The sequence below is a fragment of the Vicia villosa genome, linkage group LG1 (genome assembly GCF_029867415.1).
Source record: "Vicia villosa cultivar HV-30 ecotype Madison, WI linkage group LG1, Vvil1.0, whole genome shotgun sequence".
Taxonomy (NCBI): domain Eukaryota; kingdom Viridiplantae; phylum Streptophyta; class Magnoliopsida; order Fabales; family Fabaceae; genus Vicia; species Vicia villosa.
The window spans coordinates 73,453,324-73,525,207 of NC_081180.1; the positions used below are offsets into that span (position 1 = coordinate 73,453,324).

At 32.8% G+C, this 71,884-nt stretch overlaps 7 protein-coding genes across 11 annotated transcripts in view; 2 read left to right on the forward strand and 5 right to left on the reverse strand.

Annotated features, from left to right (window-relative positions):
• Window positions 1-3,212, forward strand: part of LOC131641994 (phosphate transporter PHO1 homolog 1) — a 6,135-nt gene extending 2,923 nt beyond the window's left edge. Inside the window, exons 7-14 of the mRNA XM_058912290.1 lie at window positions 394-514; window positions 737-986; window positions 1,158-1,262; window positions 1,359-1,403; window positions 1,491-1,643; window positions 1,772-2,050; window positions 2,569-2,705; window positions 2,833-3,212. Coding sequence (XP_058768273.1) covers window positions 394-514; window positions 737-986; window positions 1,158-1,262; window positions 1,359-1,403; window positions 1,491-1,643; window positions 1,772-2,050; window positions 2,569-2,705; window positions 2,833-2,926 — 1,184 coding nt within the window. The 3' untranslated portion in view covers window positions 2,927-3,212. The remainder of the gene's footprint in view (window positions 1-393; window positions 515-736; window positions 987-1,157; window positions 1,263-1,358; window positions 1,404-1,490; window positions 1,644-1,771; window positions 2,051-2,568; window positions 2,706-2,832) is intronic.
• A 5,904-nt stretch (window positions 3,213-9,116) lies between these two features.
• LOC131642000 (proline-rich extensin-like protein EPR1) lies at window positions 9,117-11,369 on the reverse strand. Its single transcript, XM_058912295.1, has 2 exons — window positions 9,532-11,369; window positions 9,117-9,440 (listed from the first exon to the last, which is right to left on the reverse strand). Exons 1-2 carry the CDS (start codon window positions 11,332-11,334, stop codon window positions 9,354-9,356), a joined length of 1,890 nt encoding a protein of 629 aa, XP_058768278.1. The 5' UTR covers window positions 11,335-11,369; the 3' UTR covers window positions 9,117-9,353.
• A 21,000-nt stretch (window positions 11,370-32,369) lies between these two features.
• On the forward strand, window positions 32,370-39,618 carry LOC131642008 (putative phospholipid-transporting ATPase 9). 2 transcript variants are annotated; one of them, XM_058912307.1, is made up of 11 exons: window positions 32,370-32,519; window positions 33,670-34,086; window positions 34,944-36,295; window positions 36,497-36,607; window positions 36,707-36,983; window positions 37,073-37,161; window positions 37,404-37,512; window positions 37,670-37,882; window positions 38,019-38,144; window positions 38,245-38,343; window positions 38,444-39,618. In XM_058912307.1, the coding sequence occupies exons 2-11, from the start codon at window positions 33,679-33,681 to the stop codon at window positions 39,287-39,289; spliced, it is 3,630 nt and encodes a 1,209-aa protein (XP_058768290.1). In that variant the 5' UTR covers window positions 32,370-32,519; window positions 33,670-33,678; the 3' UTR covers window positions 39,290-39,618. The 2 variants fall into 2 exon arrangements, with proteins under 2 accessions (XP_058768290.1, XP_058768283.1); XM_058912300.1 differs by lacking the exon at window positions 32,370-32,519 and having other exon boundaries at window positions 32,576-34,086.
• A 3,174-nt stretch (window positions 39,619-42,792) lies between these two features.
• On the reverse strand, window positions 42,793-43,903 carry LOC131642023 (probable calcium-binding protein CML16). The gene has a single exon (XM_058912316.1). The coding sequence runs from the start codon at window positions 43,568-43,570 to the stop codon at window positions 43,085-43,087; it is 486 nt and encodes a 161-aa protein (XP_058768299.1). The 5' UTR covers window positions 43,571-43,903; the 3' UTR covers window positions 42,793-43,084.
• Window positions 43,904-45,898: 1,995 nt separating this feature from the next.
• On the reverse strand, window positions 45,899-48,663 carry LOC131609566 (uncharacterized). The gene has a single exon (XM_058881286.1). It carries the CDS (start codon window positions 48,196-48,198, stop codon window positions 47,803-47,805), a length of 396 nt encoding a protein of 131 aa, XP_058737269.1. The 5' UTR covers window positions 48,199-48,663; the 3' UTR covers window positions 45,899-47,802.
• Window positions 48,664-50,421: 1,758 nt separating this feature from the next.
• Window positions 50,422-53,242, reverse strand: LOC131642031 (S-adenosylmethionine decarboxylase proenzyme-like). Of its 3 annotated transcripts, none has more exons than XM_058912331.1 (4): window positions 53,167-53,242; window positions 52,996-53,078; window positions 52,104-52,252; window positions 50,422-52,004 (listed from the first exon to the last, which is right to left on the reverse strand). In XM_058912331.1, exon 4 carries the CDS (start codon window positions 51,818-51,820, stop codon window positions 50,756-50,758), a length of 1,065 nt encoding a protein of 354 aa, XP_058768314.1. In that variant the 5' UTR covers window positions 51,821-52,004; window positions 52,104-52,252; window positions 52,996-53,078; window positions 53,167-53,242; the 3' UTR covers window positions 50,422-50,755. The 3 variants fall into 3 exon arrangements, with proteins under 3 accessions (XP_058768314.1, XP_058768306.1, XP_058768319.1); XM_058912323.1 differs by having other exon boundaries at window positions 53,163-53,239; XM_058912336.1 differs by lacking the exons at window positions 52,996-53,078; window positions 53,167-53,242 and adding an exon at window positions 52,417-52,970.
• Window positions 53,243-67,957: 14,715 nt separating this feature from the next.
• The window catches only part of LOC131609571 (inorganic pyrophosphatase TTM2-like), a 3,987-nt gene continuing 60 nt past the window's right edge, over window positions 67,958-71,884 (reverse strand). The window contains exons 1-12 of one of the 2 annotated variants that reach the window (XM_058881299.1): window positions 71,771-71,884; window positions 71,119-71,473; window positions 70,830-70,944; window positions 70,325-70,520; window positions 70,125-70,238; window positions 69,794-69,967; window positions 69,491-69,685; window positions 69,260-69,373; window positions 69,064-69,188; window positions 68,843-68,969; window positions 68,480-68,752; window positions 67,958-68,379 (exon numbers count right to left, since the gene is read on the reverse strand). The exon at window positions 71,771-71,884 is cut by the window's right edge and continues 60 nt beyond it. In XM_058881299.1, coding sequence (XP_058737282.1) covers window positions 68,161-68,379; window positions 68,480-68,752; window positions 68,843-68,969; window positions 69,064-69,188; window positions 69,260-69,373; window positions 69,491-69,685; window positions 69,794-69,967; window positions 70,125-70,238; window positions 70,325-70,520; window positions 70,830-70,944; window positions 71,119-71,455 — 1,989 coding nt within the window. In that variant the 5' untranslated portion in view covers window positions 71,456-71,473; window positions 71,771-71,884 and the 3' untranslated portion in view covers window positions 67,958-68,160. Of the gene's footprint in view, window positions 68,380-68,479; window positions 68,753-68,842; window positions 68,970-69,063; window positions 69,189-69,259; window positions 69,374-69,490; window positions 69,686-69,793; window positions 69,968-70,124; window positions 70,239-70,324; window positions 70,521-70,829; window positions 70,945-71,118; window positions 71,474-71,770 lie in introns of those variants that run through there. The other variant, XR_009286257.1, reaches the window with a different exon arrangement.

Genomic DNA, 71,884 nt, shown 5'->3' on the forward strand with positions numbered 1-71,884 from the left:
TCAACTGATCCCACTTTTCTCAACATCATGACTTTATAATTTTGTTCACTTTTTTTAAAATATTTGATGTCCTTTTTACAAATTCAAATGTCATAGAAATGTTGTGTAAACTCAGGGATGCACATTAAGAAATTCAAATGTCATAGAAATTCAATTTGTCTATAGAAACTTATGGAGTTTAATAGAGATACACATTAAGAAGTTTTTTTTTATACGTAGACGAAGAGGTAATAACTACTAGAAACTCATAGATTCAATCGTGAGTTAGGGTTCAAACTCTGGTGTTGGCATTCAACCTAACAATATCAGTTTTTGTCATTTGAATTAGAATGTGTTAACAAATTCCTTAACAAGTTACAACCAAAATTAACTGAATCTTTCTTATAAATTCAGGACTATTTACCGGATGCTTTTTGGCACTTTTTGTTGGATATGTTCTAATGGCTCATCTTACTGGACTCTACAAAAGACACCAAAATTCACTCTACATGGAAACTGTCTACCCTGTGCTTAGGTAACTAAAAGGGCTTTAATTTCATCGCATTGTTTTCATATTAGTGTTTTCAAAACCAGACCGGTCGTTTGGTTCAACCGCGATCCATTCTTATTCTATTAGAACTGGATGGAACCACGGTTTGATCCCTGGTCTGATTTTTAAAACAATGTTTCATATATGTTATATCAACGGTACTACTTGAGCGGAAAATAAGTCATATGTTTCTTTATGATTATGCAGTGTGTTCAGTCTCATGTTTCTACATTTCTTCCTCTACGGATGCAACATTTTCGCGTGGAGAAAGACTCGTATAAACTACAAATTTATTTTCGAGATGGCCCCGACTAAGGAACTAAAGTACAGAGATGTATTCTTGATTTGTACAATGTCAATGACTGCTGTGGTTGGAGTCTTGTTTTTTCATTTGACTCTACTCACAAAAGGGTATACCTATGCACAAGTTCAATTCCTTCAAGGCCTACTCTTCCTCGTAAGTTATCGATTTTGTACATCGCATCAACATCATTGTTACAAATTCAAAAAATGCGCATTTAACACTATAAATAAGTTTATACACGTGCATTCAATCATATCTCATCAGAGTAAGATGTTATCGTCTAAAACGTAACATAATATCTTATCGTATTTATTACATGTGCAGGCATTCTTACTATTACTTGTTTGCCCTTTCAACATTATATATCGGTCAAGTCGTTACCACTTCCTCCGTGTGATAAGAAACATAATTTGGTCACCCCTTTATAAGGTACATAGAAGTAAAACAATAACATTTTTTTGGTTAAATCGTAACGAAATATTGTTTTGGTCATAATCTCAATGGATTTTCTATTTCTCTTCCTAGGTTGTGATGCTGGACTTTTTTATGGCTGATCAACTTTGCAGTCAGGTAAAAAAATATTGTATAGAAAAGTATAGAGAACTTAGAGTTACAAAAAATAACAATTATATTAATGGCTACATAATTTCTTTATAGGTTCCAATGCTAAGGAACTTAGAGTTTATGGTATGTTACTATATAACTGGGAGCTACAAGACTCAAGATTATGGATACTGCATGAGAGTGAAAAACTACAGAGATTTTGCTTATGCAGTGTCCTTTCTTCCATATTATTGGAGAGCAATGCAGGTAAAATACCTTTCTTTAAAAAATCGTGTTTAATTGCGTTCAAGTGGATGGTTAATGAGTTGCGACACTTTCACTCTTTCGATTAAGAAATGCGGAGAACTAATTGATGTTTCTTAATTTGTTTCTAGTGTGCAAGGAGATGGTTTGATGAAGGGGAGACAAGTCACCTTATCAATCTAGGGAAATATGTTTCAGCTATGTTAGCTGCAGGAGCTAAAGTTGCTTATGAAAAAGATAAAAGTGTTGGATGGTTATGTGTTGTTGTGATCATGTCAAGTGTTGCAACTTTGTACCAATTGTATTGGGACTTTGTTAAGGATTGGGGTTTACTACAAATGAACTCCAAGAATCCTTGGTTAAGGAATGAATTAATGCTAAGAAGAAAAGTCATTTACTACTTATCCATGGTACATAAATCATACCATTTTTCTCTCAAATTAGTATATTATAATACTATATAGTACCGACACTTCAGATTAAAGGCATGTCTGATGTCTGATACATTATATCAATTATCAGACATTGACACAATATGGACATGTATAAAATATTATAATACTATGTAGTACCGACATTTTAGATTGATTGTGTCTGGTATCTGATACATTATATCAGACATTGAGACTTGACATGTACAAAAGATTATAATACTATGTAGTATCGATACTTTAGATTGAAGGTGTGTCTGGTATCTAATACATTGTATGTATCAGACATTGAAACAATATTGACACCTACAAAACATTATAACATTATGTAATACTTGTACCTCAGATTAAAGATGTGTATGGTGTCTGATACATTATATTAGACATTGACACAATATTGACACGTATAGAAGATTATAATATTATATAGTACCGACGTTTCAGATTAAAGATGTGTCTGGGTCTGATATAAATAACCAAATGTTTTGCTTATGCAGGTATTAAATATCACTCTGAGGCTTGCTTGGTTGCAAACTGTGCTCCATTCAAGTTTTGAAAATGTTGACTATAGAGTAACAAGCTTATTTTTAGCAGCACTTGAAGTAATTAGAAGAGGACTATGGAATTTCTACAGGTACAGAATCTCTATGACAACACAAAATGCTTAATTTGTTTTGTTTGACACTTGTACCATTTGCATATGATACATCACTTTCAAATGTTTTTTTCTTCAATAAAAACAAATTATTTATTTGATTCAGATTGGAGAATGAGCATCTAAATAATGCTGGAAAGTTTAGGGCAGTGAAGACAGTGCCACTACCATTTCATGAAGTGGAGGATGAAGAAGACTAATAATGATGCCAATTGGCATTAATGTAGCATTTGGATGATTCCAACACTTCATGGAGAAGATTAGTTATCCTCATTCTTGTTGATGTAACATTTGATCAACTTGATTATTTTTTTTCAGTGGATTGTAGGAACATCATCCACATATGTATACACAATTTTCATTAACAGTAAATAAAAATTTAATGAGAAATTGTAATGATACTTAATATCCTAGTGACATCTTGTCTTCTAGTAGATTAATTAAATTTAATCAGAAAGTGTAATGATACTTAATATCCTAGTGGCATCTTGTCTTCTAGTAGATTAATCACTTCTTTTTTGATATTGACATTACTTTTTTTTTTTTAATGTTAAGTCGATAATGTTAAATTGAATGACATTACTTTTAAGATTTAAACTCATGTACTTATAGCTATGAGCGTGAGTTTCTAATAATTTCTTTTAATAACAATAATATATTAATAACGGATGAAATACTTGGGTATTGAGAGTGCAATTTTGCATAACTAATTCCTAATTATAATTTGTTTTTAAATTAATTATTCCATTAGACCAATAATTGCGTTATACTGGTTACACATACTTATTTTATTTTAAGCAATTGGGTGTTTATGAACTCATTAGTGTACAAGATGTGAATAGGAATTAGTTTAAATGTATTTATTTAGTGTAATTACCGATATAGCCCTGTAACCTTTATATATACGAGAAATAATAATAAGAAAAGCATGAAGCCAAGAATTATTGACATGGTATCAGGTTTTCGATCAAACCTGTGAGTCTTAGGTTAATCTTGGCTTTATTCAGCGACACCCCACTGGGTCGCTCTTGAAATCATCTCGGTAGATCTCGTTTCTCGGTAATTGAAATCATCTCGGTTCTCGGTAATCTCTTCCAAGATTGCGATTCTAATCTCTGGTGCTTACAATCGTGTTTCTGGTAGTGCTCATAAGTTACAATTTTGTTATTCCTCCTTGTTTGCAAATTGTGTTTGCTTTGATCGTGTTCTCGTATCGGTGTCGGCAAGTATTCTGAATTAGGGTTTTGATTTGGTGTCGGCAAGTATTCTGAATTAGGGTTTTGATTTGGTGTCGGCGAGTATCCTGAATTAGGGTTTTGATTTGGTGTCGGCGAGTATCCTGAATTGGGGTGTTGATTTGGTGTCGGCAAGTATTCTTCAGTGTTCTGTTGGTGTTTCTTGTTTCACGTTAACAAAATTGTTACGTTAACAAAATTGTTCTTAAGTCATCTCTGATATTATGACTTCCGAAAAAGAGAGAGATCATATTTGTGTTTGTTTTACCGGAAAGAATTATCTTGTTTGGGAATTTCAGTTTCGAATGTATGTCAAAGGGAAAGGATTATGGAGTCACTTGGACGATGTCTCTTTGGCACCGTTAGAGACAACTGACTTAGATGCATGGGAAATAGAAGATGCTCAGATTATCACTTGGATTCTCGGTACTATTGATCCTCACATGATTAATAATTTGCGATCTTTTTCAACTGCTCAAGAAATGTGGAACTACTTGAAGCGTATCTATAACCTAGACAATGCGACCAAACGTTTTCAGTTGGAGCTAGACATTGCCAATTACAAACAAGGCAATCTGTCTGTTCAAGAATATTATTCTGGTTTTTTGAATTTGTGGACAGAACACTCTGCGATTATACATGCTGAGGTACCCAAGAGTTCTCTCGCGGATGTCCAAGAGGTCTATAATACTAGTAGGCGAGATCAATTTCTCATGAAGCTTCGTGCAGAATTTGAGGTTGTCAGAGGTGCCTTGCTGAATAGGAATCCTGTTCCTTCTTTAGATACATGTGTCGGTGAACTTCTCAGAGAGGAACAACGTCTTGCTACTCAAAGATCCATGTCTCATGATGTTGTCATTTCTGAGTCTTCTATGTTTGCATATGCTCCTCAGGGTAGAGGTAAAGGTCGTGATATTCGACATGTCCAATGTTTCTCATGCAAACAATTTGGACATTTTGCTCAGAGTTGCAGTAAGAAGTTTTGTAATTATTGCAAGCAGCGGGGCCATATTATCTCTGATTGTCCCACTCGTCCTCCACGATCAGCACAACGGTCGGTGCAAGCATTTCCTGCTAGTACAAGCTCTACAGTTGGTCCTTCCATCACCAATCCATCTAATGATGGTGCTCTCCAACCTGAAACAATCCAACAGATGGTATTTTCCGCTCTTTCAACCTTGGGAATTCAGGGTAAGTCTTCGAATGTTTCCTGCCCGTGGTTTCTTGACTCTGGTGCATCCAATCACATGACAGCCTCTTCTGAATACTTGCACAATTTACATTCTTACCATGGTAATCAGAAAATTCAAATTGCGGATGGTAATGCTCTCTCTATCACTAATGTTGGTGACCTCAACTCTGACTTTCGGGATGTGTTTGTATCACCTGGACTTGCTTCCAATTTATTATCTGTTGGTCAATTGGTTGATAATAATTGTAATGTAAATTTTTCTCGTGATGGTTTCCTTGTGCAGGAACAGGTGTCGGGGAAGGTGGTTGCGAAGGGGCCTAAAGTGGGAAGACTGTTTCCACTTCAGTTTATCTCTAGTCATTTATCTCTTGCTTGTCATAATGTCTTGAATTCTTATGAGGACTGGCATAGAAAATTGGGTCATCCTAACTCTGCTGTTTTATCTCATTTATTTAAAAATGGTTTGTTGGGAAATAAAAATGTTGTTTCTAATGCCTCTCTTTCATGTTCTGTTTGCAAATTAGCTAAAAGTAAAACACTTCCTTTTCCGTCTGGTGCTTATCGGGCTTCCTCTTGTTTTGAAATGATTCATAGTGATGTATGGGGTATGTCTCCTGTAGTTTCTCATGCTCTCTATAAATATTTTGTCACATTTATTGATGATTATAGTCGTTTTACTTGGATATATTTTCTTCGGTCTAAATCTGAAGTGTTTTCTATGTTTAAGAAATTTCTGACATATGTTGAAACTCAATTTCATGAAAGTGTTAAAATTTTTCGCTCTGATTCTGGTGGTGAGTACATGTCTCGTGAGTTTCAAGAATTTCTTCAACAAAAAGGCATTTTGTCTCAACGATCTTGTCCCAATACCCCCCAACAAAATGGGATGGCAGAACGCAAGAATCGTCATTTGCTTGATGTGACACGCACTTTACTTCTTCAAGCTTCTGTACCACCCCGATTTTGGGTGGAGGCTCTTTCCACAGCTGTCTTCTTGATCAATCGTCTTCCTTCTACGGTTATTGATCTCGATTCTCCTTTTTTTCGTCTTTTTAAAATTCAGCCTAATTATAATGATTTACATACCTTTGGATGTGTTTGTTTTGTTCACTTACCTCCATTTGAAAGGCATAAGCTTGGAGCGCAGTCTGTTCAATGTGCATTTATGGGGTATAGTCACTCTCATAAGGGATTTGTGTGTTATGATGTCACTAACCATCGTTTTCGTATTTCTAGGAATGTGACATTTTTTGATAATCAGTTTATGTTTCCATGTGTTTCTCCTGTCATGAATGATACTGTTACTCTTCCTAAGTTTTCTATTATGCCTCAATCTATAGAACGCTATAAACCAGGTCAAGTATATGTCAGAAAACACAAACAGCAGGTTCCCACACCCCTTCCCGATGTTGAACCGCCACCTGATCCTGTAATGGTTGAACCACGACGTTCTGGTCGAATATCTCGAGCACCGGATAGATATTCACCAGACAGGTATGATTCCTCACATACTTCTCTGACTGCCACACTCTCTAGCATATCTATTCCTACTTGCTATTCACAGGCTGTTAAAGATGTACGTTGGATAAAAGCAATGAATGAGGAACTTCAAGCTCTTCAAGAGAATTTCACATGGGATATTGTCTCTTGTCCTCCTGATGTTAAACCCATTGGCTGCAAATGGGTGTATTCGGTGAAATTGAATTCTGATGGGTCCCTCAACCGTTTCAAGGCTCGCTTGTAGGGCTGGCAATGAACCAAACTAACTCGAAAATAGTTCGAAACTCGATTCGAAAATTAAATCGTTGAACTAGGTTCATGAACCAAATGAGCTGAGTATGAGCTAAAAACTAAGTTCGTTAACTAAATGAGCTGAACTTGAACTATACATGGTTCGACTCGTTAGGTTCATGAGTCAACTCGATTGTATATTTGCTCTAAATCTTAGTATCATATTTTATCTTAATCTAACGGATTTAATTGATAATTTATATTCTCTAGTGAGAAAAATATTTCTACAAATAATTATGCAAATAAAATTAACATCTTATAAATTCTAATCTTATAACTTTTATTTTATTTCTATATTTTTTAATTAAAAAAATATTAATTTAAAATGTCCAATATATATATATATATATATATATATATATATATATATATATATATATATATATAGACTTTAAAAAATTACTTTTAAGTTCGTGAAATAAGCGAGTTGAACCTAACAAGATAAACCTAACAAGTTGAATCGAGATTTTCGTGAACTTCTAACAAGTCGAGTTTGACCTGAAAAAATAGTTCGAGATAAACTCGAACTCGAACTCAAACTCGGCCAATTCTTAGCGAGTCGAGTTTGAGCTGGAAAAAAAGTTCGTCATGAACTCGAGCTCGAACTCGAACTCGGTCAATTCTTAACGAGTCGAACTGAGCTGAGGCGAGTTCGACTCAACTCGACTCATTTCCAGCCCTACTCGCTTGGTTGCCTTAGGAAACAAGCAGGAATATGGAATTAATTATGATGAGACATTTGCATCGGTTGCCAAAATGACATCTGTTCGTACGGTACTCTCTATAGCTGCTTCTAACGGGTGGACTCTTCGTCAATTAGATGTGAAAAATGCTTTTCTTCATGGTGACCTGGCGGAAGATATTTATATGACTCCTCCTCAAGGTTTATTTCCGTCATCTAAGGGTGTGTGCAAGCTCAAACTCTCCTTATACGGTTTGAAACAAGCGCCTAGAGCATGGTATGAAAAATATCGCTCCACTCTACTTGGGTTTTCCTTTACTCAGAGTCAGTACGATTCTTCTCTATTTATTCATAGAACATCTACTGGAATTGTCCTACTTCTTCTGTATGTTGATGATATGATTATTACTGGTTCTGATCATGCTTCCATTCAAAGCCTTAAACAGCAGTTACAAGCAGCATTTCATATGAAAGATCTTGGTAATTTGCATTATTTTCTTGGTCTTGAGGTTCATTCTACATCCAAGGGCATATTCCTCCATCAACACAAGTATGCCACAGATTTAATTTCTATGGCTGGTCTGCAATCAGCTAATCCAGTAGATACTCCTCTTGAGGTTAATGTTAAATATCATCGTGATGATGGTGATCTGTTGCATGATCCCTTATTGTATCGTCAACTTGTGGGTAGCCTTAATTACTTGACTATTACTCGCCCTGACATATCATTTGCTGTTCAACAAGTAAGTCAATTCATGCACTCTCCTCGCCACCTACACTTGGCAGCAGTTTGACGTATAATTCGTTACTTGAAGGGAAGCTCTCATCGTGGTTTATTCTTTCCTACTGGAGTTCCTCCTAAATTGAGTGCTTATAGTGATGTCGATTGGGCAGGGTGCCCTGATACTCGACGATCTGTCACTGGTTGGTGCATGTTTCTTGGCTCTTCATTGATCTCATGGAAAAGTAAGAAACAAGCAAGAGTCTCTAAATCTTCTACTGAATCTGAGTATCGTGCCATGTCTGCGGCTTGTTCTGAAATAATTTGGCTCCGTGGTCTTTTGGCTGAACTTGGATTTCCTCAAATAGAGCCAACTTCACTTTATGCTGACCATACAAGTGTCATCCAAATTGTTGCGAATCCGGTTTTTCATGAACGCACCGAACATATTGAAGTTGATTGTCACTCAATCCGTGACGCTTATGATGACAGAATAATATCACTTCCTCATGTCAGTACTCAGTTGCAGATTGCAGATATTCTTACCAAGGCTGTTCCGCGTCCACGTCATCAGTTTCTTGTTAGCAAATTGATACTCATTGACAAGCAGCATCAATTTGAAGGGGGATGTGAATAGGAATTAGTTTAAATGTATTTTATTTAGTGTAATTACCGATATAGCCCTGTAACCTTTATATATACGAGAAATAATAATAAGAAAAGCATGAAGCCAAGAATTATTGAGACAAGATACCGTGGTCTTTGGATTCACAAATTGTAAATTAGACATTCATATTTTGCTTGACAATTCAAAATCTCTCATATCATTAATGTTGTTTGAGCAAAGATCACAAAGCAATAAAAGAACAAAAGGATTAAAAAAATTAATATCATTCAATTCCATACATATGCAATAGTTTTATATTTTTGCAAACCAAATAACCGCTTTGCGCGAATCCATGTTTTGTCATATGAGCCTGATATGTTTAGCATTTGATGCAGGTACTCAAGTGGTACATAACAAAATGGCAGTAACAAGTACACCAGTTGACAACATCTTTCTCCATTGCCCTTGGTATGATGCTGCATCATTCTGTGAAACATAGAATCACAAGATTTGGTAAAGAAGCTTTAGCCAGTTTTCTCACATGCAAAAGTTAAAGTGAAATGGAAAAGGATTTTACCGCATTGGGACTGGGTGCTGGTGATGGTGTCTCGTCTGAATCGACTGGAGTAGTATCATCAGCTAGTGGTGCTGGAGGACTCCTCCTAATGATTGTTGAAGTTGTGGGTTCTGGAGCTAGAGAATGTGCGTGATGTTTCTTATGCTTATGCTTGTGTCTTCTTCTCCTGTGCTTGTGGGGTGGCGGTTCTGGCGCATCATCTTCAGGTGATGGTGCTGGTGCTGATGATGGCGTGTCTATGGCAGGCGTTGGTGCAGGTGATGGTGGGATAACTGCTGGGGAAGGAACAGGTGATGATATTGGTGCTTTCTTTTTGTGATGTGGTGCCGGTGCTGGTGCTTTCTTTTTATGTGCAGGTGCTGGTGCTGGTGTTTCTTTGGCTGGTGCTGGTGCTTTTGGGGCCTTTGCAGGTGCTGGGGATACCTTTGGTGGTAAAGAAGCTGGTGGCAATGGCAGTGGTGAAAGCGAAACAGGTGGTAGAGAAACAGGTGCTTTTTTGGGTGGGTGCGGTGGTGGATGACTTTTAGGAGATGGGACTTTGGGACTTAATGCTGGTGTAACCTTGGGGACCGGCAGTTTTGCAGGAGCGAGTTTTGGAGGGTGTGGAACTGGTGATTTCACAGGTGCAGATGTTGGAGGTTTTACTTTTGGAACTAGTGGTTTCACAGGTGCGGATGTTGGAGTGATAGCTTTTGGAACTGGTGGTTTCAAAGGAGCAGATGTTGGTGTGATTGCTTTTGGAACTGGTGGTTTCAAAGGAGCAGATGTTGGTGGGATAGCTTTTGGGACTGGTGGCTTCAAAGGAGCAGAAGCCGGAGTCGTAACTTTTGGAACTAATGGTTTCACAGGAGCAGATGTTGGAGTCGTAGCTTTTGGAACTAATGGTTTCACAGGAGCTGAAGCCGGAGTCGTAGTTTTTGGAATCGGTGCTTTTACGGGAGTGGATGTCGGTGATGTAGCTTTTGGAACTGGTGGTTTCAAGGGAGCGGATGTTGGAGTTGTAGCTTTTGGAACTATTGGTTTCACGGGAGCGGATGTCGGAGTTGAAACTTTTGGGACTGGTAACTTAACAGGGGAAGATGTTGGGGATGTAACTTTGGGAACTGGTGACTTCACAGGAGCAGATGTTGGAGTTGTTGTTACTTTGGGAACTGGTGACTTCACAGGAGCAGATGTTGGAGTTGTCGTGACTTTGGGGATCGGTGAGTTCCAAGGCGAGGTTGGAGTTGTGACTTTGGGGATCGGTGACTTCCAAGGCGATGTTGGAGTTGTGACTTTGGGGATCGGTGACTTCCAAGGCGAAGTTGGAGTTGTGACTTTGGGGATCGGTGACTTCCAAGGCGAGGTAGGAGTTGTGACTTTGGGGATCGGTGAGTTCCAAGGTGAGGTTGGAGTTGTGACTTTGGGAATCGGTGAGTTCCAAGGCGAGGTTGGAGTTGTGACTTTTGGAACTGGTGCCTTGTAAGGTGCAGCAGGTATTATTATGGTTGGTAATTTGGAAGGCCCTGCTGCCGTGATCGTGGTCGGGGGTTTGTTCCAAGTAGGAGAAGTAGCTGCAGGTGGTTTCTTTGTACTACTAGCAGGAGTTGCTGCTGCCACAACAGGTTGTTGTTTGGCCACAGACGGTGAAGTTGCAATCGGCCATTTCGAAGGTGCAGCCGGAGTTGTGGTTGGCAATGTGGAGGGTGCAGATTGGGTTATGGTTGGCCACTTTGATGGTGCAGCTGCATGTGACTGAGCATTAATCGTAGCTAGAGGGTAGCACAGGCTTGCTAAAGCCAGTGCCCAAAACACTACAGCCATTGTTAGATGTATGTGATTTTACTGATTTGGTCGAGAGTTTTAGCTTGTTATTTATGGACTATAGTTTGTGTCTTATGATAAAGCTAATTTGGTTGACATGTAATACTTGAAAGATGCAAATGATATGGTGCAAGAGGAGATGTACACTTCTTGCAGATGCAACATCTATACTAAGAACCCAACAGTGAAAAAAGCATACATCAAGGGGCCAATGAAATCAGAAACTCTTGGTTTGCATGTTTGTGAGAACATAAGTTTACCAATTATATCTACATATGACCTATATTATAATAAAGGGTCACAGGGTTATGTTAAAATCTGATGATCCAACAAACCAATGTGATTATGATAGAAAAAAAAAAAGAAATATGTGCGTATAACAATTATGTTCATGCTTAAAGTTTTATGTATTTGGTTAGCATATTCTTCTCTATTTTTTTTTGCTGAGACACAGGAAAATTGTTACAATATATGTTAACCATCTATCAATTTTGTGTTATGATCTTAAAGTTTTTTTTTTAATAAATCAGATATCGTCTGCGTGCAACTGCGGTGTTGCACGCAGAGTAATCTGATCTTGTAGAACCATAATAGATGGCAAACTCTTCCTAATTTGTATACATGAAATAGTGACTTTTGGCACTAAAAGTGTTATTTTCTCCTAAAATTTTTGGTTGGGGCCAAGAAATCACCATTTTTCGAGCCAACAATCACCATCTTAGGGATGAAAAAGGGGATTGCTTCTCCTACCCTAAGTGGAGGAGAAGCGTCTAAAAAAATATGAAAATATTCCTACAATTTGAAAATGTATTTTTGAACGCACCTATTTCACATGAAATACACGCGTAAATGAGTCAATAATTTATTTTGTCAAAAATAATAATTCAGAAATATCCTTCTAGAATAATTTTAGAATAAATCTTAAAGCATACGGATTTTTTTACACAATGATCCATGTGTAGCCTTCTAAAGATACAATTCCACCCGAAGCTGCAATCATGCCACTTGATTAATGTTAAAAGATTGTATTAATTAAATTGTGCTTTTATGAATTTGACATAATCGTTGCTAATAACATCTTGCATATGCTTCCTACACCATATGTATCGGTTAGTATATGAAAGTATTTACCCCCATACAAAATGTAATTGTTACAATGAAATATATATGTACTTTTGTAATCTTTGATGATATTGATGATGTTTGGTTTAGACTTTCGCTTTTCTTTTTAAATGATGTTTGTTTCCATTCTTAAAGAGAGCAAACTGTAGATGAAATATGGATATCCAGTAGAATCTGATTTTGTGATCTTTCTACAGATTTGAACACCATCTAGTACCTTGCAATTACAGCTACTAAGGGCATCAAGATTCCCCAACTCATTAGTATTTCATTCTCTCCATAAATTATGACGTTGATCGATAAATTAATTATCAATATGAATTTCTGTACCGAGTGCAATGGAGTTATCAAAATCAAAACCAAACAAAAAGAAGTGAGGAAGAGAGAGTTTGTATACCGCAGAAGTATACTTTCAAATTTATTTTGAAAATATATTTTTTGAACTTTTTTTTTAACAAAAAAAAATACTACTCAACTACGCATGAATTTAACATATTTAAAGTGTGTTCCAAAGTGTATTTTGAATTTTAGGGGTAGTTTTTCGATTTTAAAATTGAGCTATTTGATCTACCAAATATTACATGGGAATTGCTCTTTTCATCCTAAGGTTTGCTTCTCCACTACATTGAAAAATCAAAACTGTCTATGGAATTCTGAAATGTACTTCCGAACGCCCAAATTCACACAAAATTCATTCGTAATTGAGCTAGACCCTAATTTATGACAAAAATTAATAAAGAAATGCATCTCCGTATAATTTCTGAACGTGTATTTTCGGAAACTAATGAACCAAAAATAGATGCAGAAACAAAATAAATGCAAAACTAGAGATAAATCTAGGGGTGGCAAAACGGGTCAGCCCCTTGGACATGCCCTTTTTTTTTTGTACTTTAGTGTGGGGTGGGACAAGAGTTTAGGCATACACCCTCTAATGTGTCTGCTCCGCTCCACCCTGTTTTTTAGTCTAAAAAGGTGCAGTGTCCGCCCTGCCCTCACTTTTTGCAGGGCTGACCTAAGTTTTAAGCCTGCACCTTCAAATATGTCTGTCGCGTCTCTTTTTTGCAGTTTTTGCGGGGGCGGGCATGCCTATTTTCCACCACTAGATAAATTAACATCAATAATTGTTATGACATACATAAAAAACAAAACATTTCATTGAGAATCGTTAATGTAAATCGAACAATACATTTCATCATCAAGTAGGATGTTTCTATATCTTTAGAATATCTTTGGTCGATCTCGTAATCCAGCTCGATCGAACCTTTTATTTTGTAACAGTGAAATGTATTCCACATAAAAGTTAAATCTTCATTTGTCTTCAACTCAAATTCGTTGAATTGTATCTTCTCATCACTGTTAATTAAGGGTGAACGATAATAGAGCTTCATAACTTTTCAATTGTCTAGGTACAGATTCTCTAGTTTTGATTTTAGATCGGCAAGACACGTGATCTCTGAGAATCTAAATTGAAGATATGGCTTCTCGCCGTTGAAGTAGACAAAATTGATATATGCATACTAAGATATTGTGTATCTTTTTGTGTGTTTATGCTAACAAGTTTATGACACACATATTTATACAAGTTATAGATTAATATGCACTTAGAAACTCAATCATGTCTCATGGGATATTTGGGAGATGTACTTCTGGATACACCTTGCTTCGTTTAATAAAATTAGGGTGAGTCTAACAATGCATTTTCGAATAAACCACTGATATATTTTTGGGTTAAATATGTTTGTGGTCCTTCTAAATATTGCAAAATTTATTTTTAGTCCCTCAAAAGTTTTCCTTCAAAGAATGGCCCTTTTAAAATTTTCCATCCATACCTTTGGTCTCTTCCGTCTATTTGGTTTAACAGAAGCTGACGTGGCATGTCACGTTGCACGCCACGTCACTAAAAGTCAATTGCAAAAAACACATGAAATTGCGGGGGGTTTTAACCTCCCTAAATTCCTTCTCTTTTACAAATTTGCAGATAAATATATAAAATAAATAAACGACACCTTCAATTTTGATTCTTCTTGTTGTCCTCCTTGTCATTGTGATTGTCCTCTTCAATCCCTTCTTTCCATCCCATAAGGCTTCATTTCATTCTCCTTTCAATTTTCCACTTTTTTTATATATTTTTTAAAGATGCCAAAGATTGTGTGTGGTTTCTTAACTTATGTTGTTTGATTATTAACCTTGATTGTCGTTTTGTTGTTTTTGTTGGTTTTATACTGCAGGATTGAATAATAGTTCTATTTTGGGTTAGCAGCTTTGCTATTTATACACTGGTTTTTGTTACACCGTATCATACATCGTATACATCAACAAAGGAAAATTATGTTGCACAAAAACCAATGTAAATTAAATTATTAAAAATAAAACTAGGATGTAATTTGTAACATGTGCTGGTATCATTCCTTGAATGTAGTTTAGTATTTATCGGTATCTATTAAGAAAACAGTTTTAATATACTCCATGGAAGACTTTGGTGAAGCCTAGTACAGACTGTTCGTTAGGCGGAGTTGGAAGATGTCCAACTTTGGTGAGTTTGTGGAAAGGATGGTACCACGCAAACAAAGTTGGGTATTTTTCAATCAACGCTTAACTAATGGAAATCGCTCAAATATGAAATCGGTGGGATCAGGTTGATTGCCACACACAAATACTTGGAGCAGGTTATTGTAGATAGCAAGGTTATTGGATCAAGATCTTTGGAGATCTTATTTTCGTTAGCATTTCGAGTGTCTGCATTAACAAAGGAGATTATCGTGTGATAGTTCGTTGTAATCAAAATTCTTGTAGCAAACTTATCAAAATAGTATAAGATTGTGATTATTTCTCAATGGTTTTTAATACCATTGAAGAGTGGAGTAAGCAAAGCGAGGACGAACGTTGAACCACTATATATCTCTCTGTATCTTTTCCTTCTTCCCTTACCTCTTTTAATTTTCTAGCATTCATTAACATTGTTATGCATTAGTGTATTATTGCATCGTTTGTATGTCATTTAGGTTAGGTCGTGCTTATAGAAATTTAATGTGTAAACTTAGGTCTGTGATGTATCAATCTTATTGGATTATCATAAAGTCAATTACGTCTTATAAGAACATTTATGTAAAGAGTTTTTAAATCTCTTTGCTTAAAGCGGCTTTAGTTGTCTTGTAAGTGATTTGTATTAGAAGCAATTAAGTCCTTTGTGATATCATGTAATATTTCACTTGGTTTAATTCATTGATATGTTTCAAAGCTCTCTTAAGTGTTGTGTTTTACTTCCGCGTTTTTTAAAATATTTGATTTCATTTTTGAGATCTAAAATGTTTTTGAAATTGTCTTTTAAGGAACATGTATATTCAACCCCCTTCTAAACCTCCTTATGTTCGTATTCTCACCCAACACTGTTGTTTTTTAAACCTCCACAATTCATCCTCATTTTGTGTATGGAGTCACAGAACACTTAGAAATTTTTATTCTCTTTACACTTCCATTAAGAAGTTAAACATTGTAAGTCAAAATCTGGCATTTGAATACTAAGAAGATTGGATTTATTGGTTTTATTGGAGTGAACGTCGGGGAGACACCAGTTTTTTTTAATGAATGCAATATAGGTCGAAGGCTTCTATGAATTATATATAAACCTCTGCCACTACTGCTTTCGGTGTCAAATTTTCTTTTTAGCCAATGTGATTTTGACTTACATATTATTTTTTTGTAATTTTTTTAATCAATTGCCTTGTATTTTCTTTTCCCTTTAGATTTTATTGTTATTTTTTAAGTTAAAAATGTTAATCCATATTTCAACTTGAATGAGGGTGTTAGAGTTAGTTGTATTAATTGTTCTATTTGATTATAAATAATTATTAATTAATTTAGTTAAAATTAGTTAATTGGTCATGATCAATATATTCATATTTTTAAAAATTGCTATCCTATTAAAATGAACGAATGCTCGGCATAATACATGCCTAATACGAGTTCAAAAGATGATGTTTTTTTAAAGTCTATAATACTATTTTAGTAAAATTAATAAAATATAATTTTTTTACTAATTTTTTATTTTATTTTTGTATGAGCCAACTAATTTTTATTTTTATTTTTTTTTTTACAATAATTTTTATTTTTATATTTAGAAGTACGAGGCAGCCTTTTATTTAGATCAGCCTCCATGCAAGATGGATATAATTTTCTCTCTACTACATTTTTTTTTATAAGGGACGGGATTGGAACTTTTGACAATTGCTATCAGTTTTTTTACTAATAAATTAATGTACAATTGTTAAATCAAATTATCCTATTATTTGAAATATAAATATTTCACTATCAAAGTCTTATGAAATGCTGTCACAATCTAATAAAAAATAAATGTTGTAATAATTGATACACTTACGTAGGCAGTTTTGTTTCATTTTATTTATATTAAATCATCCAAGTCTTCTTATGCATCACAATCACATCATATTTAATATATTTTTAGAACAAAATTTTGAACTTAGTAATTCCAATTTTATTACATTTGTATTTTTTTTATAAGTATTACATTTGTAGTTATTTATCTCTGTCCTATTAATTTCTATATTGTGAATATATTCACATATTTTTCATTTTTTATTTTAATAATATTGAATTTATAATATTTTTTTTATATATATTCAATTAATTTAAATGATTGGTTTATTTTAGTAAAAAAATTATAAATTTTTAATATAAAAAACGAGTACATAAATTTATTATTTTATCTATTCCTCCTTATCCAAACATCATTCCACAATATATTATTTAAAATAATTAATAGAGAATTTTTGTTGTGTATTATATAGTACATAATAATTTATATCCTGTAAAAGATGATCTATCATAAAAAACAAATAAACTTTAGTAAAATAATTGAATTTTAAAAACATCAACAGTTGAAAAACAAAAAACATATTATTTAATAAACAAAATATATAAAACTAGGTGAAGTAAGTAGGTATATAAGTTGGTCTCATCTCATCATTCGTTTTAAGAAAAAATTAAATTGTGAATATGAAAGGCCTAATATACAATATTATCTTACTAATCCTTCTCATCCAAATCATTACAATTAATTACATGATAGTAATTATTAACATAAACAAGTGTCTTACATTGTGCTGATTCATATTAACATGCTGGCAAATGCAATCGATCAAAATCTAACACACGTATGTTTGTTGAACAACTCTACTACGTTATAAGTTTAGTTGTCATACTCGTCGAATTAAATATCTTATTACTCTAAACATCTTAATCTAATCATGTTCTAATATTTCACGTCAACTTTTTTAAAGGGAAATAGTTAGTAGTAATATTCTAACTGCGATGACCTCTTTTGTTTCGTGTGATAATTATGACTAATGGGCCAAAATGATAAACTAATAATTTGTTTATTTTTGGTCTAAAGTAAATCAATAATTATATTGAAATCTATAATTGACAAAAACGATTACTATCATATAGCCTATTATTATCAATTTTCAATATGATATTATTCCTTGAGAGTATCCCAGTTTTTCTATCCACTATGCTTTTACATGTCACAACAACGTCAAGATTTTTGGAATATTTGCTAATTGCTTGCTTTGGAAAATTCAGTTTTGGTGTTCATGTATATTTGTTAGGAAAGAAGGTGTAAGAGTAAATGATGGTAATTATAAAAAGTGTTTCTTTAATTAGTAAAGATCATGCTAACGAATTCCTTATATGCATTTTTTAAGCATTTTATTTAAGAAAATATTCTTTAAATAAATTATTTAATTTAATTTCCAATACTTGAATATAAATAATTTCAATAAAATAAGTTTTATAATTCCTTAAAAAAGTCAGTTATTTTTATTTTTAAAACATTAAATATAAATATTACTTACTATTTTAAATTATTAACAAGGATTTCTGAGACACTCGTTAGCATTTTTCATAAATAAATAATAGTAACTACGTGATTGTAAAAACACTTTCTCCAATTATCTAGAAGATATATATATATATATATATATATATATATATATATATATATATATATATATATATATATATATATATATATATATATATATATATATAATCATGTAATTACTACTATTTACTTACTCAGCTTTGAATTGACACTCAAATTTCGGTTACGAGGGATGATGAAATTTGACAACCAATCCAAAAACCAAAAAATAATGAATAAGCAGCACCATGTAAGAACTATCCATTAAACATGGAGGTACATATATGCCTTTCTAATAGAATTTTAGCATCATTCTCTACAATGAGGTGAGAGATACACTATTTCCTAGCTATATCCAAACCAAAATAATATATATATATATATATATATATATATATATATATATATATATATATATATATATATATATATATATATATATATATATCGAATATTCCCACTTTAAAACTTATCTACTATTTAGCCATTAATAAAAGATACCACCATTCTACCAAATATGTCATTTTCTCTTTTAAAATTTACAAAGCAAAAAGGACTTATTTGTCTATTCATAAACACCCAATTTCTACACTTCTTACTCAACCACCTACCGACACCTGTCCCCCAACCTTTCACATTTCAAATTCTGCGATTTCGTTTTGGTTCCTCACTCCAACTTTATCATTTCTTTCTCAAAACCCTAACTAACACAACCTTTCACTTCTCTCCCGCTCTTTATTTTCTCTCTTCTTCCCCTCTTCTCATCTCACTTTTTCGAACTTCATTTCTGATATTGAAGCTTACATTATTGTTATGCAACTTTGAGTAAGGACAGCTGCCTTTTGAAGTTCATTTTTTGCTTAAATTGTTTTTATGCTTAGTTGAGCAGATTTGTACAAAGTATTCATGCCTTAGTTTTGTTGACAAAGTATTTATATATCAACTTTTATTCTTTGTCTATAACCTTAGTTTTGATGTTTTGTAACCTAAAATGCCTTTTTTGTGCTATACCCAAAACTAAGCAGGATGTTAAGGGCTGCAAGACACTAATTTCAGGGTTTGTGTTCATAATCCTTTTTGTTCTGATTTTCGATTTTAGAGTTTGTCATAAAAAACCATAATGATTTTAGGTTGTCTATGAAACTCTTATTTTGATTGTAAATGCTTAATAGTTATCACTTGTGGCAATTGGCTCTACAGAAGCGAAAGGAAGGGTGTTACAACTCTCAAATTGTAGGCTACTTGATGGGGATAATTGCATTCCACAACCTAAATAACTTGCATATTGAGCATTTGATGTCATATTTAAATAAAATTAGTTGTATTCTGATAGAAATTGTTCATGTTTTAACTAAAAGATTTGTCATATTATCACATGTTATATAACCAAGGATGTGTAGCTAAAGATGTTCCTACTTTTAAAATTTCATATTATTTATCTTGTCTCTAAGCTCTTACACACATTCTTTTTGTTTTGATTCATTGATGATAATGTTTGTGCTACCTGTCGTTATCAATTGTAGTAAATTGGCTAAATTTAGTATGTTTGATTTTGTTCCAAGTATGGGATAACAAATCTTCTTCTTTTTCTATTTAAGTTATGCATTTTGAGATGATTTCAAATATTTCATTCAGTTTGATTCAGCATTTTAACATATATGACATGAAGGAAGGTCTCACACCTGTTTTGAATAAGTGATATGTTTGCTTAATAGCTTTTTTTCATAAGAATTTGTAAACACCTATATGTGTTTTTCATTTTCCTTTCGAAATTCTGTTGAAATCAGTTAATAACAATATAATTATATATATATATATATATATGTGTGTGTGTGTGTGTGTGTGTGTGTGTGTGTGTGTGTGTGTGTGTGTGTGTGTGTGTGTGTGTGTGTGTGTGTGTGTGTGTGAATTTGGATACTGGTTGGTTACTGCATAATCTTAGTACCAAATATTTGCTTTTAGTGTGATTCTTTTCATCTCAAATTTGCTGCATCTTTTTATGTGAGCAACAACTTCATAGTCATCAAACAGTACCATTGAGACAAAAACATATATAGGAAAGAGTTACTAAACTAAATAATGCAGTCATAAATTCCAATAAAAAAATTTGAATCTTAATAATTTTCCTCAACAACAAAGGTTTAAGGATTTAAGTGTGTCAAAGCCTGTCGAGTAAGAAACTTAGTAGGAGTACATGCTAGGGTGTGATAATTGTAACTAGTGCAAGGAATCATTAAAAAATGTCACAAACCCTTGGATGAGCGTCAAGTCTATCATAAGTATAAGTAAAACATGCTCTAATATTGGGGTCCATGGGATCAAAGTTTGTGGTCAGGGCATCTAAAATTAAACATTCAAAATAATGCAAGTTAGTGCATGTGTATGATATTCAAATTCCAAATGTCTCACATTCAACCTCAAACTTATATAATTTGCAACAAAAAAAAATCGACATAAGGGGAATGATATTAGTTTGGCCTTAATTTGAAAAACCTAGCACAAATATATGTAGATATATGTGCTTGTAGGTATAACTATCTTTAACCGTCATATGTTCATGATAATTTTTGTGATGATAACACTATATGTCAAATAACATGATGTGTAATCTTTGTCTGTCAAGAAGAAGTAATGATCAAATACGTTCTTTCAAGATAAAGATGTTCTTCTATAGATCAAGATGACAAGGCCAAATTTAATGTGATAACACCTAAGGTCAAATAACATTTAACGAAGTACCTAATGATCTCTAGTCCAACAACCTCTGATGTTGGCGTCTATAAAATAAGCTATATCAAGTCTTATCAGTTAGAAGAGTCAAGTCCTAGATTAAGTGTTAAATTAATAATGAATCAAGTAGGGGTTCTTGAAGCTTCAAGGTGACGAAGAGAGGAAGTGTGAAAGATTGTCTTATCCAATGTCTAAATTGTAAGGGTATAAGATTAATGATCAAATTACTAAGACAACTCACTCATTCACACACACACACACACACACTTGAAATGATTTTAAACTTCTCTGTTTTACTAAAACACCTTAAAGGCTATGAAAACTATCAAGGTTCGTGTGAAATTGACCAAGAGTGTTCGTAATCATTTGGGAAGCATTTGTGTTCTGCCTAATCGGTAAATAACTTAGAAAAATTGAGTAGAGCAATGAAAAATGCCCTGTAATCGAATATAAATACTCCTAATAGATTAAGTCACATAATCGTTGTAGGGTTCCATTTTGGGATTATGGTTGTTGTCGTTTTGAATCTTTAATTGATTAGGCCAAGGGTTAATCGATTAAGTTATTAAAAAGACCACGAATCTCTTTCCATTTTTAGTCAATTTTCTCCTATAAATAAAAGGCTTCTCTTCATTTTCAATTTACACCATAAATTGAATATATATATATATATATATATATATATATATATATATATATATATATATATATATATATATATATATATATATATATATATATATATATATATATATATATATATATATATATATATATATTTCTTGCTTTCTGCTCTCCTTACTTCATCATTTTCTATTTTTTTACTCCATAATAATTTGAGAGTAAAAAAATATTTGTGAGAGTTGTTATGGTATTATAGAATTATTATAATTTATTAAAGAATGTCTTATCTCTTTTGTAATATCGTTAATGCAATTTTGTTGGCTATTGAGAATAACCAAGTAAAATATTTGTTTTGGTTTTTTTAGCTAAGCTGGTTAAAAGCTCACATTTAATTTGTAGATTAGTCGGTCAAAATCTTTGTTTAATTTGTGAGCTCATCCTGTTAGAAGCTCTTGTTCGATTTACGGATTAGCTTGTTAAAATATCTTATTTGGTTTGTGAGATTAGCTAGTTAAAATCTCTATTTGATTGTAAGAAGGTTTATTGACATAACTTATGAAAAGCTCTCATATATACTGTAACTCTCAAGAGGAAACTCTTAGGGACGTGAGTAGGCTAAGTGGTTAGTCCGGACTTGTATAAATCTCTTATGCATGCTATTTTTCTCTTATCTATTTGCATGCATTTCTTTACTTTACTTATGCTTTATTTTATTTTTTTTGCTTCATATCCTCTTTTTTCTTTCTTCCATTCCACTACTCAAACTATTTTTAATTAATAAAAATAACTTTAAAAAAAATTTATACACCAATTTTTTTAATTGGAATATATTTTTCAACCAACACAATTCACCACCCTCTTGTCTTTGGTGTAACTTGATCATCAAGTAGAGTCAGACCCTAACTCTTGTTATAGAATTAATCGTCTCGGGAGGTAGCAAAATAACTTTAAACACTTCTTTTGTTTATAAGAATGGAATTTTTCAAATTACACCTCCACAGTTTGATGGTGAAAGTTATGGTATAATAGAAATAAAGAATTACAATATTTTTTTATTCAATTGATTGTGATTTATGGAATTAAGTATTAAAGTGTCCTCTTGTCCCTATTCATTTTTCAAACAATGAAGCATTAGACAAACCTAAATATATATATCGACCATAAAAGAAAAGAGAAAAATGCAACTTGAGTTTCAAGTCAAATACTGGATGACTAATGCGTCAAACACTAGAGAATTCTTTCATGTTTGTAACTATAGCACAACCAAAGATGTATATGACACCCTTAAGGAAATCCATGAAGTTCCAACTGAGATAGAAAGGGTAAACACACATGTCTAAGAAAATGAGACACAAAGTACTAGTAAAGGTTGGTTCTCAAACATTGGATTTAATCTTAGAAAAATTGCATCTAATAAATATCTAAGATTCAGGAACTGGTATCACAAATCTGATTCAATACTTGACATCAAGGATATAATTTTTAATGAATTTTATGAAATATCAAACAAAAAGGAAATCATCGAGAAGCTTAAAGAGTTGATTCAACTACATAAGGATGAGGAAAGGAATTCAAATTCATCTAATTAGTATTCATCCCATTCTTACTAATCTTCATTAGAAGATCATTACAAAGACATACCAAGAGCATCATTTGAAATAACTATCACTATAAATGATAGATCCTTTGAAGAAAAATCATTCGAGAAAACTTTTGAAAAAACTTCATCAAGAAACATCATTAATGCTGAAGCTGTAACAACACATGAGGAATCAACTAGAGACACCTATAGAGATTCATGCAAATACTCATGCAAAGATTCACTCAAACTCTCGTCCAGTAGTTCATCAAAGGATTTACATGAAATATATTCTAGGAGATCAACCGAGAAAACAAGATGAAGAAAATCACATTTATTTCAAATCTACCTACGAAGAAGACGATGATAAGATAACATCTCTAACCTATAAGAAATGTTTAAGTTAAGTCTCAAGGTGAGTAAATGAATTGAGAAATTAGAAAGAAATATCGTTGACTTCAAAGATCACATATTAAATTTATTGAAACTAGTAATGAAATTCTTGGAAATTAATTATCTGATATTCGAAGTTAGCTATTACAATTCAAAAAAATGTGAAACTTGTATTTCATTAAAAAATAAAGTTAGTAACTTACATGAAACCCTAGGTAAATTTACCAAGGTAAAGAAAATTTTGATTTAATATTATCTAATCATAGAGCCATTTATAACAAAGTTGGACTAGGGTATCAATCGAATTAATATTTTATAAGTATATGCCATGATACGAAGAAATCTAGTTGTCCCATTTATAAATGTAATCATAATAACAAGCATGGTTTTCTAGAACCATTTTGTTTTTCTAAAATCACACTAAATAGCCCAAGTTTAGTCTGACCGCGTTAAAGTAAGTTATGGGCGATCTAAATGCTACATTGGTACTCACCTAACATTCCTTCAAGAAGCGTGTGTCATTCTCCCATCCCTAGTGAGATTTATATCACTTCCCTTGGGGCCTTCTCTTTCAGGATTGATAAACCTATCTCATTATAGAGTCCAATACAATTATATTTGTACAAAGTCCATAAAGCACGAGGGATTGTAAAATATGAAGTGATTTAGTTCGACCGCCTTCGATCTTCACATATAGACTACCCCAAAGATCGGTTAAATTTGTGCTTGGGGTATGTCCCTCAAGAAGAACTTGAGGGCGACTCCCTCTAGTAGAACTTAAGGCTAAGTCCCTCAAATGTTATTTGAGGCAAGTCCTCAAATTTCATAGGTAAATTCACCTGAAAAATTATATGCGTTTAATGATGGGTTTGTTTCAGGAAGCCAAATCGGCCAAGGTTCCTTTAATGTGTCAAAGACGTGGGGAATATTTTCACAACTGTTGATGTATCTAGTGAGAGGTTACTCATTTCCCTTATGCATAGTTTTCAAATACCTATAAAAGGGGTTCAAGCCTCACTATCCACTTTTTAAGATGATTTTTACTTCAAAGCTTTGATCTAAACCTTCTTCAAGCTAAGAGCAAACTTGTTTCCTAGCTTCACTAAGTTCAACTCTCAATCATTTACCCATTTACTCTTCCTTCCTCTTTTTCCTATTTAATGGAAATCATTATGGATTTAGATGATAACGGTAATGAGAAAGAGCCTTCGAACATTAGAGAATACTCAAAAATGTATTTTCGTTACATGGGGAATGTTGAATGGGCAGATGTTTCAATTAAATAGAGGCTCTTACAAATAAGGATGTTTAGGAGTTATGAGAGCATTAATAGTTATGTAAGTGATAATGACTATCTTTCTCCCTATTTTCCCCCAAGAAAATTGTAGCAACTAATGGCTGATAACGATGCTAAATACACGAGCGTTGAAGACTTCGGGACCCTATACATCAGTGAGGAGAGGGTGATCTCTTTTTGGCGACACATTAGCCTTTCTAGCTCCAATGACGAGGATGGTGTTATCGTGGAAGCGTGTGCTGAGGAAGGGAAGTTTAAAATGGGTGCCCTATCTGACATTTCCATGCTCCTCTTGAACAATGCGACCAATTCTTCATCTTCTAAAGGTGTCATTTCCTATTCTTGAGGACATGCTTCTAGATTTAGGTAGAAAACATTCACCTTTTGCACATCTGGTTGTTGGCGGGGGCCATGAACATAGTCGCCCTCTTCAGCTTCAAGCTATCCAGATAACATCTCTTTGCAGTCTCATAATCACCTAGGATAAACCTGACACACCTATTGGGTAACAGGTAATTCATGCACATATATAATATGGATAAGAAGGTTCTTAAAAGTTTGAAAGCAAGCCTTCATATGATCATATTATATGAGGAAGGGGCGAATATAACGAGATATATTACATTGATCATTCTCTTGCTTTATTCTGTCTCAAACACGGTCTTTAAGTTAATGTAACCCTTTACTAACACTTGTTTTCCTGAGAATCCCACTAGAGAGCCTTGAAAAAATCTGAGGTCCTTTAGGTCTAAGAAAAGTATTTTGAAAGCATTCCAGTAAAGTATGTATGTAGAGCTTTTCTGATTAATCAACACTCTTTTGATCTCCAAGTTATCACACCTCACGATTATGACCATGGAGTCATTATCATGGGGATGGATGCCAAACTCGTCCTTCTTAAAGAAGATGATCTCAGACTTTAAAGCTTCTGTCTCTCATAGATCAGGGCTGGTAGGTAAGCCTTTATGGTCAAAACTTGGCGTGCATACCTTCTGCGGACGAAGTTGGTCTCCCCACACCCAGCGAACCCCCATTCTACGGTGTTGATGTGATGCACTGGCCTAACTTCATCTAACCTGTTTGGTTCCTTACCCTTATTGGATCTACGACTTCTATAGGAGTCTCGCCTTTTAGAGCTATAGCCACCCGATGTTTGAGTGGAGCCGCCTCAGACGTACTTCATCAAGTGGCCTTATTGGATGAGGTATTCATTCTCCTTCTGGAGCCGGTAGCAGTCTTATGTGTGGTGGCCCTTGACCTTATGAAACTTACACCATATGGTGAGTTTAAGTCCCCTGATGTCATACTTGGGGGCTGGGGGAAAAGGAATATCATATGTGGGAAGGATTTCACGCTATATTTGTTCATGACGAATGTTCAAGGGCATGAAGTTATCTGTAGGAATCCCGATCCACTTGAAGGCCACCTTATTCCTAATAGACAAGTTATAGTAGCTCATATGCGACTAGTTTGAGGTATCAGAATTTCCAGATGTCCGCTCCTTAACATCTTAGACCTTTTTCTACATGTTCCTCGCCTCGTCCTTTATGTATCATTCTATATGTGTCACCACCTTCACCAAGGAAAGAGTAGGTCTCGAGGCAAGGGATTCATTGAATGCTCGACCTTCAGTCCATTTTAAAAGGCTCTTACAAACATCTCTTGGTTCGGGTGGATGACCTTGATGGTTGCCTCACTAAACTGAATAAGATACTTTCTCAAGGATTATAAAGAGCCTTGGCGAATTATAACTTGATATATGAGTATGAAATGTTATTGAGAAAACAAAATTAAGTCTTGATCCAAAATAATCATCTGTTATAAACTAAACTCTAGAGATAGATTTATGTTTAATATTGATACTGCCATCAATTCATAATAATATCATATTGATTAATTGGCTGAGAAATTGTCAAATATAGATAATGTTTGTAGAAAGATATGTGATAGTATTTAATGTGAGATGGAATATATATATATATATATATATATATATATATATATATATATATATATATATATATATATATATATATATATATAAAGGTTAATGTAGTCTAATCCTAATTTTTTCACCATTGTTTATTCTATTATCATTTATTGTTTTAATAATCTCTTAGTTTACTCAAAATCAATTTACAAACGCTCTCACGTAAAATCATATCAATTGTTGAATGTCTATTTTATCACTCTAGTTCGTTTGGATGTGATATAAAAATACTTACTTTTGATACTTCATTAATACTCGCCAACAAGTTTGGATTCGTGTCATACTTACTAATCTGAAATGAACAGTATAAATTATTAGAATTAGTCAATAAATTTCAAAGTATTCTAAAAATAAAATCATCATTTGTTAAGTGAGGTTGTTTTCTCCCTAAGCCACCTAATCCTTAGACATAAAAAAAATCCATCAATTGATTAGACGAGCCTTTTGGTTTCTCTAAGTGTCTCTCCAAATAAATTCTCTTTGTAATTTTCCTGCTCATTATAAATAGTTGTAGGAAATTTTGCACATTTCACAAGAAAGCTTTGAGATATAACTTAACGCTAATTGACTCAGAATAATTCTTTCGATCAAGCTCAAGCAGTGATGCTTCTAACCACTTAGACGCTTTCACATGTGCTCAGTAATATGACGAAGTATATTTTCAGAGCTTCTCCCATGGGTAATATTTTCTCCAATATACTTTTCCAAGCTATAAGCTTCTCTAAATCTTGTATGTTGCATAATTTCATATCAAAGTCGGAGAGCTCCATTAAGTGGCACATAAATGAGTCTTCTCATAAATAATATTTTGGCTCAAGGCTTGAAAAACTCATCTATAGCAGCCTCTACAAAAAGATCATTTGTAAAAGAAATTTGAGGTCCTTCATGCCCCACACATACAAATAACAAAAAGATAAAGAGAAAAGATATCACATTGACGAATACCTCTAGAATGAGAAAAACTTTCAAGCTTATCCCGGTTCCTTAAAAATTTGAAAGGCAAAGAAGAAATACAATGATAAATTTAATTAATTAATTTTTCAAGAAGTTTACTGTCTTTGAGACATTTAGTGATAAACTTCTGATTCAATATGGCATATGCCTTCTTTAAATCAATAATTTTCCACATACACACCTCATAGCTCTTCCTTATTTTCATCGCATGAACCATCTCCTTAGCTATAAAAATATTATGATGAATATCCCTCTAATGAAAAGCTAGGCTGATGTGGAGAAATGCTATTATTCTATAGGAGCTTCACACGATTCACCATGATTTTAATAACATGTTTATAAATCACATTGCACAGTGAAATATGACGAACTACGTGAGAAACTGTGGTTGGTCAATCTTATGAATGAGCACCATAAAAGTATTGTTTGCATACCTAATCACATAAGGGTCACTCCAGATACTACTAACAAAATGATGTAAAGATAGAGCCACAACATCCCAACAATACTGGTAAAAAAGCGTCAGGAAATCATCCTCTCTTGAGAATTTATGGAGACTTATATCAAATAGATCTTTCTTGATCTCGACAATGGAAAATATAGTGATCAAGCTTACTAGATGATTCTCCAAATAATTTGAATAATAGGAAAAGGGTAGGATAGGATCCCCAATCTCTTGGTCTTCATGAAAAATCTCTTGGTTTTCGTGAAAAAGATAAGAAAAATGTTATCTCAACCATCTCTTTCAGCTTCATATGGTCAAACTCGCATTCTCTACTCTCATATCTAAGAACCATAGTTTTTTCTTTTTTCTACATATAATAGTAGGGAAGTGATAATATTTAATATTCTTGTATCCCTCATGCAAGCTATTTTTTTGAGTCAATTAGTCTAGTGGCTAGAATTCATCCTTTAAAATTGAACAAGTGAGATGTTGCAGATTCGAGTCCACGCCTACATCTAATATCTTTACAAACTACCAACTAAATTAACTTAACGGATATTCATGAGAGCTATTTTAAATACCGTCTATTATATTCCTTATACGAGTTATTTTAAATGTCATCTATTATACTCCTCATGTGAGTTATTTTAAATGCTATATATATATCCTTGCTATGATATTTATTTCAAATAAATTAGCCATCATGTTTTCAACCAATTGTAGCCTCAAAACTGTAATAATCACATTTAGAGACATTTTTTTAAGCTTTCATTCATACATGTAATTGATGTTTATAATATTTATAAATGTATAATTGATTTTGATGTGTTTCAATATTTTAAAATAGAATTGATTATTCTATTAAAGTCATGATTTTTGAATTTAAATATTATTCTCATATTGTGATTATTGTTCAACTCGAGTGAATATATTAAAATATAAATTTTAAAAATTTAATTCACTCAAAATTAATTTTCATCTCAAAAATATTTTTAGAATAAAGGAGAAAGTAAATTTATATTTTAATTTTTCAACCTATACTTTACTATGATTTTGTCGATGAAAACGGAAACATACTGTCTCTTCCGATTTTTTTCACAATTATCATTTAAATAATTATCATAAAATGATGGTTTGAGTAGGGATGTCAAATTTGATTTATTCTCACTGGGCATTTGTAAAATATTTCACAATGGATAGGTAAAAACCCTAAAAGTGGATAAGGCCATAAACTTAGATAATTATATACTAAAATTAACGGGTACGAGTGCAAGTATGAAACCTTAATATTCATCTCATTTTATAATTTATATTATTATAAAAAAGTGTATGTCTATCAATTTAAAAAATACTTTAACGTTAAATCATTACATATTTAAAATAAATGTTGGTTTATTTCAATAATTCAATAATAAATTTTTTAAAATTTTAAAATGAATAAATATTTTAGAATTAATCTATTTATTTTTATCAAAATTGCTGATAACAGGTATAGATATGTATATTTACATACATATGTACAAGTACTAACATTGTTCAAATTGATATTAGCTTGGATACAAAGATTTTTTTTCAAACGTGGATATGAGTATGAATATTTTAGAGAATTTATTCTATCTTTCCTAAAATTTGACCTAAATCCTAGGATAGACAAAACGGGTCCGGCCTGTTGGGCATGCCTGTTTTGCCTGCACTTTTGTGTGGGGCGAGCCAATATTTTAGACCCTCACCTTCTAGTGTGACCGTCTCGTTCAGTCCCATTTTTTATTTGGGTTTTTGCGAGCACAGGCATTAACATAGATTTTGATTTTTTAAGCTTAAAAAGTGCAGTATCCGCAGACTTAGTCCTTCATGCTCTCACTTTTTTGCGGTGCCATCAACTATGACTGTCCCACTCGTCTCATTTTCTTGCGGGCTTTTGCGAGTCGGGTCTAAATGGACGGACATACCTGTTTGCCACCCTTACTAACACCCCACAATTTTCAAAAATGCCGAAAAACTACGAAACATTTCAAAAAATTCCATAGAGTTAAATATATTTTCCTATCAAATATGAACTACTATTTTTTTCAAATAATTACAAAAACAATTTAAAATAATATGTTATTTCTTCAAACAATTATTAAAAATCAATGCGCTTTTATCATAAATTTCCAATATTTCTTTAAAATATTGAATTTTTTTGCAATATTCCGTGTTTCTTTATAAACACAAAAAATCAAGTATTCCTTAAAAAAAATCCAATATTTAAATACTTTTAAAAATTTGAAATTATTAAATAAGAATATAACTGTAATATCAATACTCATTTTAAAAGTGACTGGAATAAAATCTCATACTATAATACTCTTCCTAAATTTGTATATTATTATTCTTATTATAGCATGTTTGGATTGACTTATAGATGATCCAAAATCAATTTTAGAATAGTAAAATTAATTTTGGGTGAAATTTATTATTTAACTCACTTTTACATAAATATATTCAAATATAAATTAATTATGCTAAACTCAATTTTATAAAAATCAATTATATTAAAATTAATTTTATTAGAATAATTATGTTCATCAACGATCTAAACACCCATTCAAACTTAAAGTAATATGTTGAATTTTTATGTAAAAAAAAAAAAAAAAACAATTTGGTCCAATACTATGGTATGGGTTCAGTGAATTTTCCTGACAAATCTTTCCATAAGGGGAGAGAAAGAGAATCAGTGTACTAATAAACTACTTTTAACATCTTTTGCCTGTATTACTTTTTCTTTTATCTATGACTTTTGTATAGATAAATTTTATTTATTTTAAAAGTATAATAATAATAATACTAGTAAATAGGATTAGATCAATTATGATCTTTACAATTATCTCTAATTTTATTTTTAATTTCTATAAACTTTATATAAAAAACTTCATTTTCATTTGAACGAACATTTATTTAAATAGGAAAAAAATAATTAAATAGCATAATTTAAAAATGATAAAGGAAAATACAACTCTCAATTTTTTTACTTGAACTAAAATCAAAATTTATAATTTTTTAATCTAAAATTATATATTTATTAAAACCAAAAACCTATTTAACTCTTTTATAATTTATTGATAATTACATAGTCAAAGACTCAGGGTGTGTTTGTTTCGGTGCTAGAAAAAAAATTCCTGGGAACTTGAGGCTGGAAATAGTTATTCCTTTGTTTGGTAGATGGGAAAGAAAAAAAATGCCTTGGAATAAATAATTCCCAGGAATATAAGTTATTCACAAAATTTTAACTATTTATTCCCATGTCAAAGGGTGGGAATTATATATTCCCATGGGAATAAAAAATAACCAACTCAAACTACCCACTTTTATAACATTTCAACACATTATTTTATATTAAAATTATAAATAAAATAAAATTCAAAATTATTCCTTGGAACCTTAATTATTTACCAAGCAAATTAATGACAATAAAATTCCTGGGATTACCATTCCAAGGAATAGAATTCCTGGGAATGTAATTTAAATCCGTCAAACAAACGCACCCTCAAAGTATTCACCAACCGTAAAGAAAGACCAAGAATACAAAGAATACACTGAATTAAGAAAATTTAATACCAATAACTTCATAACATATCAATAAAAAAAAAACTGAAAACAGCATAGAAAGAAAGGCAAATAGATGAGATTTCTTTCAAAAATAGAATAGAGTACTTTTTTGTTAAAAAAAAAAAAGAATAGACTACTTTTGGCTTTTAACGTTATAAGTCTAGTTTGGGGTTAGTTTTTCCTATCACATTCAGTGTTAATCACTCTTAAACTAATTAAGATTTTTTTTTTTAAAATTGTTATAATTCTTTCTGACTAGATAAATTATTGAGTAAAAAACTTGAATAGATCAAAATAAATGTTTTAATTAAAATATGTACTGGAACAGTTTATTTCTTTAAATAAAATTAATTTTTCTTTCAAAGTAAACAAACCACACGCACATGAACGTGTTCATGTTCATCAACACACTCAACTACTAGTAAAAAAAAAAAAAAACATCCTTGTCTCTCTTCAATCTTCATACGTGTTTTCTCTTTCTCTGTCTCTCTGTTTCCGTGTTTCAAAAATTGAACTTGAAAGGTACGTAAATTCACAACAATATTTCTTTTTCTTTAATTTAACGGAAAATAAAATTAAAAAAACTTTTATTTTTTTTCTTTCGATAAAGAGAAAACAAAAAAACTGAGAGTGACCACCATTGACAACAAGCTTCACATTCATTCATTCACTCACTCACAGCTTTTCCCGCTAAAAAAAGTTAGAAAAAAAGAAAAAGTGAAAAAAAAAAAAGAAACCTTTGTTTTTCTGTGGAAATCCGTGTTAGCATTTTCTCACTTTATTTTCCCGGGAAAAAGTTTTTTTTTTTTAATTTTATTTTACTTTGTTGGAAAAAAATAGAGCTGAATTTGAAGTGAAAGTGAAAGTGAAATGCTTGTCTTTTTTCATAATCATAATGCGAGATCTAATTATTGTAGAACTCCTTCTTCAAACATTCTTCTGTTACTGTACACTGTACAGCCATCATTCTAATCTGCAGAGTTTTTATTCCTTTTAGAATTTTCTGCCACCGACACTTTCTAGATTTTTCATTGTAGATTTTACAATTTTTTTTTTGTTTTCTACTACAGTGTGGTAATTATTGCAGGCCTAATTCGGTTCTTAGTTGTGTTTATCGCTTGCTGGTTTTTCTTTTTTTGTTTTTGATTTTTTTAATATATAATAAGTTAATGGGTTTTTGAGGTTTTTCTGGTTGGAGTTTTCTGGGGTTTAGAATATATAGATTTGTTTATTTATGGTATTGGTTTGGGTTAGGGGTTATGACGTTTTGCCTATGAGGTGTTTGTGTTATTGTGGAGTTGTTGTTGGTACTAGTTTTTTCTTTTGCTTTTGCTTTTGAAGAAGATTAGTATTTTGGGATATTATTCTTGTCAGTTTCACCTTGCTTTGGAGATTGGGTTTGTGGAAAGTTTCCATTTTTTGCTTGTAGTACTAGTTTGGCAGTGACACTCAAAATAAGAGAACAATCATTTCATCACCCAATTAGTCAGTCACCGTAGAATCACTGTCAAAGTTTCGTGAGTTTATTTTGATGAGGGTTCAATCATTGTTGTCAGAGTGATTTTGGTGTAGTGTGGGTTGGGTTGGATTGGGTTGTTGTCAATTTCTCTATTGTTGTATTTATGACGGTGTTGGAGATTCTACTTGATATTGAGTTTTCGTTTTGTTGAAGAATAAAGGAATGAGGGGTGACAAAAACAGGAAGCTACATTTAAGCAAGATCTATTCATTCACGTGTTTCAGAGCGAGTTCGGTTGATGGTGGAGATCATTCACAAATTGGAAGTAGAGGCTATTCAAGGGTGGTGTTGTGCAATGAACAAAACAGTACTAATGATGAGGAAGCTGTGATTAAGAATTTTGCAGATAATTCTGTCAGATCTACGAAATATACTGCTGTTACTTTTCTTCCAAAATCACTTTTTGAACAGTTTAGAAGAGTTGCTAATTTCTATTTTTTGGTTACTGGTGTTTTGGCTTTCTCTAAACTTGCTCCTTTTAAAGCTAGTACTGCTATTTTTCCTCTTGTTGTTGTTATTGGGGCAACTATGGTGAAAGAAGGTATTGAAGATTGGCGTAGGAAAAAGCAGGTACTATATTCTAACCCCCATGTTTTTACCCTGCAGTACTTGTGTGAAGATTCCATAGAATCAGAATATATTCTGTGTACTTGTAAATTTATCTTTTAATTTAGTGTAAATACAATATAAGGGAGATGAAGTATTTAGGCTCTATTTGGATAAACAACTTAATCACTCACTTATACCATAAGCACTTATCTATAAGTGATTATATATATATAAGCTATTTTTATAACAACAAATTAAATTACGGTAAACTATTTTTATATAAGGTATGAAAATAAGCTGAAAACAGCTTATGGACATGTCATAAACTGTTTCCATAACCTCTCCCAAGCGGTTAAGGACGTGTCAATAGATAACTCAAATAAGTCAATCAAAATTTAATGACTTAAAAAGTATCAATAATTATATATTTGAAAAAATTGTGGTATTCTTACAAGGCCGTGAAGAACTTTACCAAGTGAAGAAAATTGTGGCAGGAAGCTAATGGAATATTCTAGCTTTTCTTTTTAGTTTCTCGGTATTGTTTCAAAAGGATGAAGTGCAATTACTTAGTTGTTTGTTCATATGATTCCATAACCAGAATATTCTAAATGATTTGAATCTGCTAAACTCAGGGTGCACTTTATAGGGTAAAATTCTAGTGGTAACCCCTAAAAAACTTGAGGGAGCCAATGATTTTCTTGTATTATATGAAAATCTGAATTGTTATTTTTTAAGTTATATTTTCTAAGTGTGCCTGCAGCATATGATAAAATAACGGGTTAATAGCGCTTTTAGTCTTTGTAATATGGGGCTAATATGGTTTTAGTCCCTTCAATTTTATTTTAATTTCATCTCTGACATATAAGATTCTCCTGCAGGATATCGAGGTGAATAATAGAAGAGTTAAAGTTCATAAAGTTGATGGAATTTTTGAATATACTGCATGGAAGAATCTGAAGGTAGGGAATATAGTGAAGGTAGAGAAAGATGAGTTTTTTCCAGCAGATCTTGTATTGCTTTCATCGAGTTTTGAGGATGCCGTCTGCTACGTGGAGACGATGAACTTGGACGGTGAGACAAATTTGAAGTTAAAACAAGGTTTAGAAGCAACTTCTTCGTTACATGACGATCTCAACTTCAAAAAATTTAAAGCGACTGTTAAATGTGAAGATCCAAATGCAAATTTATACTCGTTTGTTGGTAGTATGGAGTTTGGAGTGCAAAAATATGCCCTTTCTCCTCAGCAACTTCTTTTGCGAGACTCTAAGCTTCGTAATACAGACTATATTTTTGGAGCTATCATTTTCACCGGTCATGACACTAAGGTTATTCAGAATTCTACTGATCCACCTTCGAAGAGAAGCCGAGTTGAGAAGAAGATGGATAGAGTCATCTACTTTTTGTTTTGTATTTTGTTTCTAATGGCATCTGTAGGATCTATTTTCTTTGGCTTTATTACTAAAGACGACTTGCAAAAAGGGGTGGTGAAAAGATGGTATTTAAGGCCTGATAATTCTACAATTTACTTTGATCCGAAAAGACCGGCTGCGGCTGCTGCATTACATTGTTTGACAGCCTTAATGTTATACGGCTTCTTTATTCCAATCTCTTTGTATGTGTCAATAGAAATTGTCAAAGTCCTTCAGAGCATTTTCATCAATCAAGACATCCATATGTACTACAATGAAGCAGACAAACCAGCACATGCTCGCACTTCAAACTTGAACGAGGAGCTCGGTCAAGTTGACACGATACTTTCCGATAAAACTGGAACTTTGACCTGCAACTCCATGGAATTCATCAAATGTTCGATCGCTGGCGTAGCCTATGGTCGTGGTGTTACAGAGGTTGAGAAGACTATGAGTAGAAGAAAAGGTTCAACATTAGTTCGTGAGCGTGATATCTCAGAAGATGGCATCAACGATTCGCTTGATAATAAAAAAGTCATAAAAGGTTTTAACTTTACTGATGAAAGAATAATGAATGGAAATTGGGTAAATGAGCCTCATGCAGATATTATCCAGAAGTTTTTTCGCCTTTTAGCAGTCTGTCATACAGCCTTACCAGAAGTAGATAAAGAAACAGGAAATGTGTTGTACGAGGCTGAATCTCCAGATGAAGCCGCATTTGTTATTGCGGCGAGAGAACTTGGTTTTGAATTCTACAAAAGGGCTCAGACTAGTTTATCGACATACGAGTTGGATCCAGTTTCTGGCAAGAAAATTGAAAGGTCGGTTGTTTGAAATTCTATGTTTTAAAAGAAAAAAAGGTCCATGTGTTATAAAATATGCTGTTTGGAATTTAATATTTTCACTTATTACATGCTAGCCAAAGCGTTAGCTTCTAAAATGCTATATTATATCCATTATATTTTGCGATTTTCTTTCATCTCAATGATACATGTTTTTCAGTAACTAGTTTCAATTTGCAGGGTGTACAAGATTCTCAATGTATTAGAATTCAATAGCTCAAGGAAGAGAATGTCGGTAATAGTAAAGGACGATGGAGGAAAAATTCTACTACTCTGCAAAGGCGCTGACAGGTTTGTGATAAATTAATATGTAACCTTAAACAATTTGAATGCTTACCCCTGTCCTTTGTGTTTCACTTATTGACCAACCTGAAGTGATATTTCATGCAGTGTCATGTTTGAAAGACTTGCCAAGAACGGGAGGGAGTTTGAAGAGAAAACCGTGGAACATGTGCATGAATATGCTGATGCAGGTCTCCGAACCCTTATACTTGCCTATCGTGAACTTGAAGCAGAAGAATACAAGGAGTTCGATACCAAATTCTCGGAGGCCAAGAATTTGGTTAGTGCAGATCGTGAAACATCGATTGAGGAAGTTTCGGATAATATGGAGAAGAACCTAATTCTTCTCGGTGCTACTGCTGTAGAGGACAAACTCCAAAATGGGGTGAGTTAGAGTTAAAAAGCATGTTTTATTTATGAAGATTATTTATTGGAACGGGACTGGTAACAGAAACTATTGTATTTGTTTGCAAGGTTCCTGATTGTATTGACAAGCTTGCCCAAGCAGGAATTAAGATTTGGGTTTTGACTGGGGATAAAATGGAGACCGCAATCAATATTGGGTATTATATTATATCAATATGCTTTATGTACTATTGTTTCATATGAAACACTGACTCAATCATGGACACCAGACACCATAGTGATATGTTGATACCAGTAAAAATTTGAGCAACAAAAAATAATTGAATCTAACCATACGTGTTGGTGTTAGATACAACTTAACATGAAGTGTCAGTGCCAAATAGGCTTCATCCTATAAGAATTTCATTTCAAGTTAACTGACGTGAATACTCTGCTGTAGGTTTGCTTGTAGTTTGCTTAGACAAGGAATGAAACAGATTATAATTCATTTGGATAGTCCAGAAATTCAAGCATTGGAGAAAGATGGGGACAAGAGAGCTATTACCAAGGTAAAAGATAAACTTCATTTCTTAGGCCCTGTTTGGATAAACAACTTAATTAATTAAATGCTTCTAGCATAACTGTCTATCATATAAGTTCTTGTGTATAAGCTATTACTATAGTAATTGATGGTAAATCACTAGCTTTCACTGATTCATCTCTTAGGCATCAAGGCAGAGTATCCTGTTTCAGATACGTGAAGGTGCTGCACAGCTTATTGCTCACAAAGGGAACTCTCCGCAGACATTTGCTCTAGTAATTGATGGTAAATCACTTGCTTATGCACTTGAGGATGATATGAAGAACATGTTCTTGGAGCTTGCAATTCGTTGTGCATCTGTTATTTGCTGTCGCTCATCGCCAAAGCAGAAGGCACTGGTATTTTTCAATCTATCCTGTGTTCATATTCTATTGTTCCTGATAAAAAATCTAGTCACCTATTAGAAATTTGTTGTATTTCCTCAAATTATTACCGGTGTCAGTGTCAATAATTTGTCTGGTTTTTCTCGTAAAGGTCACTAGATTAGTCAAATCTGGAACTGGTAAAACTACGTTAGCTATTGGCGATGGAGCAAATGATGTTGGAATGCTTCAAGAAGCTGATATCGGGGTTGGTATAAGTGGCGTCGAAGGAATGCAGGTGCTTCAAAAATTCACACAACATTTGAGCTTTTATTTAATTCATTTTTACTTTTACAGGTTTTCTAAACAGTTTTCTTTTTTTCCTTCTAACCCCACAGGCTGTTATGTCTAGTGACATTGCAATTGCACAATTCCGATATCTGGAACGGTTACTTCTGGTGCATGGGCATTGGTGTTACCGAAGGATTTCAACGATGGTATTAATATTACTGAGCCTATGATTGGATCTCTAGATTCTAGAGAAGCTCGCTGATTTTTTTTCGTATTCTGTTAACTTGTTAATTGTTCATTCGACAGATATGCTATTTTTTCTACAAGAACATCACATTTGGTTTCACTCTATTCTTGTATGAGGTGTATGCATCATTCTCAGGACAACCTGCATACAACGACTGGTTTTTAGCTCTCTATAATGTCTTTTTTTCATCACTTCCCGTGATTGCTCTCGGTGTATTTGACCAAGACGTATCGGCTCGGTACTGCCTCAAGTTTCCTTTGTTATATCAAGAAGGAGTACAAAACGTCCTTTTCAGCTGGCGTCGAGTACTCAGCTGGATGCTTAACGGATTCTTCAGCGCCTTATTAATTTTCTTCTTCTGCACAAAGGCAATGGAGCTACAAGCCTTCGATTCAGAGGGAAGAACTGCCGGAAGAGATATACTAGGAACAACCATGTACACTTGTGTAGTTTGGGTTGTAAACTTGCAAATGGCAGTAGATATAAGTTACTTCACCTTGATCCAACATTTTTTCATCTGGGGTTCCATATTTTTCTGGTACATTTTTCTCCTAATATATGGAGCATTGCCTCAAAAGTTTTCGGGAAATGCTTACAAAGTCTTTGTTGAAGCTCTTGCTCCTTCGCCTTCCTATTGGATATTAACATTCTTTGTGGTCATCTCAACCCTAATGCCATACTTCTCATACAAAGCAATTCAGATGCGGTTCTTTCCGATGTATCATGAAATAGTACAGTGGATAAGATACGAAGGGAAGACCGAGGATCCCGAGTACTGTGATATGGTACAGACAAAATTGTCGCAGCAAACAACTTTTGGTTCAACAGCTCGCTTAGCGGCCAAGGCTAACCAATCGTCAGATAAAACTACTATTAACCGTAGAAAGTGTTTATTTCATCATTAACTCGTGTAGTTTTTCCGGTACAGCTTCATTCTCTCTGCACATAGTCATGGAATTGCTTGATGGTTCATCTCAACCAGAAGATGATAGTATGGTGCATGGAACCAACATTTGGCTTTGATGTTGGGAAGAAAAATAAAACTGATAGCTGATTTGTCCTTTTTAAGATTACATAGGTTTCATATACTTTTTTTTTTTCTTTTACAGATAGAAGCAGTTACTGTAAATATAGAAGTATGAATTATTTATAGGATGTGATAGAGCTGTTTTCTTTTGTAAAGAATAGAAGAGTGTTAGTATTTGTTATTGAAAAATTCATTTTTGTGCAGTCATTTAAATCTTTGCTTTGGAACCGTTTATCTGTTAAGATATTTTCTATATTTTTAAAATATATGTTCATTTTAATTTATTAATAAATTTTGAGAATCTTAAAGTAAATTGTTGTGATAAAGAAAAAATAAAATGCGAATGGTTAATTATTGAAAAGTAGTAAGTAGTAACACGGCATATGCACGGGTCACACGTTGCGTTGATCACGGCAGAACTTAAATATCGACTGATATAGTGAGGATCAAGACATGAACATAATTGACAAGGGTACTCATTAATAAATGTTTGAATATTGATCGATAAATATGTACTAATAAAAACATTCTAACCAACCAAACATTTGGGCTCCAGTGGTAAAGGAGCTCTTACTAAGGACGCAATTCCCACTTAATCCGACATTATCTCCTAATGATAACTCAACTGTTTGACACTCACACCAACTAACTCGTCACATAGAATAATAATTCAATTATTCACAAAATCAAACAAATAATTAATTAATTAAATATAATAAAATAAATATAACAAATAATAAAAATTGGGGTGTTACAAGTCTCCCTCCCTTGAAAGATTTCCGCCCTCGAAAATTAGCTCAAATGAACAAATCAGAATAAGACTCCTCATCTGACTCTCGAGCTCCCAAGTCACGTTTCCACCTGCTGGTCCTCCCCAAACTACCCTAACCAAGGCGATCTCTTTACCTCGAAGTTGCTTCAACTCCCAATCCTCTATCTGCATAGGTGATGCCTCCACAATCAGCTTATCCCTCACATGCACATCATCTATTTGGACCACACGAGACGGATCCGCAATGTATCTCCTCAATTGAAACACATGAAACACATCATGGAGATTAGCGAGCGAGCGATGACATAGCAATCAGATAGGCCACCTCTCATATCCTTTGCAAAATATGATAAGGACCAATAAAATGCAGCGTCAACTTACGCGACTTAAATGCTCGACCAACACCAGTTACCGGAGTAACTCGAAGAAATACATGATCTCCTTTTTGAAACTCAAGTGTTTTCCTCCTCTTGACATGATAACTCTTCTGACGACTCTGAAAAGCCTTCATCTTCTACCGAATAATCTTAATCTTATCGGTAGTTTGCTGGACTATCTCAGGTCCAATCACAACACTCTCTCCCTACTCATACTAACACAACGGCGTCCTACACCTCCTACCATACAATGTTTCAAACAGTGCCATCTCGATACTCGAATGAAAACTGTTGTTGCAAGTAAACTCAATCAAATGAGGAAAACCCAAACACTTCCTTTTTCCAACACACAAGCTCTTAAAAGATCCTCAAGTGACTGTATCGTCCTCTCTGTCTGACCATTTGTCTCCGAATGATAAGCAGAAATCAAACGCAACTTCGTGCTCAAAGCATCTTGCAAACTCCCCCAAAATCTAGAAGTAAACCCTGAGTCTCTATCTGACACAATGCTAGACGAAATACCGTGCAAACTGACAATCTTCTCAATGTACAGCTTCACCAACTTCTCTAATGGATAATCCATTCTCATTGGAATAGAGCAGATTTTGTCAATCTGTCCATAATAACCCAAATAGCCTCAAAATTACTCGGTGTTCGGGGTGAACCAGACACAAAAATTCATAGAAATACTATCTCACCTCCATTCATGAATGGATAACGGTTGCATCAAACCCAACGACTTTAGATGTTCAATCTTTGACTTCTGACAAGTCAAACAGTAATACACAAACTCTACAATCTTTTTCTTCATACTGGGCCACCAAAATATTTTCCTCAAATCCTGATACATCTTTGTAGCACCTGGATGAATACTCAATCCACTATGACGCCCTTCCTCAAGAATACTCCTTTTCAATTTAGCTATATCTGGAACACAAACTCTATCACGACATCTCATGATACTATTTTCATCAATTCGAAAATCGTCACCTCGAACTTGATTGATCAAAGTCAACAGATCCACCAAACTCAAATCTGATTTCTGACCTTCCCGAATCTCATCAAGAATACCGCTAGTAAGCTTCAACATACCAAACTTAACTCCAGAAGAAGTCATTTCACAAATCAAACTCATATCTCGAAATTGTTCAATCATTTCTAACTCTCTTACCATTAACATCGACATATGCAATGATTTCCCACTCAATGCATCAGCCACCACATTTGCTTTACGCAGATGGTAATTCAAACCAAAATCATAATCTTTCAGAAATTCTAACCATCTTCTCTCTCTCTCTCATATTTAACTCTTTTTGACAAAGAGATACTTCAATCTCTTATGATCACTAAACACTTCGAATCTCGATGCAAACAAATAATGCCTTCAAAGTTTTAACACAAACGTGACCGCAACCAACTCCAAGTCATGCGTCGAATAATTTCTCTCATGCACTTTAATTTGTCTTTAAGCATAAGTCACAACTTGCTGATTCTACATCAACACACCTCCCAATCCCATCAACGAAGCATCACAATACACAACAAACGATTCTGCCAGATTAGACAAAATCAAAACAGAAGTTGTCGTCAATTTTCTCTTAAGCTCTTGAAAACTCTCTTCACATTTCGCACCCTAAATAAAAATCTAACTTTTTCTAGTCAACTGCATCAACGGTAAAGCTAATTTGAAAATTTCTGATATTTTATGCAGAGAATTGTGATATTATTATTATTGCTAGGTGTTATGTAAAATGTAGGCCTAAGCACAATAATTTGTTAAGACTTTGGTGCTATGTGGAATTGTGGATGTTAATTTTATAGTTTTGATATCTCACTTTGCTTTGGGGCATACAAGATCCCTAATGTTTGATGCAAAGCAAATATTTTTATGCATGATGTCAAGCTTATCCTATCTTTCTTTGCAATAAGAACATTCTCCATTCCATAGGACCAATATCGAGTTTTCTAAACGTGTCTTTGAGAGTTTGGTGGGAAACAGAGCGGAGGGTTTCAGAAAACTCCATAAATCATCAAACAAAATAATGCTATTTGATAATATTATAACTTTTATGTTATAAGTTATCCATTCTTTATGTAAGTGTATTTTATGTGCGATAAAATATTCACATCCGGATAATTCTTGAAAAGGTCTTCAAAGAACAATACAAATGAAACTATAAAATTATCACATTCATTTCTAAATAACGAATTTAGATTATCAAGAACCAATCCTAATAAAAAACTGATATTAGATATCTACAAAATTACATTTACAACAATTAGTCAACCTTCATGTCAAATATCTTTAGTTTTTTTTCCAATTCCCATTTACGCTTCAACATTTTTTTATCTCTTTCTCCTAAATAACAATTAAAATTATAAAATAAAAGGCTTAGCAAATCAACCCTAGTAATTTTTTTTTCCGATATTGCGAGTTCGAACTCGCATTCTTTCATCTGATCTGATGTCTCTGCATAGTTGTCGAATGAACTGGCATAATCACAAAGGTTAATTTATCATATATCTATTGTACCTTAACACCAAGAAAATCCGCAGCAGATTTCGCCATAATAGTAGCAAACTCATTGAAACTAATAACACCATCACCATTGCTATCAGCTTCAGCCATCATGTTAGCAAGTTCATGATAAGTCAAAGGATGTCCCATCTTCGCCATGGATCCGGCGAGTTCCGCCGCCGTGATGAAGCCGTTGCCATCGCGGTCGAAGGAGCGAAAAACCTCGAGAAGCTGTTCTTGATTGATTAAGACACTCTCGGTCATGTCGGGCATTATGGCGCTGACAAGCTCGTCGAATTCGATGTAACCGTTGTTGTTGTTGTCCATGTTGTTGAGTAAGGCGTGGAGTTCGTCGCCGGTTGGTTTGATGCCGAGCGAGCGGAGGAGCGCGGCGAGCTCGAGGTGGGTTAGGCTGCCGTCAGAGTCCATGTCGAAGCGTTTGAAGATGTCGTTTAGTTGTTTGATTTGGTCGTCGGTTTGGAGCATTGACATGGTGTTTGTGGTGTTTGTTGGTAAAGGCCTAAGCCTTAGGATATAAATGTTTTGTTTTTGATGATATTGAATTGTGGTGTTTTATTTTTTCTGTTTTTGATGATGATGATGATGATGTTGATGATGATGGTGTTAATTTGTTATGTGATGGATGTGATAATGATGTGTTTGATTGAAGATTTGGAATGGGTCAAAGGGGTTGAGAGAAAACGCGTTTTTTGTTGTTAAATGCGAAACTGAATGTGATAACGCAAGTGAATGGAATGGATTTGTGTTTTGGTTTTACCAATTTGGTAGTTGGGAACACCCTTTGCGTGTGAAGGATGTTGAAAAATTGTTTAGGGGAAATTTGGATTAAGATTAAGTTAGCTGTAATAGCTAAAATTAATGTGTGTGTGTCCGTGAGTTTAGTTTGGGGGTAAGAGAATTAGGATTGAAAATTATTGGTGAATAAAAGTTGACTAACGGAGTATACGGGGAAATTAATTAGTAATATATTTGTTGTGTATGATTTTTTTTTTTAAATAAAGTGTGACTAGTGTATTTAGTGCTTGTTAAAATGGATCTTCTAGAAGCATGGACAGTGGCAGTTGGATTCTAATGCAAGCTCGCTGGTATGCACAGTCTTTTGATTTTGTACAATCTCATCTATGAAAGTTAGGAAGAAGCAATTATTTTTTACTAATTTTACTTCAAATATTTCATAACTATATTGTATTTTGTTTCAAAATCAAAATAGTTGGTGCAACTCCATAATGAAGTGATGCGCCTTGCTTTGCTTTGGTGCAGTGGTGTGGGTAAACCTGCAATATTAGCATTCAAACGTTAAAGTTAGTTTGTGAATAATAGAGATGGAGTGAATTCTCAATCAGAAAGATCATACATATTTTAGCACCAATAATGGTATTTATAGAATGGTTTGAATTTAGACTTCTAGCCTTTTGGGCTTAGGAATAGCCCAGAAAAGTTGCCTCATGCTTGCTATGTCTTGATGCATGGGAAGTCTTCTAAAGCTAGATCGGATGTTACCTTGTCTGTGACCTTGTGTCGAGGTTGGAAAGGACTAGGGGACAACTTGAATAAACGTTTGTCCAATCATTGGGACATTTTCGTGAACATCTTATGTGTGGCTCTCAGTGAATAGGCTAGGGTCTAGCTCACATGTCTAGGTCATTCGAGTGCACTTGAGTATACTTCCTCATAGTTTATGACGTTGGTTCCTCTTCCCATTTCCTTATATAAAGCTTCCTTTAACATTTCTGAAAACTTTCATTTCCTTTCGAATTTTCTCTTTGTATTTTCTGCCATTCCTTCTCCTTTATGCTATCAGTTTCGTGATTCTTGTTTCCATCTGTCTTCCCTTTTGCTAGGACCTTCACATTATCAACCCTTCTCTGTTCAAATAGTCTCTTCTTCTTCGTCTTCTTCCTCAGGTACCATTTCTTAGCTTACTCTTTTACTATCTTTCATGGAAAACCTAGGAAGTGTACATGTAAATGTAAATAGAGATGGTGAGGGTGAGCCTTTGAAGGTCAATGGCCATATCCCGAATTTAATAGTTTTAAGTGATATTTTTAGGAATGGGGGAGGTTGTGTTAAGAGTGGAAGTGGTCATTCTAGCTCTAATTAGGGGAATGGGGAGAGACACTCTCGCACTCTGGCTTATATGGAAGCAGTCACTCACTCCTCTTTCCTCCATTTGGGATCGTGAAGAAATGGAGGTGGCCCTTGCTTCCCAAAATGAGTTAAGAACTCTTTAATTCACTAGAGGTTACAGATGCTCCTCGGACCCTTCCTTCTTCACTTACTTCAGAATCATCCTAGTCAACCAATGACAAGTCGTTTTTAATTGTCATTGTCGAGAAGCCTTCTACCACTGTCGTCTCTTAGTATTACCACCCTCGGTTGGGCCATGCCAACAAGGGCGAAATGAGAAGCAAAAAGTGTCTCTTTGAAACTAGTAAAATGGAGTTGATGGCTGAAGCAACGTATCATCTGTTTCGTGGAACTTCTTTGCTAACTTTGACGGTTATTGTCCGAGATGAACTATTTTGCCCTCAATAATCTACCCAAATAAAATGAGCAATGGAAGAGTAAATTTGAGGCGACCATTTATGGTCAAACTGCTCTCTAAGAAAAGGTGCTAAAACTATAGAAAAAGTTTAATCAACACCAGGAAGAGGCTGGATTGAAAAACTAAGGTTGAGAAGTTATTTGATTTTAAGAAGGACGTGGAGACCTACGATGCCCCATCTAACTTGGCAACTAGGATTTCCAGCTTGCAAGGGACCCTGGAAGAGAAAGAAAATGATTTGGAGGAAGCTTAAACTTCTGCTGGGGAGCTATTTCCCCAAGTGACTGTCTCCTAAAAGGCTTTGAAGGAGGAGAAGGAATCTCTCTAGAAGTTGTAGAAAGAGTACACTACCGTCTTTAATGAAGGTATCCAGGGAACTCTTGTTGCTTTCCACAAGGTCATCGAGCAAGTCCAGTTCCTTTTCCCGAGAATTAAAATCCCTTTGGAAAAAATAGGCATAATAAAGAAGATTGTGGACTGGAGTAATGACGAGAAAGCATCTGAAGATGGTGAAGAGGGAAAAGAATAGGAGGAAGAGACTAACATGGATGCGTTATATTTGTAATTCTTTACTTGAGTAGTGTTCTAGGCCATTGGGACCTTTGTAATATATTTTGAACAATATTTTTATTTTTCTTTTGTCTTAATGCCTTCTTTGCCTATGATTTCATTTCATCATCGTAACCCTCTTTAATTAATTTACATCACATGAGATTAATGCATTATTTGACGCAGGCGAGGACTGTGCCCGACCAAAGGTCGAGTCTTCTTGTATGCCCCCTAGTTTAGGCCTGGTTCAAATTCAACGTGTTTAAGGTTTCACCGCCTACTCCACTGGAATGGCTAGCTACCAAAAGGAGATGTACCAGCTATAACGTGAAGAGTCATGTTTATTCGCGCTTCCTATTTTTTGTAAATAAAATTGACAATGATTTTTGCAAAGAATGTTATATTATTACTTTCAAAACGTTACATGGATGTGAAGGATTACAATTTGGTCAAAATTTAAAACTCGTAGAACACTTAGGTGTAGTATCTCTTGAGTTTTACCACATTCCATGTTCGAGGTATAGGTTCTCCAACCAGCGTTTCTAAAGCGCTCATTTTCCTTTGTTGGATCTAACCTTATACGACCCCTCCCAATTAGCTTTTAGCTTGTTATCTCTGATGTTTTTAAATTTCCCTCAAACGTCGGCGTGTCTCTACACCAGGTCCTCCGATTTGAATTCTTGGGGTTTGCCCTTTATATTTGGTTGTTGTTGCTTGTTTGACGACCACGCTCACGGGGTCGTGGCACTCCTTTTTTTGTCTTCCAAAAGATCCATCTCTTCTTTGATTGCTTTGAAGTTGTCTTATTTTGTTAGGGGTGGGTCATGTTCTAACTTAATTATTCTATTTAAGCAGGGATGATGACTTCCATCCCATAGGTCAACCAAAAGGGGGTCTCACATGTGGTAGAGTGATGTGCGGTCTGGTAGGCCCAAAGGAAATGGAGAAGTTCGTCTGCCTAATTTCCTTTAGATGTCGTAAGTATTTGCTTCAGTCCTATGAGGATTACTCGGTGTAATCAACACAAGATTAAAGATAAACTGATGTAAACGACAATGAACTCGGTCGATCTTTGTTTTTTTAGTTTGGCCGAGTGTGCCTACCTTTAAAATTATAGAGAAACTATAATTGCTTTATTTCTATCTAAGGAATTAGGGTTTCATTGTTACAAGCAATATATAATACTATGCTTTAGATTACAATAATACTCCTGAAGCCCCCACACCCCTAGTTATCTACCTATAATAATTTTCATAATATGAGTCATACTCAACAACACTCATAATAATCTTCCCAATATAAATTATACTCAACAATATCAATAATAATCTTTACAACATGAGTTATACTCATCCAATATAATGAAATATTCACATCGCTATAGTAAGTTGTATAAACTATATTAAAAAATTTGATATATATGAGGCAATTTTAAGCATATAGCTCAACGAACCAATAAATCAATTTCTTTTGATACAATGATCTATTTAAGAGACTTACATCTTTCAACAAATATTCTTTTATATGCACTAGTTAAGAATTGAGTTCATTACCACATTTAGTTAAGAGTTCTAATTCTCTGGCAATTTCACATTATATTTGTCTCAAATCAACTAACATCAATTTGATCATTGACAACTCTAGCAGCACCCCATGGTTCCTTCCTACCCCAAAAGCTTCCAAATCCAAACTCTCCCTTCTCACAAAGTTCCTCCATCACTTTCTCAACTTCAACCATACAACCACCACAATTGTGTACACCGTCATCTATTAGTTCCACATCTTCTTGAATTCTAAATGATTTTTCATGAATTCTCAAAATCACATCTTTATAAGATCCCATTTCTCTTTGCACCCCCTTCCTTTGGCAAAATATCCTCTTACCATATTCTCTTGTTTTCCTCACCATCTTTCTCAACAAAAGCACAATAATTTGCAGCATCAAGCACTGGCAGCAGCATGATATGACGACACAATCGGCCGCAAGCATGTTCAAATCTTCCATGTTTGTGAATGAGAAGGAGAAGAATGTGGGGGTGTTGGAAGTAATTATTAAAAGAAGACATACCTTGTTTAAAGAGTAGGTTCCTTTAATTTCCTTCCCCTATTCCTTGGTATTGGCAAGGAAGAAGCAATGACAATAATATGATGAGGAAAAGCTAAGATAGCTTTGCCTTCATTAAATTATTTGGTTGTGGCCTAAACGCAAACTATGGCTTCTAATAAGGGTTATGACATATAAAAGAATATTTAAAGTGAAGATTACAATCATTGTAAGGTATACGTGTCAATAATAATGATTGGTTAGATGATTGTAACTTGTGAAGTAGGATTCTAATTTTTTTGGTAGAAGATTTCTTATTCTTTCGAAGGGCTTTCATAAGACTTTACCTTACACACAATATAGTTTAGCTTTTTTAATTTGTTTGATGTGTTAAGTTTTTTTTTTAATGACAAATATTATGAATTAGTGGTGAGAAATGTTTAAATAACAAAAAAATCGTGACATCATTTTACAAGAACACTTGATAGAATATTTCTTTAAAAAAATCTTGAATTTATATAGGCAAGATATTTGGTATACAAACCCCATGTGAGTTAGAATGTATACATCTCAATAGAGAAAGAAATAAATAAAGTGATGTGATTAATACAATAAATTGTTGATGTGATAAGAAAGACAAATGAAGTATTAAATTAGATGTTGAATGATCTTACGAGAATTAGAGTGTACAAATAATTAGAGTGGCAAAACGAGTCAGGTCTGTTGAGCATGTCCGTTTTATCCGCACAAAAATGTGGGACGGATTAAAGTTTTAGACCCTCACTCTCTAATGTGACCGTCCTGTCCAGCTTCGTTTTTTATGCAGGCTTTTGTAGACACGTGCATTAACATAAACTTTTATATTTTTAGACTTAAAAAATACAGTGTCCGCGGACTTAGCCCGCTCCGTCTACATATTTTTGCAGAACGGACCAAGATTTTAGGTCCGCACCCTCAATTATGACCGCTCTGCCCCCACTCCATTTTTTGCGGGTTTTTATGAGACGGACCTAAACAGACGGGCATGCCCGTTTGTCACCACTACGAATAACATTACTCATTTCTTAAATTAACGAATTATAATGAAGTTTAGTGATTGTATGAAAATCAGAAAAGTATGTGTAACATCCTTAAAAATTATAAATTATAAATCATATCTTTATTTTTATTTATATTTTGTAAAAAAAATAGAGCATAAAGATAAGCATTCACATCTCAAATGGATTGACACCTCTAAATTGTCATCTAACTATTCAAGTTTAACATTTATTAATATACAATTGGAAACTAAGCCAAAGCTCGAGAATAATAAACAATTGACTTGTAAAAAGTCTTACATGTCCAACTCATTGTCATTGAGAATCTGAGATAAAACTATATTAGAAAAAAGTGAAGCGTGTAAATATTTTTAATTAAAATTTCTTGAAAAGGATGACTCCTAAATAAGATGAGAGAGTCTTGCTCAACAAGTTAATCAAGTTGGGATAACTTTGAGCAATCGAATTAAGTATTCTCCAATTTCAACTGTGAATGAAGCAATTAATCCCAACCACAAGATAATTATGTCTCATAGAATCAATATGCAACATATGAAGAAGTAGTCAAATTCATTTGCCAATCCGATAATTAATTATTTTACCTTGCTATTTTTCTCAATTAATCATGTTCTTGATTAAATAGTTAGAAACTTGAAATGGCTACTTCTAAAAAAAATAAGCTTAAAATGATTGTTCACCAACAACTACATATATTTAATTAAGAACTGTATGATCAATCCAATAGTTTCATATAAATGGAATGATATTTCCTAACTGGAAAATTCTTAGGTGGACACGGACCTAAGAATTTGTTTTACACACAACCAATCACATAATTTTAATTAATTAAAAAATAAATTAAAATTTTTCTCTCTCCTTCATAATCTCAACCACCCCATGAATCCAATTAAAAACAAAATTAAAATAAAAATAAATTAAAAATTACTAGCTTCTTATTGGTTGTGCCTAAGAATATAGATTTATGACCGTGTCCATGCAAGAATTGCTCTTCCTAACTTAATCTTTTCTCTACCTCTCTTCTTAAATATCATTAAATATTACTCTTGAAAATTAAACATGAGTCTCAAAAGTGATTGTTTGGATTTAGTGATTGCTTCATATTTCAAAAGTTGCAGGGTACTATAACTCATAATAATTTGTCAATAATATTATAAGTAATCACTATTTCAGTATAACAAGGGAGAAACTAGAACTGAGTAGATATCCCATACAAGTGTTACATGAATAGTGAAAAAACAAGTCTAAAAGATGTACTCCAACATCATACATAATTATTCAATCCAACAGACAATGAAAACAACAACCAAACTGTAAAATAAACAACCAACGACAGTTGTACCTCAAGTCATCCGAGGACTAAATGACAAACAAGTACCATCCCAAAAGGCCACAAAAGCCAACTTTATTTTTACTGAAACATAAAAACCATGAAAGACACTAAATTGATTATTGATATACTACTACTCCTCCTCTTCCTCTTTCCAACAGTTCAGAGTTGAGACAGGTGAACTGCAACCAGAAGTCTTCATGAACTTCTGGAAGACAACACAGCCACCTCTTCCAAGTTCCTGGTAACACCTCTCTTGTCGACAGTATCCTTTAACATTCACCAAACAGTTCTGCATAAATGAATTGCTTTCGACGTCCACATGCACAGCTATTAGAAATTCATTCGGTTGGAAGCATGTCAACACTCTCACAACCAATTGATTCAGATTCATCAGCTCCAAATTATCCACGCATGTCTCAAAGCTGGCGTAACTGAAACCATCTTCAGGAGTAACATGAATTGTAGAAACAGCAACTCCTTCTACAGAATTCATTGAATATCCACACGGTTCAAAATCAAAATCACATATTTGTGAATCTGGAAGAATGTTTCTAATACCAGAATTCGCAGTCATCAGGGCTGCTGAACTAAACTGTTCTTTGTAGAAAACCGATGCTTTCTCTCTGTCTAAACCTGTCATGCACATCTCAAGAGTGTAAACAGAGTCAATTAAGCTCACAGACTCTGCAGCAGCAGAGTAGACATGCCATTTCTGTGGGCTGTCTGAACCACCCATAACATAAGCCGAGCTCCCTGATCCAAGCTTCCCAAAGTAGCTATCAAGGACTGCAATTTCCTCGGAGAAGCTGCGATGTGGAAAGGACTGAGCACCTGGAAAAGTGAAACTTCCACGGGTGTATCTCACTGATCTAACACCAAGGAAAAGTTCCTCGGATAACTTCAATACAGGAGGAATCGAAAGCAACAATTTGGTAGTACCACATGTTTTGATTATGATCTTGTATGGATAAACAAAAAGGCTGGACTCAGAGAGAACATAAGAGTCAACCTTTTCATTTGATAGCGAGGAAACAATGGTGCATTCTGCAGGTCCTAGAATCTCATCTATCTGGGATTTTGTTAAAGACCTAAGACCCTTTCCTTCAGGGTCCACAAATATTCCCGGTTCGAAAAATGATATCTCTAGCCTCTTTTCAAACCCTTCAAAACCAATTGCAGAGACTTCCATGGCCATTTTGTTTCAGAAAAAGAATCGTACACCACCAGAACCCGAAAACAGAGAACAAAGAAAGCACAATTGCGAAAAATCAGTTGGAAAGACGTCTTTCGAAGTAGAGTACTGAATTATTTAAGTCTAATGAAAAGAAAAAACAGGTTCCGCGCAAAGTAGATCGGTTTCAGGATGGCTTCCTAGAGAACTGCACAAAATTAGAAATTAAATATATTAGCAAATGTTACTAATCAAATAGGTTTTCTCGTTAACAAATCAAGATTGAATATCATTTAATCGCGCTTACGTTGGAGTAAGCAGCTGATCTGAACTTCTTGATTCCACCGTTTGGACGAACGTATTCAATAGTGTAGCCAAGGGGAGCTTCGTAGAACAATGAATTACTACTACTGGATTCCTTCTCACTTGTTTTGGATTCCATTAGATCATTCACACCTGCTTGACAACAGCCAATAGACAACTTAACAAAGCCACAAACTGTAGGTACAATAATTTATAACAAATTTCATACAACAATTTCACGATTCAAAAGAAAGCTTAAACAAAGAGAGACAAAAGGCCACCAGTATCAAAAAAATTAAGCTATATGGCAGTGACACCTCAAATTGAAAGAGTATCGCATACTAGTATGAGGTGCCCCACTCCCGCTTCCTGCTAAACATCAAATAGCGGCCGCTAAACATCCAATAGCGGAATCACCCATCCGGACCGCTATCCCGGGATAGCGCCGCTATTGACAACTCCGAGGGAATTGAGTTAAAAGTGCCTTGAAGGTAAAGTAATTTATGTTTCGGTACTTTTTGCAAAAGTGTGTTGAATAATAAATTTTAGTGTGAAACTCGCTACTAGACTCAAAAGCTAAAAAATCCCAACTTTAAGTAAAATCAATTCTAGAAAGGATAATCAATTTTACTCCGATAGCAATTTTACGCATCCAGAGGTGAACCAAACATACGCATAATCACTTTTATTTTCTAAAATCATCACCGATTTCTACTGTAGTGATTCACATAGAGTATGCATTCCTAGAAACGGATTAAGAATTGGCGAGAACTATAGATAAATACAATAAATAAAATCACTTTTACAGAAAACTTAGGGAAACTGCACAAGTCTAATCAGAAAAATTAGGCAAAATCAAAATAAAATAAATTAAAAGAGGAAGGAAGAAAACGAACCTGGATTGATAGAATTCGATGAAGAAAACAAGAAATAATTCTTGAATCAATTACAGTTCGGTTAAACCACAAATAGAAGATATCTGAAAATTGGATCAAGATTTTAGGAACGGAGAAAAAAAACACGAAATAGCTTAAAGTATAAGCGATTGTAATTAAGTGCTTACTTACGAATACGAAAAGCGTAGGAAGAGTATGAAAAAGAGAAGCGAGAGAGAAGAATGGGTTGTGATGTGTTTTGTTGCTTGGTTCGGATGGAAATGAAGACTATTTATAGACCTTCTCCAAAGATGATTACAAAATTTAATATTTTTTAATAAAGGGTCATGCTAACGAGTGCCCCAGGGGCACTCTTTAAGCATTCTAAATAAAGAAAATATTCTTTCAAAAGTTCACCATTTCAATTTTCGATGCATTAATTACGCATATTTCCAAGAAAAACTTACTTTTTAAAGCTATTAAAGAGTGCCCCTGGGGCACTTGTTAGCATTTCCCTTTAATAAATATATAAAAGTTAGTTTTTGGTTTTAGATTGGAACTTAAGTTAGTTAAAATATAAAACTTCGATTTTTATAATAAAGATGCTTAAGAGTAATGATAAAAGAATTGATTGATAGAATAAAGAGTAGGAGAAAAATAATAAAAAAAAAGAAATATTAACGAATCATATTCTTTGATGTGATTAGGATAACAAAAAAAATTGTATATATCCTCTTATTTTATTTTACTTTGTTTGTTGAAAATTTAAATTACAAAACATTATATGTTTGTGTTTAAGCTTTTTTTTTTAAATTATTTTATTGCAAAATATTATTATGTAACTTTTTTAATTAATAGATAAATACTGAATATATGGTTGCATAACAATATTTTCATAATATCAAAGAGACCAAAATAAATATCATAATCAAACATAGAAAAGTTTGAAATAAATAAAAAACAAAAAAATTAATGATTCTTACAAAAGAATTAAATGTTAAATAGTATCATTAAGAAATGGTTCATGCTAACATGTACCCTAAGGACACATGTTAAGATTACTATAATTAGAAAAAAGTAAGTGAAATAAAGTCATATTTAAATTTTCAAAAAAAATTGAATGCACATATATTAAGAGAATATTTCTATAACTAATTTATTAATTTGTGCCTTTAGGGCACACATTAGCTTTTCCTTTAAAAAATAGTATCCTCTATTAAAAACTTGCATGTGATGATATGTTTTCGTTGTTTATTCGTTTCTATAGGATCAAATATATAATATTAAGCGTGTCGCTTTAAGGTCAACACATCGACTCAAACTTCACATACTTTAAAAACTTCTATTAAAATCACTTTGCCTTAAGCAAATCTCTTCAAACCTACAGTACAATTTATTCTGATGTTTAATTAATCGATTATACAATGAAATTTGGTTTATAATTATTTGTGGCACTTATATAAACGATTTTATTGGAGGAACTCACTCAATAATCTATTAAGGAAGCCTTATAGTCAATTTTGTTTAAAATTCAATATTCATACTTTGTTAGATCATAATCAATTATGGTTGTGGCCTAATCAATTATGAAACATATCTACGTTAATATATCTACTTTAATATATAAAAGTTACTTTAATATATAAAAGTTGATTACCACCAAAATTCCTTAATTACCCTAATCACAGTCAATTTAAGATAGTTTTATCTTTTTTATTGGAATGTGAAAAATATGCACTACGTTTTATGCCACTCATTGCATTGGAACATTCATTTTAATAAACCCTACGCTTTCATTTTTTCTCCCTGCATAATACATTTGAACATTGAGTTTTTCAAAACCCTAACCCTTTCAATTTTCTCCATACATCTATAAAGTTGTACACTACAAGCAACATTTATTTTCTCTCTCTCATTTCCTCCACCTTCCTCATACTCTCTCTTTCTCCTCCGAAAAAAATCCCAAATCTCTCATTTTTCCTCCATAAATTACTTCGGTAAACCCTATTCTAATTCCAACCTATTTTTCCTCTTTTGAAGGGATTTAGGCATGGGAAAACAACAACTGAGTATCAGATGAGGTATCAGATTCGCTACTATTCCTTCGTCTTTCACTAATAATTCTTTGAGTTCAATTCTCTTTTCCATTCGATTTCACAGTTTATACATTGCATTTGCAGGTTGTTTACATAAGACTTTCTAAACTTTGAAAAAAATTAAGTTGTACTTTCTAAACTTTGAAAAAAAATGAAGTTGTACTTTTACCGCAAGATTGATAGAGTGGAGATGATTTCCATGTTGTATGGTTTTATTTACATATAAGTGGTGTTTGTTTGATTTGAAGCATATTATTTTTATCTGTCTAACTTCTGATCTATTTTTTATTCATTCTCTTCCTGAGGTTCAAATTTTTTCCCAGATCTGGATTTAGTTCTATTTTTAATAATATTATTGTTTATGTTATAAACTCATCTCTTACAAATTTATCAAAGTAGTTTTCAAACGAATTATTGAAAATGGATCATATTTATTCTGAATATTATATATTTTGTTATTCTTCTTATGATTGATTACTCGACAATTCTAAAATTGTTTTCAATTTTGAAAAGTTTCAAGTTCTGTTTTTTCATGTATGCATGAGTTAGATTTAGTTTATCAATCAGTTTTCATGTGTATTTTTGTATTTTGTGAAATTAATAATTATTAGAAGGGACTCTATTCATTTGTATTTTTATATCTTGAAATTTCTGTTTAGGGTTATGGTGTTTAGGATTATGAAAGTTTCTGCTGATTCTATTTTAATTATCCAATTTTATACTATTTTTAAGGTGAGTAATAGTTGATGATAATTATTCTTATATTATTTTCCTTCTATTTTCCTTTTGTTTAGTAATTTTCTAAGTTAAATTATGTTTCTGATAATTGATAAACTTTTGGTCTCTGTGTGTGTATCAAAAATACGGAATTCACATGTCTTAGAGTTTGGTTTGTATTGAATTTTTGTAAACATGTTTCAAAACATACAGGAGGTAATAATCAATTATATCAATTATAAGATATCAAGTATATTGATTTATTCATTTATGTGTATTAATTTATTCATTCTAAATAGATATGACACTTCTCAATGTTTGACTATTTTTTTATCCACTTTTTTTATGCAATGATATCAACTAATAACGAAAATTGACTTAAACCTTTTTAATTAAGATAGTTGATTTTTATTTTAAATCTAATAAATAAATAAAAATATTGATTTAATTTTGAATTCAAATTATTTTAAATAATCGAGATAATGTTAATTTAAAAAATGTTAAATTTAATATATTGTTTTGCAATAATTAATTTGATATAAAAAACGCGGGCCGATAAAAGTTTGGCAAGATAGTTTTGGTACTATAAAAATTTATTCATTCAATTAGTTATGATTGTTCTTATAAAATATTTATTTAAACCAATGGGATAAACAAATTATATCTAATATTATGACATAATAGAAGGAAAACAAACTTAACTCATTATAATTAGAATTTATATGATTCATTTTAATTTCAAATTAATAGATAAAAAGTATTTAATTATATTTATTTATTACAAATAATAATACTCTTGGTTAGATGACATATCGTAACTAATAATTAGATCACAATTTATTGGAAAGAGAAAAAAATTAATGGTTAAAAAAATGGGGAATATATTTGTTTCAAAATTTAAATTATTTATATCAAGTTATTTTTCAGCAATGATTCAGTAAAATATCAAATGTTCAACCATATTTATAAATCATAAATTATAATATACCATAATAAATCATAATTAGTAATTAATATTGTGAAATAATGTAATTATTGAAATATTAATTTTTTTAATTCAAATTGATTCGAATCTTTTGAATATTTTAATTTTGGGGAGAACTTCTCTACCCATCACAAAAAGTTGGGTAGTGTACCTCCAACCAATCACATGATTCCATCTCATTTAATACGTTTAATTATTTATTAAAATACTATAAAAAAATAAGAATTCATCTTTAATTTTTCTTAACCATCATTAATTACAGTTCCAAATGATAACGAATAAAATAGGTAGTATAAATTAGACAAGCATACTGTATAAGCTTCCAATTAAATTATTACCATTTTTATTATGTGACTCTTTACGTGCCAAATATTTATGTTTCAAATAATTCAAGCATGCTTCATTTCTTTTTCCAATTTAATTATTTTGATTCTCAATGTTAATTGTAGCTAACAAGTCTTAAATGCCATATTTTTTTAACAGAAAGGTCGCACGTGAAAAAAGAAGAGTCACAAACACCGCTTTTGAACCACAGTCCTTTCTAATTTCTTCCGCACAATGTTATTTATTACTTTAAATATTAATCATATTTAATCATATTTGACCTAAAGTCTTTTCCCAAACCCTATTATACTTCCAACCGTTTTTCTCGGTTAAAGAAATTAATTAACACATTGGAAACAGAAAATTAACCTTTTGAATTCCCACTCTATTCATTCATCAAATTTTTGTTTTGATTTATAGTAGATTTATGATTCACACCAACCTCTGCGTTTGGTTTACTTGCCTTTTATTTATTAATGTATTTTTTCCAGTGACAAAGAGTAGAAAATTTGCACTAGTGCAAAAAACACTTTTTAAATCATACATTTTAAATCAGATGCTATCCACTTGATTAAAAAAATTGAAAAGCTAGGACACACGGAGCTTATTTTTTAGGGATATAATTTAAGTTGGTTAACCTGATTTAAAAAGAATTTTTTATAATTAAAAAAAATTAGGTCCCTCGCTTTTCTGCGCAAACATAAAGTATTCCCTCTTTTTTTCTCCATATCACAAAGATACACACAAAAAAAAACAATTCCTTCTCTCTATGAAAAACCCTACCTTCTCACTCTCGGCGGCGAAACATACCCTCCCTTCTCATTGTACCGCGGCGAAACAAATCCTTCCTTCTTACTCTATCGGCGACGCTCACGCATTTCTCTCTCAACAATATATTGTTTCTGATTTGTACCTCTTTCGCTTATGTATTTCTCATTTTAGGGCATCTGTGTCTCAGCTTCCAACAATAGACATGAGTTTTTCAATCAGAAGACATTCAAATTTCTTACCTTCCAACTTGACGACGGCCTCACCGTCACCATCCGCTCGTCCGCGCCCTTTAAACCCCCTGCGCCTTATGTCCATTTGCTAGCAGCGTCTTCCTTTCCAATCTCCCCCGCCGTGAGTAATCTAAGCGTTGATTTTTAGTTAAATACTCTCAATTGGAGTTTTGAGGTGGTTGTTTCTCTTTTTGGTTAGGTACCGTTGCATCTGCTAATGGGTCAGCTCTTGTGAAGACTAGATCCATGGTTAGTTACTTGTTTTTACTTTCTTCTGATTTCCTTACTTGTTTATTATTGAACTAGAATGAACTGATTTCATTAGGTTTTCTTTGCTCAAACTATGTTGATTGCTATTAAAATGATGGAAGTTATGACTTATTCCTTGGAGTCACTGGACGAGGGTTGTTTAGGTTTGCAACCATTATCAGCTTTGCCACTTGTGTTGATTATTTAGTTGTGATGACATATAGGCTGAAATTTTGATGTGTTGATATCTATTATTTGAGCTATTGACTTCCACATACATGCCTTCGATTTGTTCTCCGATTCTTAGGCCTGCAGACCTGCTGAAGTAGATCTGATTGTGTCAATGCAGTTGTCTGACACCATTTCAAGGCAAGTTTTAATCTTTCATGTTGCTTAGTAACTATTTTGGATCATGTGAGAAGCTAATAAAGTAGAGTTTTTAGGTTTAGGTTTTCAGATGGTAAGGAAAACTTTGTGAATATATATTAATTTGTCTCTTATAACTAAACCGAAATGACTCCACTAACCTTATTTTGAGTGAAATTTTAACTGAAAATCTGTTGTGTTTAGCTTGGTTTATGGTTCAGACAATCTGTGTTCCCCCATGGCTTTCAAGAACTTTGTATTTGTGCTGTTCTATGTTATACTTTTTGGTGATCAGTAGTATCAATAGCTCATTTGATCAGTTAAATTTGGTTACAGTCGAGTTTAAACTATCATATTTCTATGACCTTTATGGTATTTTAATTTTTCAATTCTTGACTGACTCATTTGAAAGAATTATCCTTGGTTGGTGGAAAAGTTGCATGGATGGCTTACTTGGTAAGGTTTTTATATGTGTTGCATTTATCAAATTTCAGTTATCAACCATAGAAACATTGCATTGTATTGTGTGAGGTACTTTATCTTTATTTTCTTTTAATGTTTAGTTCTCAATTATTGAATGAAAAAATGCAGGATTAATTCTGGCTGGTGAAGGTGATGGGTCCTTTATTCTCGGATGCTTTCATGCTGCTGCCTCTCCAATGTGAGGGTACGTGCAATGCACTCTGATGTTGACGTAAGACGACGGTGTTTGAAACATGGTTTTATTATACTTGATGAAGAGATCATACTTGGGGGTTTTCCTCCTATTTATAGTAGTTTTTGGTCTGAAGGATGCTGCAATTAGTGTCTTCTGATTGGTCTTTATCCTGAAATAGGCAGAGCTCATGCTGTTTTTGACGGATCTTCTAGAACCAAACATATTGAAGCCCTAAGGTCTGTTATTTTACTAAAGGTAAATCACCATGCTTATTCTTTAGATGGACTCACATTAGCGCACTAATATGCTCAAAAAAGTAAAGCTGCATATTTTGGTCAATAATTATAACTATATTCCAAGAGAACATCTTTTTGGTTGTTAGCACAGATATAATAAGTGAAAATGAAACTGTTATTTGAAAGCTTGAATTTGATCTTTATTTCTTTATTTTCAGAACATGCTCTATTGTCATTTCTTGGTCATGGTTTTATCTTACATAAGACATGCTGGAATATTGTGTTAATGATCTAGTGGTTTAACTAAATCTGATTCTAGTAAGATCAAGTGGTTTTACTACTAGTATTATTATTGTGGTTCCTATTTGGTTGTCTTTTGGATCCAAGAGATTTATTTTAAAAGAGAGTTGTCATACACAAATTAAACAAAGAAAGTTGGTCTTCTAGCAAGTAAAGAATGTTAAAAAATACGAGCTATTAAAAAAGTATATTAAAAAAATATATTCTAAGGAGTATGCTTGACGAGGTAGAGAAAAGTGGCATTAAGAAGAGGTTAAACTAAGGTTATGCTAATTAGTTACCTCATCTAACAAGATTTTTGCTTTTATTTAATATAGAATTTTTTATTTAATATAGAGTAAGACTTGTTGCTTTTATTTAATATAGAACTTTTTATTTTGTTGGGAGACTACGTCTCTCTCTATCTATCCCTCTCTCTCTATCTCTTTGGTTTTCTATATTATTGCAGGGCTGTTTGTTAGTTGTTTAACGCATGTATTGCGAATTGTTTAAGGCATGTATTGTTGCTATTTTCTGCTGTTGTCCTGTGTATAGTTGGTTGCTTTTTGTTGTATATGGTTGGATGTATGTATCTGGTTGGTTGTTTTTTGTTGTATCTGGTTGGATGTATGTATTCAATTATGTGTTAATTGTCTTCTTTAATGTTAATACAATATTCTAATATTATTTAATATTTATTCAGATATTTGGAGACTCAGCACCATTTTACGAGGACGACGTTACAAATGTTCAAGAATGTTGTGCAAATTTTATCTAGAATCTATTTGAAGTAATTTGATTGCGTGTCGGTGCTATTTGTTTTTGTGCTTCTTTTGTAGACTTCATAGTTTGTTTAGCTTTGCTTAGACGCTAGTGTTTTGGTAGTACCATAGTTTCATGGTATTGTTTGTAACATAGTTTCATAAATATTTTATAATTGATCGAATTTATTTAAAACTTTGGTATATAGTATTTTGAATTAATGGTTGTGTATGAAATATTTGATTTGTGTTTGGTTGTGATGAAATTTTGTATTATTGATAATTTTTTGTACAATATTGTGGAAGAAATAAAAAAAATGACAACTAGAAAAAAAATGACATTTTACTTTTAAATCAAATGAACTGATTTAAAATAATATAACTAAATTAAGTGAGCTGATTTAAATTTGAGATTTTAAATCGTATCATATAGATTTAAAAGTTTTCATTATTTTTTGAACTTTTTTAAATGTGTCAAACCGATTTAAATAAACACTATTAAATCAGACTAACTGATTTAATAAAATATTTTAAATCAGATGATACCTGATTTAAAAGCTACAAACTTTCTAAATCGGCCGAAATTAAATCAGACCACCAACCGATTTAAAAAGTCATTTTTAACCGATTTAAAAAATATTTTTTGTACTAGTGTTGACTGCATCAAGGACATTAACAACAAAAAATGTGGAGATGGTTTGATGGGAGAACAGTCTCATTTTTTATTAAATTTTCATAATAATCAACATTAAGAGCTTATTAATAACAATTATACATTAATCAACCTAATAAAAATATTATGTTGAGTTAACAGTCCCAAATTATTAATCATAGAAATAATAATATTTTTAAAATTAATATATAATAATAATAATATCTCTAAAAGTATTTATGGCTAAAAAAATTCACACGATTAACCTTTTTTTTTTGTTTTCCAATCCTAATTTATTTAATAAAATATTAAATAGTTTTATTTTATTTTATCGCAATCCTTTGTCATTGATTAAACTGAACCTGCTAGACAAAAAAATAGATTGATCTTATATACGTTCATCCATGTGGTGAAAAAGTAAAGGACCCAATAGAGGTGGATTTTAGTTGTAGTAGGTTTTAGTTGTAGGTGGTAATAATTAATAGTCTTTTTTAATTAGAAGTTTGAAGAAAATGTCATTGAGAATATGTAGTTTTATGTGATAATAATTAGTCTTCTTTTTTAACATTTGCAATTATTAATATTTTTTAAGAAATAATTGATCTACTATTATAATAACTACTATCATAATAAGAAAATCGATGTCTACCAAAATTAATTTCATGTCCAAGTTTAAACAAATATTTTAATCCGATTTTCATGCCTTCAATTGTTTTTTTTCATCATCCACTCATATTAGCATGCCTTATGTCTTTAATATTTGACAATATCTAAAAACAATCATTATTTCTTTTGCATGCTACAAGTTTTCCAATCAATTCCAATATCTAAAAGTAATCATTACGGTTAATTAATCATAAAAAAGTGAAGTTCATATAACTCTCTACCTTCCATACAATATCAACAAATATATAATACCTTGACATAATTCAAATTCAAATAGAGGAATCAGTATAAAATAATTGTAAATAAACATACAAAAAAAAATTTGTATAGAATTAAAAATTAAAAATTAAATGCATATAACACCTTTCAATACGCATTATTGTATCTTTTCCATTGAAAATAGTTGACATTAATTCTAATTTATATTCATTCCTTTAATATCTATAAAAAAAAATATTTGACATTAATTCTAATTTATATTCATTTCATTAAATATATCAAATATAAAGAAAGAGTTGGTATATAAATCTTTTTCTGTCAAGATTATAAATAAATTATAAGTTATTTTTTATTTAATAAATGTTCTATTTTTGTTATTGGATATGCAATTTGAATTAAATATTTTTGCTGTTTTTATTCTATTACATTAGTATTTTTGATTCGGTATGAGTAGCTAACACAAATATGAGAAATTAACGACATATATGTGATAAGTAACATTAATATTAATAACATACATCTTTTGTACAAATTTTTCTTTGGTAAATCAAATTAAATATATATTTAAAGTTAAATAATGAGATTTAAATGTCTTGCATTGAATTATAATATGTCATTTCATTATTTTTTTTGTTTCTTGACTTATATAGATGTTCAAACGGGGCGATAGAATATAGGTTTTTTAATCCATATATTAAATTTTTTAAATTTTTTCAAACATTTATCTCAATTTGTTTATAATTAAAAATCAAAATTTATTTAATCATCTATTTTTTTAGTAAAATATTTATTTTTGACTAAACGAGACTACTTAATTTATATATCTTTTATATACTTTTATTAACCATTACTATATTATATTTATTATTTATAATTACATTTGCGCGACCCGTGCGAACGCACGGGTCTCTTGCTAGTTTGACCTTAATAATAACTCCTTTATTGGCCAAATGTCTTACTAAATAAAGAGGTTTTTACACACAAGAATTCTAAATACTTAATAGAGTTTGCCTTGTGTAACTATTATTTTATTCTTTAGATATAATTATAAAACAATTTATAATTGTTCTCTTAAACTCTAATATGTTATAAAGGTTGCAAGTTGAATATGCGATAAAATCTTAGACTAAGAAGGTTGTGAGATAATCTCGTGTTAAAAGCTCTATTATAGTGGAAAGCTCACAGTGCTATCCTTGGAGACAAGACATAGGCCTCATAGCTATTGGTCGAACTAGTATATAATTCTACGTGTTCTTCTTTAATCTCTTAACTCTTTATTTTCCCATTTTTATTTACTTGTCAATCTCTTCTTCTTCTATACCTCTTCGTAAAATCAATCTAAAAACAATTTAATTTTTCAAGTCTTTAAAACTTCTTATATCACAATTCACCTCCTCTTGTATTTGAAGTTAATTAGGTAACAAGTGACACCAAAGCCTAATTCATATTTAAAGATTAATAGTCTCGGGAGGTGGGATGATTTAAACTATTCGTTAAACATAATTATATCTTTCAATGATGAAGAGGTAAAGAGTAAAGAGTATGCTTATTAAAAAGAGAAAATTAAAACTTTTATTGAAGGGATAGATGTGATATCTAGGGCGCTATTAAAATTAGTTCATTTATTCATACACATCATGTTGATGGTATTGTGGAAAACATACCTAGAGTTATATGGACCAAAAAGAATAATGAAAATGTGTGATATAGTTTAAAAGTTAAAACAATCATTACTAAAGCTTTAGGTATTGATGAGTTTTTCCTTATTTCACATTGTAACATTGCTAAAGAAATGTAAAATACCCTTCAAGTTATCCATAAAGGTACAACTGAGATAAAAAAAAAGTTAGGATGAAAACATTAACCCATGAGCATGAACTATTTAGAATGAAGCATGAAAAAATATCCATGACATGGAAAAATTGTCTATTCACATTGTTAATCATTTAAGAACTTTGAGTAAATCTTTTCAAAATGAGGATTCAATTAATAAAGTCATTAAATGCTTAAATCGCAGTTGCCTACCTAAAATTGTTACGATGTTTTAATCTAAAGACTTTTCTTTTATGAATTTGACTACTTTGTTTGGTAAATTGCATAAACATAAAATTGAGCTAAAACAACATGCTCAAAATGAAGTAGGCGATAATAAAAAGAAAATTCTTGCACTCAAAGTCGAAGAAATCAAAGAATCAGAAAGTGATGAAGATATAAACCTATTAGTCCGCAAAATCAAGAAGTTCATAGGGCACATTAAACAACCTCAAAATTTCCAAAATAATAATTGAAGAATGGTAATCTTTTATATCAACATACTTCCAGTGCAAAAGTAAAAGTCTCATAAAATCAAATTTTCCTCAAAATCAGAAAAGATAAAAAAGATACAAATACGTTAAAAAAAGGCTTACATCACTATGATGTGTAGTCTTCAAAAGAAAAAAACTATGATCTATATGCTTAAAGGAACAATGTTTGCATTAGTCAAATGACCGTGATGGTTTTGATAATTACATCACTATGATGTGTAGTTTTAATTTGAAGTAATGATCAAGATGATCAAGATGTTATGTTTGTGAGATCAAGATGCCAAAGTCAATCTCTATAAAGATAACACCTAATGTCAAACGAAGTTCGGTGGAATCCCGGATGATCTTTGGTCAAGCAATCTCTGATGATGGTGTCTATCAAGAAGCACTACCAAGACTCTTTATTTAGAATAAGTCAAGTCACAGATAAAGTATTGAGTTATTGATGAATCAACGAATGGATCTTGAAACTTTAAAGATTGTGAAAGAGAAAAAGTGTAAAAGCTCGTCTGTTCTAAAATTGTTTTAAACCTCTCTAAGTTTGGCAAAACATCTTAAAACCTATAAAGGAACCATTTAGGTTCTTGTGGAATTGATCAACGATGTTCCTAATCGTTTAGAAATCTTATATACATTGTCTAATCGATTAGGGACCTTAAGCAATCGATTATAGCAAGACATAAATCTTCTTTATCGATTAAGAATACTCCAAATTGATTTAGAAACATAGTCGTTGTAGGATTTTTTTTAATGAGTTAGGGTCATCGTGTTTTGAAACTCATAATTGATTAACCTTAAGGCTTAATTGATTATTTCATTTAAAGGTCCTTGAATCTTTTTTCTTTTTGAGCCATTTTCTCTCTCTATAAATAGAGGGTTTCTCCTCACTTTCAAAACACGCCATAAAGTATATTTTCCCCTACTTTCTCACTTTCAACTCTCTCAAAATTTTATTTCTTTCTTTTTCACAAAATTGCCTTAGTGGTTTAAGAGTGAAAATATCAGTGAGGCTTTTTGTTTATTCTGGTTTTGTGGTTATTCTTGTAATCTATTCAAGAAGACTTTGTCTCTTGTGTAATATCTCTTGCGAGAAGTTGTTATTTGGTTCGTGAGCTAAACCAGTAAAAAAAATTTGTTTGGTTTGGGAGATTAGTCGGTCTAAATTTATGTTTGGTTTATGAGTCCAACCCGGTGTAAAAGCTCTTATTTGGTTCATGAGATTGTCCATTAAAATCTCTATTTTGTTTTTGAGCTCATCTTGGTGTTAAAGTTATTTTTGGTTCCCAGATTGTTCTGGTGTAAAATCTTTTGTTTGATTTGGAGGATAATCGTTGTAAAACTCTTGTTTGGTTGTAAGAAAGTTCGTGGGGCATAACGTGTGAAGAACTCTCATATAATATAGTGAAAACTCCCCATAATATATTCTTTGAGATAGGAGTAATCCAATTGATTAGATCGAACTTTTATAAATTTTGGTGCAATTCTTTTAACTCTTATCTATTTATATTTTTGTTATTTACTCTGATTTGCGTATCGTTATTTAAAAGAGATCATATTTAAATAATATTGTAAATTGACTAACAAAAGAAACATGTAAAAATATTTGTAATACTCACAAAACATTGTCTCCTATATTCAACATAAAAATGGTTGTTTACTAACAAAACTTGTATGGAGAATAAAAGAGAGAACCAGATTCGTGGAGGAAAGTATGGGATTGACCACTTTGAGAGGATATGTGGGGCTGTAATTGGTTGTTATGAATTTAAATGGGAATGAATTGGTTGTTCGATGTTTCAACATAGATTCCATGAACCTCGAATTGCTTGCACCTCAAGGTTTAGTTGTCCTCTTCTATTTTGTTTATGTGGCTTTTCTTTCATCTATATCTGTTCCTTTTTGAGAAAAAAATAAATGAGCAATGGAATTATGGAACAATGGTCCCAAAGATACACGTTTATGAGTGGCTAACGTGTAGATGGATACCCACTTTCTCAAAATAAAGATTAGAATGGTATCAATCTTGGAAAAAAAATAAAGTTTAAATTTTCAACGAATTGTATTATTTAATATAACTTTTGTGTTAAATTATTATGCTATTTATTTAAAATTAATATTAGTTTAGATTTGATTTGATTTATTTAAAAAATTTAGAGATTAAATTTTGTATTGATATATTTGTGTGGACCCACAAATGAGTCGGCACATGTCTTGTCTTCGACAGGCACTGGCCCCGCAACGCGTCAGCAAGGGTCTCGCCCTAAGGATAAATGTGTATAATGATATTTACTTAGTTCATAACTACATGTGCGAAGTCATGCATACGACTTCCTAAGAAGTAGGCAGTCAACAGCTCACTCAGTCAAGGTTGAGCGGTTATCTCTTTATAGGACTCATTTATTTTTCACTTAGGTGGGCTCAACGCCAAGCTTTTTGGCATTTTCATCTTTCTTCTTAGATTCCTTCGGTTCATTTAAAAAACGATGTGCCTTATCACGCTCCTTAGTCGTAAACTTCTATAAGTGAACATTCCATTATTGTGTTCAGCTTGGTCTTTAGATCCATAATAGACCTATCTTTTTTACTATGAGCGTCAAACATCAAGCGCTCAATGTAAGACCCCTTAGCAGATGGATTTCCATCAAGTTAGACATCTACCTGACCCTCAACTAACTCGTCATCTTGTGGTCATTGGGAAAGTCGGCGTAGAAATTGAAGTAATCGCCCACATAATTCTTGGCGTCAAAGTTTGGGTTCTAAAAAGAGGGTCCATTGTTCTATTTGAAGGAGCCTCAGAGGTGGTTTATGGGCGATCTGTTATGGGTCGCGTCGTCATCATCACTGTCGTCTAAATTGACACTCACTAAAGGCTAAACTCCCTTGCCTTTTTGAACTTGAATCAGAGAAGAAACTCATTTGATCTCCCTAGGCTTGAGAATCTTGATAGACTTAAAAGAAAGGACGATCACCCCTTCAACATGCTTCTTCTTTTCTTTAACCAACGGTTCCTTTTAAAACACCCCCCTTCAAACTCTGGGAACTCAAAGAGACTCAATTAATTTAGATAGATTTCCTCATCAACCTAGGAAATGGAAAAGAGATTTCCTCATCAACTCATTTAATATAAAGGCAATTAAGACTCGCTCAAATAATGACCAGTTTAATTATTACTTTTATTGGATAAAGACATTCATGTTTCGAAAAATCTAACTTCGTATTCATATGAACTCCTCGAAAAGAAGAGTAAAAAAACGTTTTATAAATAAAATAAATTAGTATTTAAACTCTTGGGATAATTATTATTAAATAAATAAATAAAACAAAATATAACAGATCACTGGCCTTTATAAGTGACTTAACAACTTTAATATATAAGATAAATAAATATAAATTAAATTTGTTGTATTTGAGGATTACTTCAAACAAAGACAAATTAACTTATTGACCTGATATTGTAGTTTAAAATGGAGATTTCAGAACTATGACTAAACTCAAATTAATTAAGAAATCTTGACAAACGTTAACAACTTAAAATTTGAGTGAGTCAATCTTAGAATTCTTGATGATTCAGGTTTTGCTAAAAAAAATCCATTCTGTAATCTGAAAAGTCATAAAGTAGAAGAAAAATGGACTAGCCTATATAGCATTGATCATATTTACAAAAATGAATTTCAGGTTAACAAACCCTTCATTACGAAGATGCTTAAACAACCAATAGCCACTGCTACTATTATATGACGTCCACCGGCATCTGAAGAAGAAGATGCAGCAGCACTTTTCCAGTTGGTTCTTGTTTGATGAGGCTTCTCTTCCAAATTCCTACAGAAAATATTATTCAAATTGTCCAACTGATTCATTATATGGCGTTGAACCTCTGCGATACCTGATATCTGATGATCACGAAAATCAGTGAAGAACTAATGCAACATCAATATCACATATCTTAGTAATTCAAAGAAAGTTGACACATCACATAAGGTTGATACATACCTCATCTCTTAAAGGTGTCTCCTTAGCTAATTGTGATTGGAATGAGGAATTCGGCATTATAGATCCAGTTAGGGAACCATTACTCAAACAAGTGATGATGTAAGAGGTGGGAGCAGAGCCATCACAGGACTCAGATTGCAGGACCATGTTTTGTTGGTTTGGACAATTTTCGTTTGTGGTTAACTTAGAGTTCAGCTCTTCAATACGATATGCAAATTCGCCCATTCTATCATGCAGGGATGCAATTTGTTCTGAAAGCTGAGTGATGGCACCCTACATAGTACCAAAATCATTGTTGAATGAAATTTTATAGTGATCTTTAAATTAAGCATAGTTAAAATTACTGAACTTAAATAAACTTGCCTGATTTTCCAGTTTCGTTTCGGAATCTGAACTATTTTTTTCATGAAGTCTTCGATTGTTCGGCACGAATCCAGTTACTTTGGCTTGATTTTCATCCTTTTGATTTGTAAATGACTGTGACATATCACTATTGAAGATGCATGCACATGATTTTTTTATTGTATAAGATTGAATGTTGTAGAGTCAATAGAAAAGTATATATAGAGATAAAAAATATTCACCTTCTGATACGCTTATGTCTCATGGAAGCCCCATCACTAGAGGTTCTAAAATGTGCTGTGTTAGGGCTTGACACCAAATCCTCAGTAAGGTTGAGCTTTCTCCTTATTAAGTCATTTGGCATGGCCTGTGTGGGATAGTTAGAAAGAGAATACTGAAGAGGGACCATAGGTACTAGAAGACTATTGTATTTCATACCATTACAAGCTTTTCAAGTTGAATCTGCTCAATATACGTACGGGGAATGTATGAACCTTCCAAACCCATTTGTTGTGCTACGTATGATACAACTAATCGATCTGTCCCCTGTACCTGTTTATTATTATGCAATGTGTTATCAACCAAAAGAAAAGAGATTATAAACATGAAAATCTCACTAAACATTTGAGAGAGTAGTAAAATAGGATTATAGATGTACTCTAATATTACCTGAACATAATGTCGATTTAGTTGCTCAAGCCAATCTAGTTTAACACAAACCCCGTCATCAGATAAGATATGGCTGCTTCTTTTAAGGATAGTTGCTATTGTATATCCAAGGGCCATAAGTCCACCAAGAAGACGCACACTGACCGCAAAAGTAATTCTTGGTGATATGACAAACGGATCATCAGTCACCCATTCCTTCACGTATAAGCCAACAATTAGTTTACACAAGGCAGAAAGTCCATTCTTGGCTTTTTCGGATTTTAAATTTTAAAGAAAAAAGGAACAAAATTGGATGAGGCAAACCTCAAACATGAGACTGTAATTCCCATCTTTATTTCGCATCCGTAAATATGATTGACAGCTCTCTGGATCTTCACCGGGTGGTAGAAGATATATGTCATAAGTCTGCTCAGTTGCTTCCTCAAAATCTTGGGAGAGAACAGCTTTAATCCGATCCACCGATACATTCCTGGTCGACTAGAACAAATTATATAACATTGATCACTAACTCGTTATATAGCATCAACAGTCACAGTATACTTGTGTACTTACACTAACACAAGCAGGAATTTCTATATCTGTGTACTTACACGCTGACACAAGTATAACTACAATATTGTTATCTGAGACTAACCTTTAATATATAAGTAGGGCTTTGGAATCCAACAAATGGATTAAACTTGTTGGTTATTTTTATATGCGCTGTTTGGAGATCTGGCTCAATATAAGCCTTGTACATTGGATATACCTGCAGAAGAATAAATTGAGCAATTATGTATGTAAGCACAAATCTTCATTATATAGCAATGAAGGGAATAAAAATAAAGTGCGCACCGTCTCAGATATTTGATGAATGATTTCTTGAGGTTCTTGACCAGCACGTTGTATATCGCGTATAACTCGTTTGATGAGGTCAAGATGAATGCCTCCTGTCACAGATACTCGAAGGTCCAGTAGAGGTCTTAACCTTTCACTCAAAGCATAAATGCCCTCTATAATCACGATACGAGAGCTCGGAACTTCGACCGTCCTGGAAAAAAAATTCACTGCAAGCTAAAATTGAAGGCATAGCCTAGACTTCCTTATAAATTAATAGCAAAATACAGAAACAAAATACACAAGTCCAATTCAAAATTTGATTCCTACTATTTTGTTTCCCTTGACTTGCATATATATCTTGGCATTGTCTCGTTTCAAATTCTAAGAGAAATTAAGCTAATGAAATTTTATTTTTCTCATAATTAGTAATATTTGCTTACCGCCGACAAAATTAGTCAATACTTTTTTATATAATCATTGAAAAATATGCCAAAGTATTCAGACGTAGCTCAGGATTAACCTGTATCCCGTACGTGAACTGGATTTGAAATCATACACAGGAACTTCAACCGGCTTTCCTGCCTTTAAATCACATACATTTCGGAGCAATGTTTCATAGTCTGTTAAACGTGGATCTGCTCAAATCATCGTAAATCTAATCAGCAGTGAGCACAAGCTTGTACTTATGTTAGTGAGAAAAAAAGTACTATGTTATTTCACAATCGATACTTTTATTAGGGAGAAAAAAACGAGAGCATGAGTTGTGGCATTAATGTATTCACATAAGAAAAGATGAAATAACAGCTTACCATCAAAGTTTCCATCGACAATTCGACTAGAATCATTGTAATTGTCCATTGAAATAACAGCAATGTCAGGCATAGAGTTGAATATCTTATCAGCCAACACAGTCTTTCCAGCCCCCGAAGGACCCCCAATTCCTATTAATATCATTCCATCGTTTTTCTGGACCAACAACTGACATGCATGGAATACTGTAAAAAAACCATTCTCAAATGATAGTTTGTCTTTGATTGGAGCAACCTCATAGCGTTCGCAGTTTTTCTTTTTAACCAAACGAACTTGATCTTTTAATCGACCAAGATGTCTTTCTTGCGAATCATCTCTAAAGGTTTCTTCTGCCATTGAAGGAATGCTTATTTCCTGCTAAGCAAACATGTTTTAATGATAAAAACCATGCATTTTCATGCAATATCAGTGTAACCCTAATTTAAAACCATGTTTCCGATTAAAGTAAGAACGGTATTTTCCAAATAACATCATTCAAATAACATTCACTGGTAGAAAACCTACCTAGATAAAGTCCAAGAAATCAATGGCCACATGCAACAATAACAACAGCATTATGGAAAGAAAAACACAGAAAACCTAGAAAGATAATGTGAATGAAGAGTAAAAACAGATCCAAGAAAGCACATTGGTGATTATAAGATAACTCACCTCAATGGATCACGGAGGGATCAAGAAGAAGGGATCAACATAAGAGACTGAAAAGGAATTAATTAAGCTCTGAAAATATTGAATGTTTAAGGGCAAAAAAGCCGCTTCAATTCA

Coding starts and splice junctions, on each gene's coding strand:
- LOC131642000 (XM_058912295.1), bottom strand. CDS start 11,334: ATGGCTGTAGTGTTTTGGGCACTGGCTTTAGCAAGCCTGTGCTACCCT. Junction 9,441..9,531: donor CAGCACCCAGTCCCAATGCG/GTAAAATCCTTT, acceptor TATGTTTCACAG/AATGATGCAGCATCATACCA.
- LOC131642008 (XM_058912307.1), top strand. CDS start 33,679: ATGAGGGGTGACAAAAACAGGAAGCTACATTTAAGCAAGATCTATTCA. Junction 38,145..38,244: donor GTGGCGTCGAAGGAATGCAG/GTGCTTCAAAAA, acceptor CTAACCCCACAG/GCTGTTATGTCTAGTGACAT. Junction 38,344..38,443: donor ACCGAAGGATTTCAACGATG/GTATTAATATTA, acceptor TTCATTCGACAG/ATATGCTATTTTTTCTACAA.
- LOC131642023 (XM_058912316.1), bottom strand. CDS start 43,570: ATGTCAATGCTCCAAACCGACGACCAAATCAAACAACTAAACGACATC.
- LOC131609566 (XM_058881286.1), bottom strand. CDS start 48,198: ATGGAAGATTTGAACATGCTTGCGGCCGATTGTGTCGTCATATCATGC.
- LOC131642031 (XM_058912331.1), bottom strand. CDS start 51,820: ATGGCCATGGAAGTCTCTGCAATTGGTTTTGAAGGGTTTGAAAAGAGG.